Source organism: Hakea prostrata, chromosome 9 (assembly GCF_041222555.1).
Source record: "Hakea prostrata isolate BN-2017 chromosome 9, UWA_Hpros_2, whole genome shotgun sequence".
Classification (NCBI taxonomy): domain Eukaryota; kingdom Viridiplantae; phylum Streptophyta; class Magnoliopsida; order Proteales; family Proteaceae; genus Hakea; species Hakea prostrata.
Window position 1 is genome coordinate 40,548,787 of NC_142608.1, and position 72,089 is coordinate 40,620,875.

At 38.4% G+C, this 72,089-nt stretch overlaps 2 protein-coding genes across 2 annotated transcripts; both read right to left on the minus strand.

Annotated features, from left to right (window-relative positions):
• Positions 1-13,617: 13,617 nt before the first annotated feature.
• On the minus strand, positions 13,618-16,715 carry LOC149005231 (uncharacterized). Its single transcript, XM_089169256.1, has 2 exons — positions 16,439-16,715; positions 13,618-16,319 (listed from the first exon to the last, which is right to left on the minus strand). The coding sequence occupies exons 1-2, from the start codon at positions 16,673-16,675 to the stop codon at positions 13,728-13,730; spliced, it is 2,829 nt and encodes a 942-aa protein (XP_089025382.1). The 5' UTR covers positions 16,676-16,715; the 3' UTR covers positions 13,618-13,727.
• A 12-nt stretch (positions 16,716-16,727) lies between these two features.
• LOC149005232 (disease resistance protein RUN1-like) lies at positions 16,728-19,431 on the minus strand. The gene is made up of 3 exons (XM_089135818.1): positions 18,800-19,431; positions 16,913-18,063; positions 16,728-16,744 (listed from the first exon to the last, which is right to left on the minus strand). The coding sequence occupies exons 1-3, from the start codon at positions 19,381-19,383 to the stop codon at positions 16,728-16,730; spliced, it is 1,752 nt and encodes a 583-aa protein (XP_088991944.1). The 5' UTR covers positions 19,384-19,431.
• Between the last annotated feature and the right edge of the window lie 52,658 nt (positions 19,432-72,089).

Sequence of the window (72,089 nt, forward strand, 5' to 3'; positions counted from 1 at the left end):
AAGTTAAGATCTGATGGAGGCGCTCGACAAAAAAAGTATCGTTCGCGCCATCTTTTGTGGTTAGAAGGGCAAGTTCCTTTGACAAGGATGCTGCCCCACCAATCAAGTTCAGCCTTATTGCGTTTGGACAGAAAAACCCATCCGGGAGGATGGGAGATAGAACATGAAAATGTACAAAGAGAGAAAGAGATGGCGTAATGCCAAGTTCAAAACACAAACCCAAGAAGCCGACGATGAGACGCCAGCTATTGGGGAGGAGCATTCCGGGACAAATGTTCCAATGATTCAGAACTACGGAGAACAAAGGATTAAAAAAGGGAAAGCGAACCCCGCTTTCCAGTGCATTTATATACAGAGAAAATTCACTCGAAAGGGATGAATCAACCCTCTCATCAGGGTGGGGAGCCCTAACCTGATAAGAGGAAGGAAAATCAAAATCTTGGACAGCTGAAAGAAGGGTTTCCTCATTGCAAATGGAGGGAACAGAGCCAGGTCCACCATCGGACCCGGAAGTTTGAGGCTGCCTAAAAGACTCGACAATCTTGGAAGATCCAGACTCGAGAAGGACAGGAGAAGTTTTGGTTTTTCTTTCTAAACCTTTTTGAGAAACTTCAGCAAACTCGCGCCAGAGGACAATTAGGGTTTTGTTATCACTATCTGACTGTTCGGGAGCAAGAGAAGCAAAAGCCTCACTGCTATTACCAACACTGGGTAACAGAGAAGCCCTATCGTCCGCCATTACTTGTTTCAGTAAACTACAAAAAGAAAAAGACCAGTAAACTTACTAATTCAGTGAGGCGGAAGCTTGAGAGCAAGAAGGCGCGAAGCGTAACAACAAAGGTTCAAATTCCAGACAGGAAGAATGAAACCTACGAAGACAACGAACCGCTTTTAAAACTCCCGCACGAGTGTTCGGGAATCTGAACGATCGAGATTGATTCAAAATCAGCGATCAAGATTGAAAGACGTTTTGAAAGTTTGAACTCACGAATGCGAAATAGGCGTTCGGAAACCATCGCTTGGATGACGTGAGCCACGACAGATCAACTACAAGGAGATATGTGGCCTTACACTCACAACGCTTGAGGAAAAGCGACCACCGCATTAAATGTGATATGACATTTAGTGAAGCACGCAGAGATTATCACCTGACGACGAACCCAGTTAAAAACCAAGCCCTCGGGATCGACCGAACGCTTGGTCTGGGGGGCTCGTGATACGGAGAGATTATGATCAGACCGGGTTCATACCTGGTCCGACCCTCGACCCCGGTCGAGACGGAGAGAACCGACTCGCTCCCGAGCGAACCAGATCCGGAAGATGGCTTGCTGAAGAAGAAAGCTTATTCGGCTTCAAGCGCGCCCTAATCCTACTTATGGATTAGGGTAATCACCCTAATGACGGCCGACTCGAATTGACGGCTGCGGATAATCATTATCGAAGGGATAATCATCACATAACCTAAAGGCTATCTCAGGAGTCCTCTACTAGTCCAAACTGGTAGAAGTCTATTGCTCAACGGATCTAACTGTTAAGATCCAACGACTACCCGAAGAAGGCTCAAGTGCATCCAACGAAGGAGATTCGAAGGTACACTCTATATAAACCTCACTACCATACAAGGTGAGGGGATCGAAAAGAATACTATTTGAGACTCAGGTTCAGATACATACTGATAGACCTAAACTATCAGCGATCTGCTATCTAGATCACCTTTCCCAGTTCTTCATTCCTTAGCTTTGCGCTTCTAGCAGAGCCGTTTGTGATTAAGTTCATCAACTGACTTAGCCTTCGGAGGTGGACTCCCGACCCCAGCGGTCGGGCCACATCTGACGCTTTCGTTTTGCCGGACATCACGAGGAGATCTAAGGGCTGAGCAGATTTTGGACGCATCACATCCACATATTGTTGGGGCGGAATGCTCTGATGACTCCTCACGACACCTGGTCAGTTCCTTGGACGTCCATGAGCCCAACCCTAACATATGCAACCCTACCATTTATATGACTAACAGTGGACCATCGTCACATCACTGTCATCACGGGTCATCCGATTTTAATTCCCCTACCGAAAAGGTAGTAGCATGTGGGGTACCTAGCCATGCAACTCTAGACTCTACCTAAGAATGTCATCCAATAGTTATGACAGTGCTGAGATAACAGCAGGCATGTGTCTCATACCACAGCCTTCTGATATCCCAAGCTAAGATATCCAATTAGAATATCTATTCCATCAGAACCACGTATTATCAACCAACATCATATCACATTCATAATCAACAAAGTGCATGTATAAACAATACAAGCAGCAGTTATATAACAAGATCAGCAGATGAAACATGGTTACAGTAGCATATGAAATGAAAGATTAATAATAACAGACACTGGACTAGCATGTTCAATGTGTGAGATGGGATCAATGTGTGAGTTTGTTAGGGGATCATTGGAGACAGGCACAACACAGTCAAATGGAGTTCGATCCACCTAGGCACAATACTTGGAATTGAGAGTTGGAGATTTTATATGATTGAATGACTCTATGTACTTGTACAATGAATTGTAGACTTTAGATGACTTGGTTTATATGAGTTTTCAGATTTCTAGTTTCGGGGCTTTCACCCACATACAATCGGACGTGGGTTGATTAAGAACATTAGTGTAGGTGACGTTGTCAAAATAACACTGTCAATGTGTTTATTGACCTCAAATTAGGCTTCACACCAAATTTCAAGTCACAATGACCTCAAATACCCTTCGAAATAGGGGTCGATTTTTCATCGAACCCCCTCAAAAAGTCAGGCGACATGTCCCGTGTCGCCCGTGTCACCAGGGACTGACACGGTGACACCAGGCAACATGTCGAACCTTGGTAGTAGCCAAGTTCTTCCCACATTTTGCAGGCCAAAAAGATTTTTGGAAGATAGAAGTTTGAGTGTGACAAGAATAGTAAGCTTCGAGGATTGCTAATGTAGATTAACCATGTTATATGGCCATGAGATTGTATTCTCTAATTATACAAATACCTATGCTACGGCTGCTTCCTTTTAAAGGTCATTAAATGTAAGTGCTTCCTCTTAAAGGTCATTAAATGAAAATAAATAAGAATGGCTTCCAATAATCATCTTTCCAAGTGCAGAATATACATAATTCTTACTATCACTGGGTTGCTCAATTGGTAAGACCAACACCTCTTAGTGAAGAGGTCGTGGGGCTTGATTCTACCTGATAGTGTATTATGTAATACTCCCATCCCTAGTATATAGAACTCGCCTATTCCAAAAAATAAATATATACAAATTCTTTTCAAGCCTTGGTCAATATTTCTTCCACTGGAGGACTTTAGTTTCTGAAGTTCGGTGAAAGGAAAAGAATTTCCTTCCCAAGCTTCACTTAACAAGTGGAACCTTCTTCCTAGTTCATCACTCACGGTAAAGAATCATCCTAAGATTTTGGAAACTTTTTACTATTTTAAATAAATTCTACCATCATGACATACAATTCCATCATAGAACACAAAATTGATTCGACTCTTCATATAAATAATAGAAGTTGTGCTTTTCAAGATAGCAAAGTTCCACAATAGTGTTATGCGCGTCTCAAGCCTTGAAGGAGTATACTAGTGGAAACATGAAAATGGAGAATAATTAGTCTGACATAAGAAAGACCTGAAATTGAGCAAAATCTTTTATGCCAAAGGATTAATGCATGTATAAATTGGGATTTTACTTCAAAATTTCATCCATGAATTGAAGGTAAGCTAGGCAGATTGGGTTTTAGATTGAAAAGTGTGTCCATAACGTCTATGAGCCAAAGTCAAACCTTTGATATACCTTTGAGTGGCCTTGCTAACAACACCCTGTACTAACCTACAATTGGGGTTATATTTTGGGAAGGATGGCACTTGAGCGAATAACCAAAATAAGTGAACTAACCCAACAGCTCTTCATCGACTAGTCTCTCGTACTTTGTAAACAGTGGCGGAGCCACGTTGGGACCGGAGGGGGCCATGGCCCCCCTCCCGGATTTTTTGAAATTGTAAATATTCTTGTTTCTCTCCTTATTTCTCTATCTTTAAATGTGAAATACCACTATTTCCCCCCCTCCAAAAATTAAAAATAAAAATTTAAGATAAAGATGATGGGTACAAATGTCAATCATAATATTTATCTAATGGTTATCATTAAATCCCTAATTTTTAAGAAATAAAATGTTAAATTCTAATTAAAAACTAACTCACGACCATGAATTTCTCCTTGTATATTCTCTCCTATTTTCATTTCTATTTATTCTCTCATGAATCTCCTCTTTTATTCCTATTTTTTCTCTTCTTTTTTTTCTCACACGTCTCACAAAATATTGAAGTAGTTAGCAAATTTTGGAATTTTCCTAAATCTTCTCCACATTAGGTATTCACTCTCTCTTTCTCAAAATTATTCCTTTCTCTCTCTCACACTCACGAATTTCTATTATTTTACCTAATTTTTAATGTAGACTCCACTTTAAATTATAATAATATATTCTGAGATGAGACCTACAGTGGGTCCCACATTGGCCCACATACATTCAGCCCCCCCCCCAAATGTTCAATCCTGGCTCCGCCCCTGTTTGTAAATAAAAAACTTTCAAAATATAACAAAATATTGCAAGATGATTTTAATCCCTTCTTAAAAAGGTCCCAAAAGTTAGCTTATCCAATTTCACATCACCTATTTTTGTCTGACTTATGCTTTTGAATTATTCTTTTCCCCCTTGATGTGAATCAATTGTTTTTATATGTTCCAAGAATAATTCTTTTCCCCCTTATGTGAATCAATTGTTTTTATATGTTCCAGATATTCTTCAAGCATAACGAGGCAAACTTCAAGAGGATGAACCGTTGAACCAAGTTTCGACAAGTTTCAATAGGTTTCGAGGTTTCGACAAGTTTCGACGAAATTCTGAAAGTTTCGATCGAAACTGAGGATTTTTTTCCGGTCCTCATGAGTTTTGTTTCGCATTTTCCAAAATGGGAAATTTCGGTGGGAATTTCACAAGTTTCGATGAAATTTTATTTTATGAGTGTACCTATTACACCCTCTAGAGGCATTCAGCAGGGAGACCCATTATCACCGGCACTCTTCATCCTTTACCATTGTTGTGATCTTCTAGTGAAGAAAAAATTTCGAAGAGATAGCAGAGTAAATACACCAAACAAGAAGAACAACCTCCAGGCTTGGGTCAACAAGCACAAGCTGTCTTCTACTCCTTTAAGAGATATGAAATAGGAGAGAAAATGAAATGATTATGTACGAAAGTTGTATTTGTAGGTCGTACTTTTATTATATTCTTCAATTTTCCACAAAGTCCCGTGGGACTTTAAACATGGGTGGAGTGGGAAAAGTGGCATACCATGTCAACAACCTACTTTTTTACCCAATTGAACCAAACAAACAATATTTCGAAATTTTATGGAAAAGTAAATTTTTTCCTATCCTTTTTTTTTCTCACCCCACTTCAAAGTCAACAAGCAAACAATGAGTGTACCTATTACACCCTTGGGAGTAAAGGATGAAGAGTGCCGGTGATAATGAGTCTCCCGCCGAATGCCTCTAGAGGGTGTAATAGGTACACTCATAGAATAAAATTCCATCGAAACTAGCGAAATTTCTACTAGACCTGTAAATGGATAGCCGAAATCCGCCTCCGAATTCGCATTTGTATTCGTTTAAGGGTATCCGTATCCGAAAATTTTTTTACCGGAAAATATCCGTATCCGAAAATTTTTTTACCGGAAAATATCCGTATCCGTCCGTTAAGCAACCGGATTCGGATTCGGATAATTGCTTATCGGACCGGATAATATCCGGATAATTTTTTATCCGGATAGAGCAAAATATTTAACATTTTTTCTTTAAAAATAGATGATAATCGGATTCGGATACCGGTATTCGGTAATCAAAAATTAGAAATCTATAATAAAAAATGTAAAAAACTGACAATTATCAATCAATAATCGGATATTTTATCGGATCGGATTATTATTGGATATCTGATAAAGTTTCGGATTCAGATTCGGATGTTGTCTCTAAATTTTTGCCGGATTCGGATTCAGATAGCGGATTTGTTAATCGGATTCGGATTCGGATACTGGTGTATCCGAACCGAATCCGGTCCGTTTACAGGCCTAATTTCTACCGAAATTTTCCATTTTGGAAAATGCAAAACGAAACTCATGAGGACCGAAAAAAAGTCCTCAGTTTCGATCAAAACTTGTCGAAACCTCGAAACCTATCGAAACTTGTCGAAACTTGTCGAAACTTGTCGAAACATAGTTTCCTCTATCTTTTTTGATTTGGTCTGCACTCTCGTCACATCAAACAATAGGTTCAAGTGATTTGGTTTGCTCATGCTCATAACCACAGAAAAGTAAATCAACCAAGGATTTGGAACTAGCATGCGTTGGGGGTCTCTATTAGCCATGCATCTATCATGATCAAATGCAACAAAGTGAGTGGATGTGAGTTTCTTGTCTTCCCCCCCCCTCCCCCTATGAAAAAAAAAAAAAAAACTTTATTTAATTGTCAGGTTTCCCCTGGCATCCAAAAACGGCCCCATATTAAAAAAAAAAATTCAAATTTTTTTAGTATTTGAGGTGGGGGGGTGATAATTATTATAAAAATAATTTTTTATTTATTTCCCCCCCCCCCCCTTTTTTTTTTTTTTTTTTTTTTTGGTATGTTTATTTAAAAAATAAAAAAAATATAAAAATAAATAAAAAATTAATAAAATAAAAAATAAAAGATTAAATTAATTTTTTTTTTCTTTTTTTTATTGGCCTAAAATGAAGGTGTTGTCATTGTTGGCAACTGAAGTGGGTTTTGATATGGTACAGCAACACACAAAAAGGTTCCGAGAGAAAGAATCCAATTCAAATAAAGAAAACTCAAGAATCCCGTTTTTGAGGGTCTCTGTCCAGTTTTGATCAACCTCTTCATCGGATGGTCATCCAGTGTCCGATTGAGCCGATTTTTGGAGGAGCGCTTCACGACTTCTTGATCTTCAAATCCAACGGTGGGATTGTTCATTGGAGATCTCTAAGTTAGTCCTATTTGTAAGTCAAAACACTCCTTGTTTAAGTCAGATAGGAACTCTGAGTTTGATTCAAACTCTGTGTCCAGTTTTGATCAACCTCTTCATCGGATGGTCATCCAGTGTCCGATTGAGCCAATTTTTGGAGGAGAGCTTCAAGACTTCTTGATCTTCAAATCCAACGGTGGGATTGTTCATTGGAGATCTCTAAGTTAGTCCGATTTGTACGTTAAAACACTCCTTGTTTAAGTCAGATAGGAACTCTGAGTTTGATTCAAACTCTGAGTTAAATTAATCTATAAAAGAAGAGCAAACTCCAGCAGAATAATGAGGACGTTTTGAGGAGCTTGGGAATAGCGTGGAGGTCGAACCAGAAGACGTTGGTTGGCTATGGAGATCTGAAGCTTGGGAATAAGAAGTCTTTTGTTTTGCTGAACAAGAAAGAAAGTGAAAGAGAAGAAAATAGAAGCAGCAGAAGAAAAGAAGGGAACATAGTTGTATGGCTTTTTTAAAGAGAGAAAACTGTAAAAGATTGAAAAGAGAAAAAAAGGAGTTGGAGAAAAAGAGAAACAAGTATTGTTACCATGCATCTTACACAAGTTGAGGTAACCCGTATTCACAAGTGATTGTCTATTATTTTCTAGGTTATGTTTAGTGATGAAGAATCTAGCTAATGAATGTAATTTGGGGAACTTGAATTATTGGTTTACATTGTGACCTAGCAAGTTGGAGCTTGTCTAGGGGGTTGGGGTTGGTGCCCTTGTCTGAATTGTATTTTAGACTATAACAGGGATTGGTGTTCCTGGACTGTTGTAGCAGTCAAAATATCTAGGAGTGTATTGAGTAATATACGAAACCCTAGGTAGGGTATTACTCCGTGGATGTAGGCAATTTGGCCGAACCACGTAAACTCTGGTGCATTGCGTTTTTGTTTATTTTCTTTGTTGCACATATTGGAGTGCCTTGATTGCAGAGTGGTGGTACACTGTCTGGTAGACCCAGCCACATAGTGGTGTGTGGTGGACGTGTCCTTGTGCAGTTGATAGCTACGAGAATGTTCTAATTAATCTTGTTTCGAGATTAAAGAAGCTTCACATTGAAGTGAATTTTTGAAGACACTGATTCACCCCCCTCTCAGTGTCAATCTGGGAATAACAATTGATATCAGAGCTAAGTTCCCGTGAAGAGAAGTGTAACCACTTCGGGATTTGATCAGAGAGTTTGTAAGAATGGCCACAAGTGAAGGCAGCTCCAAAGACTTTGGGAAAATTTCTATTTTTGATGGTACATGATATGTTTTTTGGAAAAGAAGAATGCAGATATACATTGGATCTCTAGGGTATGATGTATGGCAGTCTGTGATTAATGGCTATGAGGAATCAGTAGCTCCGCTTATAGACAATGAGGCAAAAAGGGCTTATGCACACAATCTCAGGGCATTAAATGCTATCATGTCTGGGCTGAATGAAGAAGTCATGGCTAAAGTAATGGACTGTGATACAGCTAAAGAAGTCTGGGACAGGTTGATAAGCATCTATGAAGGGGACATCAAAGTTAAGAAAGCCAAACTGCAAATCTTCAGAGCACAATTTGAAAGTCTTAAGATGACTGAAGAAGAAGACATAGACAGCTACATGGTCAAAGTAAATGAGGTTGTAAACTCCATCAGAGGAGTTGGAGAAAAAATTGAAAATTCTGTGATATGTCAGAAGATTCTCCGATCTGTGCTTCCCAAATATGACTCCAAAGTCTCGGCCATTGAAGAAGCCAAAGACTTGGATACAATCACTATTGATGAAGTACATGGAACACTTAAAACCTATGAGATGAGAACTGAAAAGGGCAAGTTCACAGAGAAGGAAGCAGCATTCAAACCAATGAAGAAGCTAAGGGTCAAAGAAGAAAAAGAATCTGAAGACTCTGATGATGAACTTATAGCTTACTTAGCTAGAAAGTTTAAGAAAGGAACAGGTAAACACAAGGGAAAAGCACCTTTTAAGTGCTTCAGTTGTGGTGGAATAGGACACTTTGCCTCTAAATGTCCTAAGAGAGGAAACATAGATGAAGAGGAAGATGAAGAGGAAGAGAGAAATGATTTGAAGGGAAAGAAAAAATTCTTACCAAAGAAAAAGAAAAGCCATTTCAAAAGGAGAAGTCTTTTGACTAAGAATGAATGCTACTCCTTTGAAGAAGAATCAGATGAAGACAATGACTCAACTGATGAGGTTTTATTTATGGCTATTGAAGATGATGAATCACCTCAAACTAAAGAAAAGTCTGATGATAATGAAGACACTGAAGGTGAAATTGATTATGTTGGTGAGTTGTACTCTGCCTTGCTTGATCTCAAAAAGGAAAGGAAGAAAAATAGAGAAATGAAGAATCAACTTGAAAATTCTGAGACAACAATCAAGGAGTTGACTGTCACAATTAGTGAATTGGAACATGTTATAAATGACTCATCATCTTACCTCTCTCTCAAGTGTGAAGAGTGTGAAGAACTTGAGAAAGAAGTTGGAAGGTTAAGATCAGAACTTGAAGGAGAACAAAAGAGGAGTTATATAGAAGCTACCACATCATCCACTCCAGTTACATTGAACTTTAAGGACAAGACAGTTGAAAATCAAGTGACAGGGACTACTCACTTTACTTCTACTTGGGGAAGAGATAAGGTACTAGATGAGATCTTGAGTGTTTAGAGGTCACCTCATATTAAAACTGGTCTTGGATACTCAAAGGGGGAATGTTCAAATGTAAATAAGACCAATGGAAATAGAAATACAACAAATCCAATGAGTCTTGATGAGGAGCACCAAAATAATCCATATATTGGGAAGACCAAGCCAAAGATGAGTAAAGAAGGCAATACTAGAGCTTATCATAAAACATTTAATGGTCAAGGCTTTAATGGGTATTGTTATGGATGCAATAACTTTGGACATAAAGTGGCAAACTGTAGAAGACAAAACAAGGTTGTGGCATTCAACAACATAAACAGATTTGCTCCATTGGATAAGGTTAAAATAAAATGCTTCAGGTGTTTTAAGTTGGGACATATTGCAAGGTATTGTTGGACTGCTCTTCCTTCACAGAAGGAAATAAACCTTCCCCAAAAGCTAGCTCAAAGACATACACAAACAATTCACAGAAAATTGAGGGAACCTATTGATGTATCAGATAAAGCAGTTTGGGTTGAGAAAGGACAAAAAGGAAAAATGATAAATTCCTTGGTAGTTCAAACAACTTTCAAGGCTCATAGTAGCGAGACACCTTGGATTCTTGATAGTGGGTGTTCCATACATATGACAGGTGACAAGAATAGGTTTTCAAGCCTTGATGTAGTGAAAGGTGGTTCAGTGAGATTTGGCAACAATGATGGGGCCAAGATTGAAGGTAGAGGCTCAGTTATGCTAGATAAAGGAAAGTTAAAATCCAATAATGTTCTATATGTGAGTGGGCTCAAACACAATCTTCTTAGTGTGAGCCAAATCTGTGATGGTGGATATGAAGTTCTTTTCACTAAAGAAGGTTGTGAAATCAAGAAGCCAAAAACTGGCAAAGCAGTGGCTTTAGGAACCAGAACAACCGGAAACTTATATGTCTTATTAAACACTAGTGAAGACAGGAGCATGGTGAGTCAAGAGGACGAAAGCATTATATGGTTTGAAACAAGCTCCAAGAGCTTGGTATTCACGACTTGACACTTGCTACAATTAGGTTTTAGGAAAGGAACCGTAGACAGCAACCTCTATGTCATGGCTGAAGATTATAGTAAATTGGTAATTGTTGTGTATGTGGATGACATCATCTTTGGAGGTCACTGTGATGAAGTCTGTCAAGGTTTTGCAAGGAAGATGAGTACAGAATTTGAAATGTCCATGCTTGGAGAGTTCTCCTACTTCTTGGATTTATAAGTAAATCAAATGGCAAGTGGCATATTCATATCTCAAATAAAGTATGTTAAGGAAATGTTAAAGAAATTCATGATGGAAGATTGCAAACCAGTGGGAACTCCTATGGTGGTTGGATGCAAGTTGAGCTCAAGTGATGAGTCCCCCTCAGTTGATTAAACTCACTATAGATCTATGATTGGGAGTCTCTTATATCTAACAACATCAAGACCAGACATTTTACAAGCAGTGTGTCTTATGTCAAGGTTTCAAGCAAACCCAAAGGAGACTCACCAACAAGCAGTGAAAAGGATTTTCAGGTACTTAAAAGGGTCTATGGAATATGGGTTATGGTATCCTAAGTCTAAAGACTTCACACTTGCAGCCTTCTCAGATGCAGATTGGGCCGGAAGCATTGATGACAGAAAGAACACTAGTGGAGGTGCATTCTACTTGGGGAGAAGTTTGGTTGCTTGGCATAGTAAGAAGCAAGATTCTATATTTGAGAGATTAATAGTAAAGCTTGGGGTTGTAGCTCCAAGGGGGAGTAAGTGAGAAAATACATAGAACATCATCTCTCCATAGGATAGGAAGGTGCGGTGGGCACTCCTATGGAGGAGTCTATGTAGGGGGAGCTCTATGGTAGGGGGAGCACAAAGCACCCTTTTTACTTGTTGTCAAAGGGGGAGAGAAAAGAGAAAAGGAGGTTGAGTTGCCAACAATCCCAAAGGGGGAGATTGTTGTTCCATTGGCCTAAAATGAAGGTGTTGTCATTGTTGGCAACTTAAGTGGGTTTTGATATAGTACAGCAACACACAAAAAGGTTCCGAGAGAAAGAATCCAATTCAAATAAAGAAAACTCAAGAATCCCGTTTTTGAGGGTCTCTGTCCAGTTTTGATCAACCTCTTCATCGGATGGTCATCTAGTGTCCGATTGAGCTGATTTTTCGAGGAGAGCTTCACGACTTCTTGATCTTCAAATCCAACGGTGGGATTGTTCATTGGAGATCTCTAAGTTAGTTAGATTTGTACGTCAAAACACTCCTTGTTTAAGTCAGATAGGAACTCTGAGTTTGATTCAAACTCTGTGTCCAGTTTTGCTCAACCTCTTCATCGGATGGTCATCCAGTGTCCAATTGAGCCAATTTTTGTAGGAGTGCTTCACGACTTCTTGATCTTCAAATCCAACGGTGGGATTGTTCATTGGAGATCTCGAAGTTAGTCCGATTTGTACGTTAAAACACTCCTTGTTTAAGTCAGGTAGGAACTCTGAGTTAAATTAATCTATAAAAGGAGAGCAAACTCCAGCAGAATAATGAGGACGTTTTGAGGAGCTTGGGAATAGCGTGGAGGTCGAACCAGAAGACGTTGGTTGGCTATGGAGATCTGAAGCTTGGGAATAAGAAGTCTTTTGTTTTGCTGAACAAGAAAGAAAGTGAAAGAGAAGAAAATAGAAGCAGCAGAAGAAAAGAAGGGAACATAGTTGTATGGCTTTTTTAAAGAGAGAAAACTATAAAAGATTGAAAAGAGAAAAAAAGGAGTTGGAGAAAAAGAGAAACAAGTATTGTTACCATGCATCTTACACAAGTTGAGGTAACCCGTATTCACAAGTGATTGTCTATTATTTTCTAGGTTTTGTTTAGTGATGAAGAATCTAGCTCATGAATGTAATTTGGGAAACTTGAATTATTGGTTTACATTGTGACCTAGCAAGTTGGAGCTTGTCTAGGGGGTTGGGGTTGGTGCCCTTGTCTGAATTGTATTTTAGACTATAACAGGGATTTGTGTTCCTGGCTGAGTCAAATATAGGGATTGGTGCAGCTCAAAATATCTAGGAGTGTATTGAGTAATATACGAAACCCTAGGTAGGGTATTACTCCGTGGATGTAGGCAATTTGGCCGAACCACGTAAACTCTGGTGCATTGCTTTTTTGTTTATTTTTCTTTGTTGCACATATTGGAGTGCCTTAATTGTAAAGTGGTGGTACAATGTCTGGTAGACCCAGCCACATAGTGGTGTGTGGTGGACGTGTCCTTGTGCAGTTGATAGCTACGAGAATGTTCTAATTAATCTTGTTTCGAGATTAAAGAAGCTTCACATTGAAGTGAATTTTTGAAGACACTGATTCACCCCCCTCTCAATGTCAATCTGGGAATAACAAACCTAATTCTAGCACACAACCCCTCAGTTGGAGTAGCTTTGTCATGATTCTGTGTTGTCCTTGGTGTTCCTTATTCATGCTGATAAACAGGAACCTTTACACTAGAGGATTATATATAAACGGGGATTTTATTCAAAATCTGTTTGTGAATATAAGATAAACCATGCATTTAGATTAGATTTAGATTGGCAGTCCAATGTAGTAAGTCTGTGAAACAGAGTCCTGGCCTAAGTATTTCTTTGATTGAAATGCAAGCAACATCTTAATTGGCACAAATGCAGCAATCAAAATTGACCTCAACCAGCAGCTTTGCGCTGACTAGTCTTTCTTTCTTGTCTTTTTCCAAGTGAAACTTTTTTAGGATTTGATTTCCATATAGACTTTTCTAGGACTTTTTTCAAGGAAATAAACAAGAAGTAAGAAGTCCAAGGGTCATCATCCGAAATCAATGCTTAATCAGACAAAAACGAACAAACAAACAATACATGTTGAGAGAGAAGTACCTTTCCATGGATACTCTGTTTCTGATATGCCAATAGCCAGGAGGTCTCTTGTGATCGAACCATTTAACTTGAACAATTTCTTTGACTGTGACAGAGCTGGTAATTTTACCACCAACGTACACCCTGTAATGTCCAGTAACTGCAAAGACATTCATCAACAGCTTGAATCTCAGTCAACTTCTTGCAGCATCCGATTTGTAGCTCCTTTAAATTTTTAAAATTCGAGAGACCTGGTAATCTTTCCAAGTTCAGAGTCTTTAATAATTCCAATCCATTAACCCCATGAATCTCGGTTGGATTCTTGAAGTCTGCAATCCTTAGATTCTTCAAGTTCTGAAGGTTTGACAGATCAAGAATTTTTAATGAACCACACGCACTAATATCCAACCTTTCCAAGAAACCCAAGTCGCCAATACCTTGAATCTCAGTTAGATTCTTGCAGCATTTAATCACGAGATGCTTCAAGTTCTGAAGGTTTGACAGATCAAGATTTTTTAAGGAACCACAGGCTCTAATATGCAACCTTTCCAAGGACCCCATTCTGCCAATACCTTGAATCTCAGTTAGATTCCCACAACCTTGAATCACAAGATGCTTCACGTTTTCTGGCCGAGTATATAATCTTTCCAAGGATTCACAAGAACGGATGGTCAATTCCTCTAAGAATTTCAACCTGTCAAAACCAACAATCTCACTTAGATCCTTGCAGCGTAGGATCTTTAGAGAACTCAAATTGTTGGGCAGATCCGATAATCTTGGAATGACTGGGCATCTTTCTATCATCAATTCTCGCAGGGACTCCAATTTGCTGAGGCCTGGAATAATATGGGTATACTCCTCACAGTCGAGAATCTGCACTATCCGAAACTCTTTGAACCTTGAAAAATCAGTTACATTTCCACTTCTACTGATGACTAACCTTTTCGAATCTCCCCAGTATCCTAATGTATCCTGTCCATGACCAGCTTGAATATCAGTCAGCTTCTCGCAGTATGTGACATTTAGCTTCTTTAAATTTTGAAAGTTTGAGAGATCTGGTAATCTTACCAAGGATGTACATCCTCCAATAACCAAGATCTTCAAAGACTCCATCAATCCGTTACCAGTTTGAATCTCAGTCAGCTTCTCACAGTTTGTGACCTTTAGCTTCTTTAACTTTTGAAAATTTGAGAGATCTGGTAATATTTCTAAGGACTCGCATTCAATAATATTCAGAGTCTCTAACAATCCATTGAAGCCATGAATCTTGGTTAGATTCTTGGAGTGTCCAATCTCTAGATTCTTCAAGTTTTTAAAGTTTGACAGATCAAGTATTTTGAAGGAATCACACGCACTCATCTTGAACCCTTCCAAGAACATACCTTGAGATGTTACTTGAATCTCACTTAAAATCTCGCATAGATTCTTGCAGTCGCTAATCAGTACATGCTTGACGCTTTTTGGCAGAGGTAATCTCTCTAGAGATCCACAGGAACTGATATCCAATTCCTCTAAGACATCCAACCTGTCTAAATCACGAATCTCACTTAGATCCTCGCAGTGTAGGATCTTTAGAGAAGTCAAATTGTTGGGCAGATCTGATAATCTTGGAATGAGTGGGCATCCTGCTATCATCGATTCTGGCAGGGACTCCAATCTTCTGAGGCCTGGGATATGGGTTAACTTCCCACAGTCCTCAATCTTCAATATCCGCAGCTCTTTCAACGTTGAAAGATCAGGTGGTAATCTCTCTAAAGATGTGGCCCCCTTTATCCTTAACTTTTGTAAGCATTCATAGTAATCAAGGTGCTCAATCTCCGACAGTACGGGACATCGAATGATCTCTAATTTCCTCAAGCTTTTCGAATGTCGCAGGTGTGGTATTTTTCTCAATGATTTGCAGTCCTTTACCTCCAACGCCTTCAGAGATTCCATCCCCTCACCTTCAAAATCAGATATGAAGTGCTTGCCATCTAGCTTTAAAGTCCTCAGATATTTCAGATATTTCGAGCCCCTCAGTTTTGGTATCTTCTTTAAACTTGCACAGCGTTCAATGTTGAAGTCCACCAAGGAATACATTTCCCCGTCAACGCCTTCAATTTCTTCTAGCTTGGTGCAATTACAAAGATCTAGTCTTTGTAAATTCTTTAAGCCTCCTGATGTACTTGATAGTGTTACCAATGATTCACAACTTCTGGCACAAAGTCTGGTCAAACTTGAGGGAAGACCTGGGAGGGACTCAAGTCGGCAGCAGCAACTTATATCAAGCGTTGTCAAGGAGGTCATGCAACCCAATTTCTCCGGCAGCTTTTGTATAGTGGGGCACCAATCTAATTTGAGACTTTTGAGAGAAGTCAATAGACAAAGTTCATTTGGGAGCTCCTCCAGCCTAGAGCATTCACTTAAATTAATTTCTTCCAAGGTGGTCAAGTGGCACAACTCCTCCGGCAGAGTAATTAGACTGGAACATCTCGCTAAGCTGAGCCTTTTGAGTGATGTCAACTGGGAAATTTCATTCGGCAGATCCTTCAGATTCGAGCAGTAATCCATATCTAATATGATCAAGTTCCTTAGACAATAAATGGATTTATCAATCACCTCCAATGTTTTACAACCTTTAAGAATCAATACCTCCAAGAGTGGATTTGATGAAACATCAGGAGTTCTAGACAATTCAGCACAACCCGTGAGATCTAGAACTTTCAGAGAGACAGCCACCTACAAAATTGCATATATGTAGTAATTAGCTCGAGAAGGACAAAATAGAGATTTTCTTTTTTCATGCAAGATTTCACTATTAACAAATTACATGAAGTAGAAAATTAATTCCTCCAAACCTTAATTTTCTCCCAACCAATCCATTTGTCCGACATTTCAGAATGAGATAGATCAAGAATAACCAACATTTTTGGATCGAAGTTGGGCAGTCGATATTCAGACGGACGAAATTTTCTCCAACGAAGCCATCTTAATTTTGAAAAAGAATTAGTGATGCTCTCAGGAGAATTTCTTCCAGCTAACACGTTACTAAAAGAAGATGCATAATCAATATGAAGTAAGCTCAGTTCTGTCATTGAAGCAATTCCTTTACTGGGAATCAAATTTTCTTGTTGAACATGGAGTCCTTTAACGGTATTTGTTCCCTACAATAACAACCTCAATTAAGTAGGAATAAAAGAATAAAAGAACACCTAATTCACAAAACTCCTCACAAGGAACAATTTAAAGAATATATATATATATATATATATATATATATATATATATATATATATATATATATATATATATATATATATATATATCAAAACCCACCGTCGGTGTATCGAGTACTTGAAAGGTCTCCTGCTCCGACCATATTCGAGAACGTTTTCCTACTTCGCATCCATTTTCTTGGTGAACAACATATCTTCCCAAATCCCGAAGTTGATCATGCATCCTTAGCTTATTATCTTCATCGATCTTTAGCAATGACCTTACACAGAGAGTATCAACTCCATCTTCACACCCTTTCCAAAAGTAACATGCAATGTCTATATCCTCTCCAATTAAAAAACAAGCAATGTCAAGAAAAATTTCTTTTTCCACGAAATTTAAGTCATCATAACTTACTTTCAACTTTTCAATGACTTTGGCATTGGGAAATTTTTGCAATTTCTTTAACACATTTTCCCATTTTGATCTTACATTTTTTTTCTTTTGGTCAATCCATTTTGATCTTACTTGCCTTGGATTTGGAGATGAGCCTACAACTTCAGGATTTAGAGATGCGCCTACAACTTCAAGAGCCAAGGGAAGTCCTCCAGTGGTTTCCACAATCTTTTTTGAAAGATCCAAATATTCACTTGGAGGTTCATCAGCTTTAAATGCATGATGGCTGAAAAGGACAAGTGAATCTTTTGGATCCATTTCTTGGGGTTCATAAGTCCTTTGGTTTGGGTCAACTATGATATCCATTCTTCTAGTTGTGATAATGACCCTACTTCCACTACCAAACCATTTACCATTTCCAACCAAAGACTTTACTTGATCACTTCTATCCACATCATCAAGCACAATAAGAACTTTTTTATTGTGGAATTTTTCCTTGATCAATCGAATTCCATCGGACACATTGGTAATATTATGTTTTTCCTGACCCAAGATATCAGTGATAAGTTGGTTCTGCAAATAATCAATCCCATACTTTTCAGCCTTGTCACAAACATCTTCAATGAATTTATGATGTTGAAAATGAATGAGGACTTCACTGTAAACAACATTTGCAATTGTTGTTTTTCCAATACCTCCAAGGCCACAGACCACTATAATTTTTCGGTCATTAGATTTAATGTCTAAACAGCCCAACATATTTTCAATATGAGATTGCATTCCAACTAGGTTCTCAAGAAGAATGGAACGACTATTGTGCAATTCAATCCGAATTGTTTTAACGACTTCCTCTATTAACTTCCCTTCGTACCTGCATAGTTGAAACCAACTCAATAGTAATAAAAGGATTAGGTGATGAATGATATATATACCGAAACGGATTAAGAATACTTAGCAGGGAAGAAACATTAAGTGGATTTATATTTGGGTTTCATTTGCTTGCCTTCATTTTTGCATGAATTCTCTATCAAAATTGTGCATAATAGCTATAGTAGTTTACCAAGGGTTGCAGTAGGCTAAAGTTCTCCATCTAACTGTTCATTCTGTTCTTTCAAACAAACAACTTACAAGGATAATATAATATAAAAATAGCTTAAGGATCTTTTCATGTGCACAAAAGTTATTAAAAATATTAGTTAAAATGACAATTTTTCTAGAGACCTATTAAATTGAAAAACAAGTCCATGCAAAATTAAAATCAACCTCTTCTTTATTTATTTTATTTTCTTATATAGTAGATCTAGTTAATTTTAACTTAATTTAAATAAAAAATATATATATAAATAAAATTATGTTTAAGCTAAGTTAGGAACATAAAATAAAAAATTACAATGAATTCCGGTAAGTAAAAATTTATTAAAAATAAAAAGTGTTTTAATTTTAACTTGCCCATAAATAAAGTTGAGTTACAGTTATTTATTTTCTTATCTAGTAGATCTAACTTGGTGACTTAATTTATGGTGGAAAAATTAAAAGAAAAAAATAAGTACAAACTATACATTAAATTTAATGGAACCAGCAAAATAGAAGTGTTGTGTTGGACTTACATGCCCTCCTTCAAATGCCATCCGGCCGGTTTCCGACCTCTTTTACAGGCTTCTTTCCATTGTTGTACGTCCTCTTGTATGTTGTTATTATTTTGGTGTTTCTCAAAGACTTCAGCATCCATTTCTACTAAATGCTGGTATTTGTTGATGCACAAATTGTATTCCGTAGGGGCATTCACATTGAATTCTTCCTCATTTCTTTTTCCTTTTTTTGGTAAGAATTCTTCTTCATTTCGTACATCCCTTGGTTCAATTTTGTAGAAAATGGGAAAGATGACCTGATTCTTTGTCTTCTTGCATTTGAATATCTCAACCAATTCATTGAGACACCACTTGGTAGAAGTATAATGCTTTGAAAAGATAGGAATGGAGATTTTTGACTCTTGGATTGCAGTGATTAGCTCAGGACTAATCTTGTATCCCTTGGGGAGTTCATCCTCATCCCTATACGTTCGAATTCCAGCTCCGATCAAAGCATGATAGAGGTGATCGGCAAAACTAGTACAAACATCTTTACCACAAAAGCTCAAGAAAACATTAAAACGCCAACCTTCAGACGCCGAGGAAGAAGAGGACGATTCCATTCTTACAAATTGCTTGAAAATCGATCGACCGATCCTTTGAAATGTGAATGCTGGATATTTTGAAGTGTGATAAAGTATTTACTCTTTATATTTCTAAAGTCAAGTCCATCTTGGATTCCTATAGCAAGTGGCTCATTTTATATTCTAATAAAGAAGATTAAAATTTTAAAAAGAATTAAAAAAATAAAAACGGAAACCAAAGTGTAACATGCAAATTGGTAAACAGACATCAACAAAACGACAAAATCATTACACCTGTTGTCTTAAACCTTTGAAGTAACCAAACAGAAATTGCATTAAAACTTTCAAACAAAAATGAAAGGGGAAATTACATAGGCCTCCTTTGTTTCCATTAACACTATGAAATACCCCTCGCAACCAGAAAACCTCACAAAACTCCTTCCTCAAACGGGGATCACTTGAATTTTAAAGACATTGATTACCGCGTAATCATATGTGGTATGCACATGGATTCTTTATACTTCCATTTTTATATTTTATGCTTTGCGTTGCGTTGCAGTACTCAAAGGGGAGCTTGCTTTAGTGAGCATTTTTTTTTGAAGAACTGTCAAGTAGACAATTTTGGCCGTCGGATTGAAATCGAGATGTTGATCTTGGCCATTAATATTCAACTGTCAAAATCGAAATCTTGACCTAAATTTAGGATTTGACGATCCAAAATTCGACTTGAATGTGGTGCGCATTTAAAGGGCAGGACTAAAGCAATTTCCCTCTAAAGATAAAAATCTCATTATTCAAATTAGGTGTGCTGGTCAAGTCAGTAGTCGACTAATAATGCTAAATTGCCCAACAAAAGTTTCGAAAAGTAATCTGAAAATCTGATAACCGACTTTGGCTTTTTCATAATAGAACATCGGATGCCAACTTTTCTTTTTCTTTATCTTCTTTTTGTTCGTTATTTATTTATTTATTTTTTATTGTTTCGAGTTGATTGGGAGAGAAAAAGTGCCTAGACAACTTCCGTGTACTCCATTGCGGGAATTAAAAATCAAATGACTATTTTTGTATATGACCATATTACCCCTTAAAAGAGTAGAATAACTCTCATAACCCCTTAAGTTTGATTGCCGACTCAAATTATTATACTTCTTTTTATGTTAATTAGTTATATTTACTGTACTTTTTTTCGTGGTTTTAACTTTAAATAAATTTACTTATATTGAAGGGTTCAGTGGGTAATGACTAACAACTTTTAATAAAGAGATTATACATAATAGTATCCACCCTTAATATAAAACTACCAGTTTCAAAAAAATAATAATACTAAATTTATTTTTTTACCAAAATAAGAACCCAAATTTATTCTTACGGAAATCTTATCACCGTTATTGCAAGATAACCATCATATTGTAGATGGCTTGATTCAGTCAATTATTAAGACCATCATCGCTGTGGTGATCGAAGGTTATGCCAGATTAGAGAGATCAACTATAGGGTTTAAGAGATGGGATTGTGTTGGTGGTTTTTACAATAAAGATTCAAACTATCTATTGTGTTCTAATCGATTGAGTTAACAAAGCCACTCTTTTCACAAGAAAAGCAAAAGATGGGTTACTATGACCACAGTGCAATCCTACGGCAAAGAAGAGAATCTTAAAAAAAGACCAAATTAAAGCACTGACACCTCACTTTATGTTTAAAAAGCACAAAGACTCCAAAATTGAATTTTTGTTGGATATATTTGTCAAATTTATCACCGAAAACAGTCAAATCACTGTTTATTTTAAAAAAAATCCTTATAATAAACATTGTCTAAAAGGTTTTCAGCGACAAATTTGACAAATATATCAAATGAAAATCCAATTTTGTGGTTTCTGTGCTTTTTAAACACAAAGTGGGCTATCAGTGCTTTAAGGCCTCCATCTTGGGGTGCCAGTGCAATTTGCTCTAAAAAAAACTATTCCTTCCTTTGAAGCCTCAAGGGTTAGTAACAATATAGCTAGGTTCTTAAAAATAAAAATAATAATAACAATAAAAATAATAAAAAAGAAGACACTATAGCTAGGTTGTAGGCCCCTTGTTTCCAGTGCATCACTGCCAAAACGAAGGCCACAATCAGCCAAATGCTGCTAGTGTTTTTTAATCCTTCATTTCTTGATTTTGAAAATTATTCCTATAAGCCAATAGTAGTAATTTTACATAGCATTTTCAATTGAATTTATTAAATATTGATAACAATGTAAAATCACATATTAGGTTAATAAATTATGATGATGTGATGTGTTTTTTTTTTTTTTTTTTCCTTTTTCTTTTTGGGGTGGAGGGAAGAGGGGGATTGTAAGGTTTTGGTTTTAAGTAGAAGGGTATGTGTGGTGTTTCCAATGAAAATAGAGGCGACTCATGTAAAAAGCTCAAAAAAAATCTATTAAAATTGCTTTTAGTTACTTCTTATTATTAATGTAATGAAAAAATAAATCAAAATGTCAAGTAGGTCTCTTATTAATATATTATTTAAAAAAATAGAAGTACCCCTCTAATAATGTAAACTGAAGAACCATGAAAATAATATCAACTTGCTAATCAAGTAATTATTGCCATAATTATACTTAATTTGATCAATAATATTTTTTTTAATTGATTTAAATACCTTTTTAATTATGGAAAATGTTCTGTTGTATCCCTTTAATTAATGTAACCAATCAAAATGAAAATGATTTCAACTTACTGATGAAGCAATTATTGTCATAATGTTACTTGGTTTGATTAATAAGATTTTTTTTAGGGTACGAAGGGTTAAGACAATTTACATTGGTATCCTTTTCTCGGTTTGAGAAACTGGTTTTCTAAATTAAAAAGTATATAATAGGTCCTCCACACAATTAGAGAAAGTATTCTTACCTTTTAAATAAAAAAAATATATATTAAAAGGATCTAATTGTCATTTTAATTTATTGTGGGATAATGGCGTATTTAAAAATAACTTTGGGAGTAGCAATGATAATTTATTAAAAAGAATCTTCTTGGAAGCATCACCCACAATTGAATGTAACCTTTAATGTCATTTATGAAATATTTAAGTGTGAAAAATTTTCAACTCACTACCCAAGCCCAACGTGTGTCGGCATCATCATATCTTTTTCCAACTTTCATCTTAAAGGATGTGAAGATTCCTCCCAATGTGCTGGTAAGAGACTGTCCTTGTTGAGAATCAAACAACTTTAATTGATAGATAAGGTAGGAGTAATACGGTAATTTTATATATAATTAAAGGTAATTTTGAAATTAAAATAATTAAAATTATGGTTTAGTGGAAGACACTAACATATTGGACTAACGTGTCATCATAATTCAATTCTAGGATCTCTATGTTTATTTTATTTTACTAAAAAATGTCTATGTTTATGAAACATACTCGGAAAAAAATGCATAGGGATATTAATAAATTAAAGCATTGGGGTGTATTAAAAGGGTTTGCTCATATTTTAGTTTATATTTTTGGATGATAAGAATATTAATGGTAATTTTGGGAGTAGGAATATTAAATTCTCAAAAAAGAAACTTCCTAGAAGCCTCAACGACTCAAGGACAATTGAGTGTGACGTTTAATATCATCTAGGGTGAAAATTTATATCTTTCTTTCACATCTTGCATGTGAAAGGGTGGAAAACATTCCTCCATCACTTTTGAAAAATATTTTATTATTAATAATCTAATAATGGGATGTATTTTATAGTTTATACTAAAAAATAAATTAGAGGTCCAGTGCTCTAGTTTCGAGTTTTATATGAGCAAAAAAACTCATAGGTTTTCAAGCCTTGACCGCGAAATCCAAATTCCACAGTAAATGATATTATGATTTCTGAAAAAAAAAATAATGATAGTAAGATTAAATTAAGTATAGATCCTCTTGTAGTTAATCACATCTATTATCACTAGATTAAATTTAGATTAAATTTTAGATTGCCTTGCTTTAACGAAACTTAAACTCTAGGTTGTATGCTTTAGTGTCCAAAATTATAAATTACACATACTCAAAATTATAAGCTGCACGCTTATAATTTTCCATCCAAAATTCTATTAACTCAAGTGTGAAATGTCCATATTAACCTGAATATAGTATAATGACCATTTTACCCTCAATTCATATATGAATGTATAATTACTCAAATACCCTCTTAAAGTTAAACTATGTAAATACTCTTCCCCCCCCCCCCCCCCAACACCTCATTCTAAATTTACACCCTCAATTACTCAAATACCCCTTTGAGGGTAAATAATTGGAATACCCCCACACCTATCCACTCATTGTTTTCTACATTCCTTTATTACATGCACTACTCTCTCTCTCTCTCTGGTTTTAGCTAAAATCTCACCTCCTCGTCTACTCGGACTATTGCCGCTGCAACTCCGTCACCACTTGCATCCGTCTCACTACAACAATTATCGTGGCAAAAGCCCATAAACCGTGGCAAATGTTTTGACATGACAGTAACTTTCTGTCGGAATTCCGTTGGTTAAAAAGCCATCGTAAGGATTTACGATGGAAATTGGTGGGGGTGGGTTCTATTATCTTTAGCCACAGTAATTAGTTACCGTGGCAAATAGATAAGTATATGCTACCTACCATAGTTAGGGGTGTAAATGGTTAACTGAAATCCACTTCCGAATTCGCATCCGTATCCGTTTAGGGGTATCCGAATCCCTCCAATTATTAATAGGATGCGGATATGGTATACCCCTTTCTTACCGATTATTATCTGTCCGATAAAATTATCCGATTAAATTACTTATTTATATTTATTATTCTTATTTTTATAAATTTAGCTATGATATGTGACTATTTTTCTAGATTTTCTACTAAAATAGCTACCAAAGTTGCTAAATTTTTAAATTTCAAACCTAGCTCTCACAAATAAAAAGGTAATGATGTAATCAGGTAGTCAAAAACTTGTATTCAATCTATATTGGTGTCCATTTAGAAGAATCTACTTAAGAAAATAATTATCTGATTATCATCCGAATCCAACAGAATCCATCCGAGAATCGATAGGATATTATCAAAATCCGTCCGACTATAATAGAATGCGGATATGGATATTCCACTATCCGATCCGAGTCCGGTCCGTTTACACCCCTAACCATAGTAACTACTTAACTATTTGCTATGGTACTTAACTATTTGCTACGGCTTCTGATTACCATAGCAAATAGTTTGTTAAGTATGTATTTGTTTTTCGCTATGGAAATATCCTACCGTCGCAATTTTTTTTTTCTTTCTTTTTTGCCTGAAACAACATTCTCATTTTCACATTCCATCAGGTTAGATACAGGCTAATAGTAGTTATACTAATCCCACCTTCCAAACACATTTAACAATCAGGCACCCGCTCCATCTAGAACTTTAGGCATTACATTTGATGAAGAACAAAATCATTTGTCAGTGGGCCAAGTAATTGCTAGATTTTGGGACTTTATTATATTTCAACTTCTATGTTTCAGGATTACAAAATAAATAATAAGATGTAAATCGCATGAAATTCCACAAATCCAGACTAATTTTCTCTTGGCAATCAACTACAAAAGAATACCATACAAACAATCTATCTTTTAGGATCTTCCACAACTTTACAATAGGAAGAGGTCACAGTCACTAGTCAGCAGAGGTAGCAGAGACATGGAGAATTCACCAGGACCCAGACCATGCAAGGTACGATCGTGCCAATGAAAAACATGCCTCCTTCTGCCTTTTTTATTCATCGTAATGCTTGAAGAAATAGCCTAGATAATCAAAATCGATCACAGACACCTTTGCCTATTGATATGGAGAAAATGTGATTGAACCGGGTCCACCCTTGGTTCAACCCTCGACCCTGGTCGGGAAGAAAGAAACCGACTCGCTTTCGAGTAGGCCGTGTTTAGAAGATAGCTTGCTGAGGAAGTAACCTAACTTAGTCAACAAGCATGCCCGAATCCGTGATAATCGGAGTGGACGAATCGTCAAGGAGACGGTTACCAATATCTACGGAAGACACTGATCGTGATCATATGGATAATTACCATATAACGATCATATTATCAAAAGGAGTTATCCACTAGCCAAACCCTAAACATATCTATCATTAACGGATCTATTCGTTAAGATCTGGTGGCTATCCGAAGAAGGCTCAAATGCATCCGACGAAGGAGATTTGAAGGTACACATTATATAAGGCATACCTACTCATAAGGTAGGAAAGAGATCACATACAATCTGAATCGTATTCTCAATATTCGTATTCATATCTTTGCTCTGCATCCTAACAGAGCCGTTTTATGATCAGTTCTGTCACATCCACCCAGCCGGTACCCCATTTGGAATACCCGGGATGTGATCCACAGTCCAAGGATCAATGATCTGAGGTCCATGTGTCACATCCACCCAGCCGGTACCCTATTTGGCATACCCGGGATGTGATCCACAGCCCCGAAGATCCATAGTTCAGGGACCACATAATCCACATCGACGATAATATAATCATGAACAGATAATAATCATAAACTAACAATGAATGATCATGGAATTCAAAAATAAGGTGTCAAACATAATCAGAGTGCGGAAATAAATATCAAATCAGATAACTTAAGAAGGCAGAGGGCGGAATCCACTCCTTCACCAAACGGAAGTGAGGTCAAAATTTAGTTAAGTACACGTCTCAAGTTATAAAGGTAAGTTAAAGTTATTACAATTCTTCTAAGCATACTGTCGCAAAAGAAGGGGTAACTACTCATAAGTCTCCTCCATAATAAATATATCTTCTTCAAAGTTGAGGATCATGGAGACCCAACATGACTGCTCCCATACAACTCCGGGGCTAACCCTGGTACGCCTGGTAATCTTCTTCGGTATGGTCACCGAAGTCTTCAACGTAGCCAGCCTCCGGATGGTAGTATGAGGTATCTGGGTCCGCCTCAGGGAGGGTGCCATCGGAGTATTCACCGTAGAATAGCCTAACAAAATATTGCAATGAGAAAAGGAATGAGTTCAAAAGAACTCAGCAAGGAAGTTATCCCACCACACATAAACCACAAGATAATCATAAAATGATGCAGATGATATGAGGCATATAATGCAATATGACTTTATTCTAAGTATGCTTGGTCATCTATGGTAGACATGCTTTAAGTCATAGCACCATACTTCTTTAGGTAGTCTCGGTCACTCATCACCGGGGGAAATTGGGTCCTGCATCCCTCTCGGACAAATCCATGGTTGGGGGTTTCGGTCACCGCTCTCTCACATCACCATTTGGTCTAAGTATTGGCGCATGTCAGGGTATAGCCTAGCCCAATGCAAATCATCTACTTAATCATATCATGCCAGTTCCAGATACTTCCATTCCTCCCCTCTCGGGATCCTTTCCGGTATCCTTCACACTAGAGTCACGGATATTACTCACCGGACTCATCAACCCTATTGGTCATCCACAAATGGTAAACGGGAAGCTTTCACGTCCCTCTCACGGATCATTTCACCGGTCTTGAGTGCCCATGAGCCCAAGTCTAGCCATTTGTAACCCTACCAATAAATGGCCCCTTTCGGGTAACCGTAATGCAATTTATGTCCTCTCACGGAGTGGATACCGGTCTTGAGCGCCCACAAATCCACACTACTACCACGGGTTGTTCGGTCTCAATGCCCTTCCGAATCGGGTCCGATATGATAGGGACATCCTAGCCATACATCTAGACAAATCCTATGCATGTCATTCAATAACCCGGGAAAGCGCCAATGGACACCTTCGGAGAACATCCCATACTATTCCCTCCGATGTCCAAGGACAGAAGCACCAGTAGGGTACCCCTCAATCCCAAGTTATACTTAAGCAATCACATGCCCAAGTTCATCATATCAGTTCACAAGATACAACGTCATAATAAACATTCAATTCATGACATTGACATAAGTCATCATATATTGAAATTGATAAACATGATAAAACATTGAAGTAATATAATGTAAACACAAAGCTACTGTTAAAAGACATATGTAGCAAGTCTAACATGATAAGAATATGAAATAGAAACTATATGTACTAGGTTAGGAATACCAAGTCAAGATTTCCATATCCTAGGTAATTACATCGATAACTATCCTTACCTTGAATCGGAGAAGAGAATGGTCCAAGATCACAAGCAGTGGCCCAAATAGTCTTAAAGTCCTAAACAAGCATATATGAAAGGTTAGAGAAGAAATCAGAACAATCGGAGATCAAACGAATCAGAGCTGGGCAAAAGTTGCTGACCAGCAACTCTATTGGTCGATACATTTGGTCGATAGTATCGACCAATAGTATCGACCAAATCAATTCCAGGACAGCAAGCTGGCTTTTCGGATTCTCGCCCAGATTTGGTCTTCCGGGTCTCGGATTGACATGAAACTTGGAGGATAGTCTAAGCACAACATAGAGACACTAATTATCAAAGAATTAACATCATCCAATGGTCAAATTAGAAATCCCCAAATTGGCATATCAAGTTCAAGAGTTGTTAATCATGGCATTGGCTATTTCTTTGGGTTTTGGCTCAAAATTGGTTTTCCGGGTCTCGGATCGATACGAAACCTGGAGGGATGCTTAAGAATAGTAGCAGGAGACTACGTAGCAAGAATTAACATGATCCAATGGTCGAATTGAAAACCCCCAATTTGAGGTCCTAGGTTCAAACTTGCAAGAATCATGTTCTTCAATGAAATCAATTGCAATTGCAAGAGAACTTAGGAATTTAAGCAATAGAATGATGAACAACAGAATATAGACAATTAATAACATATAATCAGACCTAATTGAAAGAGAAAATCAGATTAAGAGATGAATTCATGTTGTAAAGAAGAGGAAAATCAAAATAAGAAAGCAAGAACATCATGTATGAGAATCATAGCATGGAAAGAATGAAGAGAGGTTTAATCAACCCAAGAGAGCTTGTAGAAGAGGTGGTTACAAGGTTGCAGCACCTTCTTCACGAACTCAGTAGCAAGAACAAGATGAGGTAGAAGTAGATTAGAGAGAGAGTGAGAGATTACATACCTTGGAGAAGAGATTAGAGAAGAGAAACAATGATTCTTGTAGAAGATCATCACCCAAGCCAAGGAGGAGGCTTAGAGGAGCTTTCCCACGTTCTCAGATGTTGAAATGAGTGAAATAATGATTTAGGTTCGAGGTTTCACTTAAAAGGACAAAGGAATATCCAAAAAGCATCTTTTTCACGATTCTGGGCTTGTTTTGGTCGATACCTTTGGTTGATAGTATCGACCAATAGTATCGACCAACAGCAGTTTCAACAGAATTCTCAGGAATAGTTCAGCAACTTCGAACAGGGATTCGGAAGGCTATACAAGGTAAAATTGAGTGAGGTTTTCTCCTACAAGTCAATAAAGAAGTCTAGTTTCCAGAAATACCTTTGGATAAAGCATGGGAGTTCATTAGGTCTACCAACTAAGCTCACCTTCTTCGATGCGCAAGCAGGATTTGCCAGACATAGTTCAGCAACTTCGGACAGGGATTTGGAGGGCTATATGGGGTCAAATTGGGTGGGGTTTTCTCCTACAAGTCCATCAAGAAGTCTAGTTTCGGGAAATACTTTTGGATTGTGCACAGGTGTTCATTAGGTCTACCAACTAATTCACCCCTCTTCGGTGCGCAGATTCAAAACTAACACTGACAACGCTCTCAAGTGAGGGGCATCATCGTCAATGTCCATGGGCTTGGGCTCCGACACCAAATCATCAACCAAAAGGGTATACAAGGACTTTTCCCACCACTTCGGGTCATTGGATCAACAGACAATACAAATTCCGGGCCGGGTCAGGGTAAGGATAAGGCCGGATATGGCCTCCTAAGGCTTTCAAGGATAACAACATTGAAATCAAGGTCCAACTTCAAGGTCTAACATTAAACAAGTCTTTCTTTATCCCAAAACAAATAGGGTATCCCGGGCTAGGTTTGGGCTGGATGTCACATTCTCACCCCCTTAAAATAATTTCGTCCTCGAAATTGGGAGAGTACTAGGATTCTAAGGAGATGGAGGACATTGCTTTTATCTTGACTTTTCTTCTCCCAAAATCTTCGGAAAACAATTAACAATAAAACTTTTGTAAGAAAACAAGGGATAAATCTAACATGCCTTGAAATCAAATCAAAAGTATGATAATGGCTTCATGAAGACTTCACAAGGATCATGGCAAAGACCAATATGAAGATCATAAAACCCTAAGAATGAAAGGAGATTGTCGAAGAGATGGTTGCAAGGATGCAGCATCTTCTTCATAGTCTCAATCACAAAGAATAAAACATAGTAAGAGTAAAGTAAGATCATGGCTTTATGAAGATTTCATAAGGATCATGGTAAAGATCAATATGAAGATCATAAAACCCTAAGAATGAAAGGAGATTGTCGAAGAGATGGTTGCAAGGATGCAGCATCTTCTTCTAAATTTCAATCACAAAGGGTAAAACATAGTAAAAGTAGATCAATACAATACAAGAGAGATTACTAACCTTTGATTGAGGAACAGGGGATGAAAAGCTTGAAGTCTTGAAATAATTAGAAGGAATAACAAATCATGAAGATCACACTTGATTTCCCTTCGAAATCATCATGTGTGGAAAACACAAGGTTATAGGGTGTATGGAGGTCCACTCTAGAACAGCAGGGATAGGAGGATCAGTCATGGGAATTACTTAAGATCACCCTCCTATCAAAGGTTATAGAAGGCACAAGGAGAAATAGAAGGGAGAAATATCAGCTTCGAGGTAAACTTCTACCAATTAAAACTAGGCAACTTGTACGACAGAGAATAAATCGAACAATGTATATGGTAGGTATGCATTTGGCACAGCAGGAAGGTTAGGATTATGTGGGATTTCACATTCTTCCCCCCTAAAAATAATTTCGTCCTCGAAATTGAAAGCATACCTGGGCTTCCAATAAGATGAGAAAATTTCTTCAGGGGTTTGATTGTTCCACCGAATCTTTACCAAGGGGATGGAAGGTACAATGAAAAATAGATTTAATAGGTAAAGAACACTGGACTCTTTGCTGAATTCTTAAATAGCTGATAGGAACTCAAAAGAAAAGCTGACGTTAAGAATGCAAGAGATGCATAGGTGACAATTCGAGCGAAGACAAAAACAAAGGGTATGAATAACGATCTTGAAGTAAAGTTTTCTTCTCAAAAGGTTCAAGGGTTTCAAAGGTCTTCCAAAAACATCATCCTTCCAACAAGTCAACCACACTTAAAACAGCCGCCCAGGGGAAAAAAGCCCAAAAAAAGGAAAAAAAAAAAACTTTTCCCAAAAAAAAAGGGGGGGGCGGGGGTGGGGTGGGGGGGGGGGCGCCACCCCGCCCCCCAAAAAACACGGTAACATAATCATGAACAGTAATAATCAACGGTAAAAACAATTAATACTAAACAATATGTATAAGATAGGATTAAATATATATCAGAGTGCGGAAGGTAGATAATATCAGAATGTGGTCAAAATCATATCAGGGAGAGAAGGTGTGGTAGCCACTCTCTCAAAGCAGCGGAAAGTAAGAGTAGCTAAGTACATGTCCAAGTATTAAGATAATTCCAAAAAGTTAATTAATTACAGGTCCAAGTACTCCAAAAATACACCAGGGGAATGGCGCACTAAGCTAGGGTTTCTTCTATACTAATAGTAGTCTCCTCAACAGTACGGATGAAGTAAACCCAACGCTGCCGCTCCCGCACAACTGTGGGGCTAACCCTGGTGTGGATAGTAATCCTCTTCGGCTCCAATATACGGATCCTCACCGACGCCACTACCCGGAGGGTAGTATGTGGAATCATAGTCCGCCTCAAAGGAGGTGCCATCGTAGTCCTCGGTACCTGGAATGTAATCTAAAAACATTTTCACAAAAAGGTATGAGTTCGAAGAACTCAACAAGGCAGTTATTCCATAATTAGAAATCATACACATTCAGAACATAGTATAATGCAATGCGATATGGAACATATGATGCAAATATGAGTCTAACTCTATGAATGCTAGTCTCTAGGGTAGACATGCTTTAAGTCATAGCACCGTACTTCTTTGGGTCGTCAGTCACTCTCTCATTTCCATATCTTGGGAATGCATGGGGAAGATTGGTAAAGTCATCAAAAACCGTGGAAAGGGGATCGGTCACCGCTCTCTCACATCACTATTTGGTCAAGTACTGGTGCATGTCACAGTAAAGCCTAGCCCAATGCAAGTCATCTACTCAGTCGGTCAAGTCAGATTCAGATACGTCCATTCCTCGCCTCCGGCGATCCTTTCCGGTATCCTTCACACTAGAGTCAGCGAAATCCTGGCTTTCGGACTCATCAACCCTATTGGTCATCCACATATAGTAAACGGGAAGCTCTCACGTCCTCTCACGGATTGGTTACCGGTCTTGAGCGCCCGTGAGCCCAAGTCTATCCATATGCAACTCTACCAATAAATGGCCCCTTTCAGGTATCCGTAGCATGGTTTATGTCCCCTACCGGATTGGTTACCGGCCTAGAGCGCCCATACAACCATACACTACCACGGGTTGTTCGGTCTCAATGCCCTTCCGATTCGGGTCTGACACGACAAGGATAGACCTAGCCAACCAACTAGACAGTCCTATGTATGTCATCCAATAACCCGGGAGAGTGTCGATAGGCACCATCGGAGAACATCCCATACTATTCCCTCCGATGCCTAAGGACAGAAGTGTCAATAGAACACTCCTCAATCCCAAGTCATACGTAAGAAATCACATATTCAATCTCATCATTTCTCATGCATCCAATGCATATCCATAATAGTAATCAAATCATGATATTGAAATGAATCATTATAACATAAGCAAGTCAAAATGATACAGTAACACAACAAGAGTATAAAGATTTAAATGCTACTGTTCTAACACATGTGTAACAGTCTTATAATGATTGAAAGAAAATCAAAAGATTTCATTCTTTAAATAAAACACAATTCAATATTTGATGACTTATATGTTTATGGAGATAACCATCCTTACCTTGGGTTGAATTGATGATGAATTGAGAGTACCAAGAAATAGTCCAAAATAATTGTTAAGGCCCTAGAGAAACATCAATAATAAGTTAGAGAAGGAATTAAGAAGATTGGATATCAATTGGATCAAAACTGGCCAAGGTTGCTGTCAGCAACAACTTTGGTCGATGGTATCGACCAAAAGGATCGACCAAAATTCCTTCGGGACAGAATGATGGATTTTGGGTGTTTTCATCCTAAATTGGTTTTCCGGTGTTCGGATCAATCTGAAACTTGGAGGAACACTTAACAACAATAGTAGGACTCTATAAGTTAAGAAAATTACCCAATCCAATGGTCCAAACAAAAAGCCCCAATTTGAGATAACAAGTTCAAGTGATAAACATCATGGCATGAGTTGGAATTGATTGCATTGATGAGGAATGGCATGTAATAGTTAGAGGAACTAATAGAAATTCAATTGGAATCATATAGAAGTGATAATCATGAACATAGCATGCCCTACAACTCAGTTTGGTATAAAATGACATGATGTTAATAGAAGAATAGGGGAATACATAAGCTAGGCATGAGGTGGAGGCATAGCATCAATGGATGGCTAAGAAACTCATAGATTAATCATGTGTAGACACTTGGAGTGGTGGTTGCAAGGTTGCAGCACCCTTTCCAATGTCTCACCAGCAATAAAGGAAAAGAAAAGAGTAGAAAATGGTAGGATAGAGAGTGGAATGGTGATTCATACCTTAGTGTGGAAGAAGTAGACAAGAATCAATAGTAAACAATGAGTTTTTGATGAGGTGCCCTTCACATTAGCCAAGGAGGTGCCTTGGGAAGCTCTCCCCACGATTTCAGGTGAGAAAATGATTGCACAAGGCTCAAGGCTCGAGGTCATAATAAATAGAATAGGAATATTTCATGGAATCTTTAACTTGGCAGACTAGGAAACTTTGGTCGATGGTTTTGGTCGATGGTATCGACCAAAAGGATCGACCAAAATGTTTCTCAGCAGAAAAAAACAGGTTTAGTTCAGCAACTTCAAGTAGGGATTTGAAAGGCTATACAAGGTCAATTTGAGTGAGGTTTTCTTCCACAATTCAATCAAGAAGTCTAGTTTTGGGGAATACCTTCGGATTGTGCATAGGAGGTCAATAGGTACATCAATGAGATTAATCTTCTCCGATACGCAGACTTTCCTTAAACACTGATAATGCATTTAAGCAAGGGGTATCATCATCAATGTCCATAGGCTCAGTCTCCGAATCATGATCATCAATCGGAATGGTCCATAGGTCTCTTCTACCACCGCTTCGGGTCTTCGGACCGAAACAACAGGGGGGGGGGGGGGGGGGGGGGGGGGGGGGGGGGGGGGGGGGTTGATCTACTTACTTTGCTTGGGCGGGGGGGGGGGGGCCCCCCCCCCGGGCGGGGGGGCCGGGTGGGTTGTTGTTGGGGGGGGGCCGCGGGGGGGGGGGGGGGGGGGGGGGGGGGGGGTGGGGGGGGGGGGGGGGGGGGGGGGGCGCGGCGGGGTGGGCGGAGGGGCGGGTGGGCGCGGCGCCGGCGGGGGGGGGGGGGGGGGCGGGGGGGCGGGGGGGGGGGCGCCCGGGGGGGGGCCCCCCGGGGGGCGGCGGCGGGGGGGGGCCGGGGAGAGGGGGGGGGAGGGGGGGGGGGGGGGGGGCCGGGGGCGGGCGCGCCGGCCCGCGAAGGCCAATTTCTGGAGATGAATCAAATGCTTCGAACGTTGACCAGACAGGTTGTGGCACCACATGCTCCTGATCAACGTGAAGCAGGAAGGCGTACGAGAGAGAGGGAGGAAATTTTGACTTCCCTCCCACCAAAGCGTTCCCCGTTAAGGGAAAGAAGACTTCTAGAGGACCAGAATGTCAGTCAGAATTTCCATGAAGATAGACCGAGAAGAACTGGGGAACTCCCTAGAAGAGAGGAGCGGTTGGATAGACCACAAGAAAGCTCGACGCATTCAACTACAAGGTTGATTGCTGGAGTACGAACTCATTCACCAACCCCCAGGCGAGCGGTTCAAGACAATGCTCGTGTCGTTGGTGATCAATCAGTACATATTGGCCGAGAATTGGCTAATATTAACCAAAGACTCAGACAGTTGGCAAGAGGGAGGATAACTGATGACATCTATTCTGTCATTAGAAAAACCCCCTTCGTCGAGGTTATTGTCGGATATCAATTTCCTCATAATTTGCGGTTACCAACCTTTTCTTTGTTCGACAGCTCGGGAGATCCCACTGCTCACATCAGCTACTACCAGCAGACTAGGGCTGTTGCTGGTAATTCAGACGAAATTCTTTGTAGGGTATTCGGTTCATCTTTAACCAAAGCAGCACATAAGTGGTTCTCGAATCTTCCATCGGGAAGGATCGTGAACTTTGATGAATTGGCACGAAAATTTATCGGTCGATTCCAAAGTGGAATCCAGATGAAGAAGACCAAGGAGACTTTGTTACCATTAGACAAGGTAAAAGTGAATTGATTCGGGAATACCTGAAAAGATTCAATAGGGTGACAATGGAGATTGAGAATCTAGATGAACAAGTAGCTAAAACTTCTCTGTTCACTGGACTCACCAATCGGAGACTCTTGGAGCTATTACTTCAAGATATGCCCACCACCTATGCTGAACTAGTGCAAAGGTGTCAGAAGCAAGCAGAGGTGACAGAGATCTTGGATGCACGCCAAGGGGACACCAAGGCCTCTGCAAAAGAACAAAAGGCTCCTGAGAAAAAGCAAAAGCCGAAGCAAAATGTTCGTGATCGCATCGAAAGACCCCATGCGGCGTGGCGGCAAAGATCTCCAAACCAAAGTGAGTATACTCCATTAAATACTCCTCGGGCAGATATTTTGAACATCATCAAGAAGCATAGTATTTTAAAGTGGCCACCAAAGCTTACCACGAAGCCTGAGGGACCAAACATGGAGAAGTATTGCTGTTTCCCCAAGGATTACAGTCACTACACCAATGATTGTAAGCATCTGAAGGCTGATATCGAGAGATTGATAGCGCCAGGTCATCTGTTCAATTTCGTCAAAGGAAGGCGGACAGAGCCACGTGATACAGGTGACAAAAGGGAGCGATAGGTAAGTCTAGAACAGCCGGTTGAGGCTCCTAAGTCTAAGAAAGGTAAGGAAGTGATTGATGCCACTCGGTCACCCATACTAACAATACTTGGAGGACCGGAACCTGAGTCACTCCAGAAGCTAAAGGCCAAATCCAAGTTCGTTGGAACCGGAGAAACGCAGAATCGGAAAAGACCGAATGGTGAAGGTTCGATCACCTTCGGTGAAGAAGATGAAAGAGGTGTATGTATACCTCATGATGATGCCATAGTCATCAAGCTAGAAATTGCACGCCGAGAAGTACACAGAGTGTTAGTTGACACAGGGTCTGCTGCAGACCTTTCATCTTATGCGGCTTATCAAAAGCTTAGGGTGGATGAGGATCTAATAGAGCCGTCATCTACACACTTACATGGATTTGCTGGATCTTCTGCGATAGCCAAAGGATCAGTACAACTGGATTTATCAATTGGAAGCTTCCCCAAAGACGCTACTGTTCGGGTAAATTTCTTGGTGGTTCGAGAACTTCCGGCCTATAACATCATTCTTGGGAGACCATCCTTGTCAAAGTTAGGTGCTGTGATTTCTACAAAGCACTTGAAGATAAAATTCCCAACTGAAATGGGAATTGGTCAGGTTTCTTCTGACCAAAGAATCTCTCGACAGTGCTATGTAGCATATTTGAAGGATAAGGAGGGCCTGAGGAAGGTAACAGTGTTACCAATAGAAGTATGAGATGATCGGGACGAGGCAAAAATGCAAAGACCTGAGCCGGTCGAGAAACTGGAGCGAATCCAGTTATAACCCGACGATGAAAAAGAACTACTCACATCGGGTTTGAACAGTTGGAAGAATTCAAGCAAGAACTAAAGTCTTTTCTTGAAGAAAACAGCGACGTATTCGCGTGGTCTGCGGAAGATATGCCGGGAATTGATCGGCGGGTGGCAGAGCACAAACTTTGGATAGATCCAAAGGTAAAACTAGTCATCTAGAAGAGGAGAAATTTCTCCCTAGAATAACACGAAGCCATCAGGGGCGAAGTTGAAAAGTTGAAGAACTCTGGGTTCATCGAATCCATTGAATGCCCAGTCTGGTTGGCTAACGTGGTAATGGTCAAGAAGGCAAATGGAAAGTGGAGAATGTGTACAGATTACACAGATCTCAACAAAGCTTGCCCTAAAGACTGTCATCCCTTACCCTAGATAGATCTTTTAATAGATGCTACCGCAAGGTATGAAACGTTAAGTTTCATGGACGCGTATTCGGGATACAATCAGATCCTCATGAAGGAGGAAGATGAAAAGTATACTGCTTTCATGACTGATCGTGAAAGTTTTTACTACAAAGTCATGCCGTTCGGCCTGAAAAATGCAGGGGCTACTTATCAAAGGGCAGTCAACAACATATTCAAATATCTGATCGGGAGAAACATAGAAGCATATGTTGATGCTATGCTGGTAAAGAGCACTGCAAGATCAAAACATATTGAAGACTTGGCCAAAGTATTTTCGGTACTTCGGAAATACCAGATGAAGTTGAACCCAGAAAAGTGTGCCTTCGGTGTATCATCGGGCAAGTTTCTAGGTTTTATGGTGTCTCAGAGAGGTATTGAGGCTAATCCAGCCAAAATACAAGCTTTGATAGACATGGAATCACCCAAGACTGTTCTAGATGTACAATGCCTTACAGGGAGAGTAGCTGTCACATCCACCCAGCCGGTACCCTATCTGGCATACCCGAGTGTGTGATCCACAGTCCACAAGATCCAGTAGTTAGAGAAATCAACCTCCCACATTCACAACATTATAATCAAGAAAAAGACTAAATCAATGTTAACAATATTATTCAAATGAATCAAGGTAAAGTAACGAGATATTCATCAGAGTGCGGAAAAGATACCAATAGATATATAAATCAAAAGTAGAGTGAGGCGGAATCTCACTCCACGAGTACAGCGGAATGTAGTTCGAAAATCAAATGGGATTACAACTGATTCTAAAGACAAGAAAGAAAGATATAATCTAAACTAGAGTCTTTTCTACTTTATAAAGGATGTCCTCATAGACATAGACTTCATCAATGATGCTCAAACGCTCCCACTCCACAGTAGGGCTAATCCTGGTAACAAGAGAGACCACTCGAGGGATCCTCACAGTAATCTTCGTAGTCGCCAGCACTTTGCGTATGGTACGCTTCTTCATCTTGCACTTCCTCATATTGCGCTTCCTCATATTGCGCTTCATAGCCATCAAAACCTGTAGAATAGTCTAACAAAGGATATTGTACAAAAAGGAGTGAGTTTCAAAGAAACTCAGCAAGGCAAGTTATTCCATAATAGCATAAATAACATAGTATCACAAACAAAGCAATAAGTGATATGATATGAGACAACAATGCATGTATGAGTCTAACTCTATGTATGCTGGTCTCTATAGGCAGACATGCTTTAAGTCATAGCACCATACTTCTTTGGGTAGGTCTCATCACACAACGCCTGTTGGTAGTGGGTCCTTCATCCATCTTGGACAATCCATGGTTAGGGGTTAAGTCACCTCTCTCTCACATCACCGTTTGGTCTAAGTATTGGCGCATGTCAAGGTAAAGCCTAGCCCAATGCAAGTCTTCTACTTAGTCATATCAACTCAGATCCAGATACGTCCATTCCTCCCCTCTCGGGATCCTTTCCGGTATCCTTCACACTAGAGTCAGCGTATCCGACTCTCTCAAATACGGACTCATCAACCCTATAGGTCATCCACATATAGTAAACGGGAAGCTCTCATGTCCTCTCACGGGTTGGTTACCGGTCTTGAACGCCCATGAGCCCAAGTCTATCCATATGCAACTCTACCCACAAATGGTCCCCACAATGTGATTCATGTCCCCTCATAGATATAACTCACCGGTCTTGAGCACCTATGAATCCCCATTGCTACCACGGGTCGTTCGGTCTCAATACCCTTCCGATTTGGGTCTGATATAACAGGGGTATAACCTAGCCAAACATTGCTAGACAAGTCCTAGGTATGAAAACCAATAATCCGGGAAAGCGTCAAAGGGCAACATTGGAAATATCCCATACTACTCCCAATGAGGTCCAAGGACAGAAATGTCAAAAGGACATTCCCCAATCCCAAATCATACCTAAGCAATCACAATCATAATTCAGTCATATCACCCACGACAAATATCTCATCATATGAAAGAGTATAATAAGACAAGATTAAATAAATAAGGAAACATACATGAGAAAGTATTCATACATAATCAAGTACATAAAGTAAATAAAGAAATAAGATCCTAATGTAATTGCAGCATTCATATCATAATAGAAACTAACATAACAGTAGCAAATCTAAGTAGTTCCCAAATTAGAAACTAAATCTATGCAAATCTATGTTAATATGGTAACAACTTTCCTTACCTTAAATAGATCCGAGAATATTCCGGACGAACAAGAGGATGAATCCAAAGTTAGCAAATAATCCCTAAAATAGCATCACACAATCATTAGGAAGTAGTCCTAAAAGAATAAGCATGATTCGAATCAAATCGGACGAAGAAAACAGATTCTGCTGTTGCGGGTTGATTGGCTGGGTAGCATTGCCGCCATCGACCCAGTATCTGCCCAAGGGCAAATCCGAAAATAAAAAGGGAATCTTGATCCGAAACCTATGCTACACAAACCGGAATGCGACGAAACTTGGAGGGATTGTCTAACATAGTAGTCTAAGCCTAGAAAGCATAATTTAGACATCAAACCACCATTAAAACATTACTTCCTAATTTAGAACCATAGTTTCTATTTTGGTAAAAATCATAGTTTTCATTGGAAACATGCTATGAATGAAAGAGATGAACTAGAGATGATTAGATCTCATTCTAGTACAAGAACACAAGTAGATCGAGAGGTATGAATAATCATAGAGAAGCATCTATAATGCTAGAATGAATCAAAATAGGAAATATTATCATAGTTTAAGAAGAAATCATAAGAATCATGTTAAGAATGAATGAGATGATCATAGTACAAGAGAATGAAAAGAGATTGTAAAGATATGACTACATGGTTGCAGCATCTTCATCATAATCTCGGTTCGAGAGATGAGAGTGATCATAGAAAGAATAAATCATTAACATAAAAGATAGATTACTAACCTTTAATTGAAGAACAAGAGAGAGAGTTTGCAAGATTGCAAGATTAGGTCTTCTTCTTCACTCTTGGAGGCTTGGAGATGGTTTCCCTTCGTTCTCTAGGTGTTATGGAGGCTAGGGATACTAAAATCACGAAGTCATGGGGTATATATAGCAAGATTCTCAAAACAGAAGATTCTGTTCGAGTTCAACAACTCGGGTCGATTGGTGGGTAGCATTGAGCACTCGACCCAAGCACTCGACCCAGCTGACCAGCAAAGCCAAAAATAGGGATTTGAGGGTCTTCCACTACTCGGAATCAAACGAAACTTTAAACAGATATTCTATAACATACCTAGCATGGAAAAATGGCTTTAAATCATATCCCACCAAGCTCTAAGGTCATCAACTAATCTTCTCTTCATCAAGGTGCAGTCTCTTCTCTATATCCAACACTGACTTCAAGTATGGGGCATCATCTTCAATCTCCATAGGTTCGGAGTCGAACACTATATCATCTACCAATATGGCCCATAGTTGACTTTCACTTCTACTTCGGGTCTTCGGACCTACAATCAAAGAGTATCCGGGTTAAGGTTAGGGCCGGGTTTCACAGTAGCTTCGTTGAACCGGTTCATCTCACGATCAGGATAAAAGTGCCTACCATTCTTCAAAGCACTCAAAGATCTGAGAGGCAGCAAGGAGGCAAAATGGACAAAAGAATGTCAAAAGGCATTTGAAGATCTGAAAGAAACACTGGGAAAACCACCACTTTTATCCTGGCCGGAGAAAGGCAAAATTTTGCAACTATATTTGGCAACATCCCTCTCGGAGGTTAGTGCGGTACTTGTTCGGGAAAAAGACAAGAAGCAGTGGCCAATCTATTATGTCAGCCACGTACTACTCGATGCGGAAACGCGGTATTCCCAGATCGAAAAGCAGGCTTTGGCTCTGATGATAGCGGCCAGAAAGCTGCGGCCATACTTCCAGGCGCATCCGATTGAGGTATTTACTACTTTTCTTCTTAGTAAAGTCCTTCGTAAACCTGATTTGTCTAGAAGGATGGAAGCATGGTCAGTCGAGTTAAGCGAATTTCAAGTAAGCTTTAAGCCTCGAATGACAATCAAAGACCAAACATTGACGGATTTCGTAGTAGAAACTACTGCACCGATCGAGGAAATTGTTGAGCCCAATATTCCAACCATGTGGGAGGTATACGTAGACGGTTTGAGCAATAAGCAAGGAGCTGGAGCTGGAATTCTTTTGAAAAGCCCAGCAGGTTTTATTATCCATTATGCACTGAGATTCGCATTCGAGGCAAGTAATAACGAGGCGGAGTATGAAGCTCTAATAGCTGGACTTCGATTGTCAAAAGCACTGGCAATAGCAGAGGTAACTATTTATAGTGACTCACAGCTCATTGTCAATCAAGTACAGGGGGAGTATGGCGTCAAAGAACCCCGACTGCAAAGTGTGCAAACGTTGCAGAAAGAATTCAGGAATCTGAAAGTATGTCAGATCCCAAGAAAAGAAAATATAATGGCAGATGAGTTATCAAGGCTAGCTAATACCAAAGAAAGGAATTTAGACCCTTCGTTCTATATTGAGGAAGTAGCATTCCCAAGCAGTCAGGAGAAGGAGATACCCTACATTGAGGCTGAAAGATGATGGATCCGATCGTGGAATATTTCAGAGATGATAAGCTACCAGAGGATCCAAAAGAAGCAAGATTAATCAAAGTACGGGCAACGCGATTTGTCATGCAAAATGGAAGGCTGTACCGAAGGTCCTACGCTGGACCCCTCTTGAGATGCTTGGGTCCAGAAGGATCAGAAATAGCTCTGGCAGACGTTCATGAAGGAATTTGTGTGGCTCATATGGGCGGTCGAGCCGTGGCCCATAAAATTCTAAGGCTCGGTTTGTATTGGCCGAAGCTCTAACAAGCTGGAATGGAATATGTTCGTCACTGTAGCAATTGCCAAATCCATGCTACGGTGTCAAAAAGGCCAGCTAAAACCTTGACATCAATTCTAGACCCCATCCCTTTCGCGATGTGGGGAATTGATATCATGGGAAAATTCACCAAGGCTGCAGGCGGAAGAGAATATCACATTGTAGCAATTGACTACTTCACCAAATGGGTAGAAGCTAGTGCTCTAGCAACCATTACTGAAAGAAGGGTGGAAAAGTTAGTGTTAGAATCAATCATTTATCGGTTCGGGATGCCAAAAATTATCGTAATTGATCACGGCACACAATTCAACAACCCACAGTTCGAGCAATTCTACAATACATACCAGATCGAGCATCTTATGTTGTCCGTAGCATATCCCCAAAGCAATGGGCAGGTAGAGGTTACAAACTGAACACTGCTCGAGGAGATAAAAAAGAGACTTGAAGCTGACAAAGCCTTATGGGTTGAAGAATTACACAATGTTCTGTGGGCTTACCGAACCACAGTTCGAACTCCCACCGGAGAGACTCCTTTTAAACTAGCCTACGGATCTGAAGCATTGGCACCTGTAGAGATGATGGCTGGAACACTCAAAGAAAGAGAGTTCGAAGAAAAAGCAAAAGAACAAGGATTGCTGGACAACCTTGAACTGTTAGATGAAGTTCGAGCAAAAGCAGTAGCCTGAACTCAGCATTATCAGCGCAGAATAGCGTCACACTACAATTCCCGAGTGAAGAGTAGACGGTACTGAGCGGGAGATTTGGTACTAAGGAATACTTTTGCCTCAGATCCACACCATCAAAGAAAACTAGATCCTTCATGGGAAGGACCATACATGGTAATTAAATCGGTCGGAGACATCTGAAGAAATACTACCCTTGAAAAGATCATCAATTTCATTCATGATGTAACAACATTCAACTCAATCAATGAAATTTTCAGTTTTCAACACAACATCTTTTGATTGGGGGCAACACACAATAGTCAGATTCAGTGACAAAGTTCGAGAATCAAAAGGCATCGGTTTAAAACCCGAGTGGGACCTTCTCAGGTTTATTGTATTTCTACGGAAATCCTTAAGTAAAGGCATCGGTTTAAAACCCGAGTGGGACCTTCTCAGGCTTATTGTATTTCTACGGAAATCCTTAAGTAAAGGCATCGGTTTAAAACCCGAGTGGGACCTTCTCAGGCTTATTGTATTTCTACGAAAATCCTTAAGTAAAGGCATCGGTTTAAAACCCGAGTGGGACCTTCTCAAGCTTATTGTATTTCTACAGAAATCCTTAAGTAAAGGCATCGGTTTAAAACCCGAGTGGGACCTTCTCAGGCTTAATGCATTTCTACGAAAATCTTTAAGTAAAGGCATTGTTTTACAACAACTAAGACCTATTACAGCAAAGGCTCTAGTGATTGAAAAAGCTCAAAGATGAAGTTAATTCTTTATTCTATTAAAGGACCAGAAGGGGTCAACCTTTACATCAAACATACATATGAGATAATAAGTGTTGAGATACAGTACTCATTTGGTCAAGAAGGGATATCATCCTTGGTGATTGTGAAAAACTCCAAAAACAGGAACAAAGCAACTTTGTCAGAAGCAACACAGAGTCAAGAAAATAGAGTGGGGAAGACATTTGACGATTACCGGCCGTGGAGACATAGGTCCTCTCATCATTTGGTTCTCCTCCTTGGCAATTGCGAAGAATTCCTTAAGCTCTCACCTACAAAAATCCTCCGCAATTCCATAACCTTCATCCAGCTTTTTCCGAAGAAGCCTGACCCTTGGTCAGACCTGCACTCGAAGCAAGCTCTTCATAGCTGAATCCTCTGAGAGGAGATAAAGGAGGAGAGTCATCAAGATAATGCACTATATCCAGATCGGGAATGGGTCGGTCTACTACATCCTTGGCCCAAAAGGGAAGAGGAAGTCGCAGCTTTTCAAACACCTCAGAATGACAAGTAGCCGGTGGGGAGCCGTGTTGAAATAAGGATTTCTCCTTAGTATCGATTCCCATACCTCGTTCTCACCGTCCCGATATGCCTGCAAATTATAAGTGTTCAGCATGTCAACAAATGGCTTACTCTGCAAATATTTGAAGATGCAAGCCCTGTGAACATCAATAGGAAGAGATTCGGGCAAAAGGGTAGCAGCTTGCCTTTGAGGCGTAGATCCTGAAGCTTTAGCTTCAGACTCCTTCAGCTTTCCCGAAAGCTTCTCAACTTTGCGCTCCAGCTTTCGGATTCTCTCCCTAGCACCATCCAAATTGGAACGAAGTTGCTCGTCTTCAGAATTCTTCACTCGAGCAACCTCCCAAGCATTGTTCCCGAGACGAGCAATCTCAGCATCTTTGGCTTTGGATTCTTCCAGAAGCCTGAAGACTGCACTACTCAGCTTACCGATTCTATAAGCTGCTTCCACCTGATTGTGGAGGTTACCAGCAAGGCTCCTGCAATACTTCAAGACTTAGTCAAGAGCAGGAAAACTTCAGAATATATATATATATATATATATATATATATATATATATATATATGAGGAGATACTTACAGCACCAGGGACTTCACAAAATCCCTGTCTGAAACCGCAGAAAGGGCTCTGTTCTCGGCAGGCATCTGAGCAGAAGTGCACCATTTTAATGCCTTGTCAAAATTGCCTGTCACCAAGTAAGACCTCTTCAGCGACCTAGAAGGTTGGTACACCTCATCATCATCTAACCGAGGATATAAGTGGCATATCTCCTTGAGATCGACCCGTTAGCTACACGATACCGTGCGCTTGCGGTTACTTTTAAAATTCACAAACAAGTTTTTGGCGCCGTTGCCGGGGAGGTATTAGTCCACTTTATTTTTCTAATTCTTAGGTAAATCGAAGTGTTTTAAAAAAAAAATTAAAAAAAAAAATTCCAAAGATATTACTCTTAACTTGAGTAGAAACAAAAACGTATAGTAGTCCCCACTCTACTGCAGATTCCCCAGGATTCGATTGTAGGTGGCTCCAAAGACTATACGGATTCCCTTGCTGTCAAACCTATACAGCGCTCAGCTATACGGCAACCTTACAGCTTTGGAATCATTGTTTCAATCTTTGTGGTGGGAAATTCACTACTTTCCTTTCGTTTTTGTTATTTTCTTTTCTTTTATTCTTTAGTTACGTTATTTTTTGTTAAAAAAAAATCTCATTCTTTCATAAGAGTCATTAATTGCATTAGGTGGTTAGTGCATGTGTGTCTGGACTCGTGATTCTACAAATAGAATTGTCCGAGTGTCTAACTTGACCATGGAAGGTCTACCTCCACCACCTCCACCTAAGAGTCTTAGGGATAGATTTTATCCAACCCGATCTGCAAAACCTTCTTGTATACGTTTACCTGAAGTGAGGGGTAATAATTTTGAGCTCAAATCTCATTATCTATCTATGTTACCCCAATTTCATGGGTTACCTGATTAAGATGAATATTTGTTCCTTAGGAAGTTTGAGTAGGTTGTGTCCTTATGAAGGTACAACAACTCACTGATGATGCCGTAAGACTACGGTTCATTACATTTGCATTAAAGGATCAAGCCAAAAAGTGGCTTTATAGCTTACCTAGGGATAGCATTACCACATGGGAACAATTTACTGTCCTATTTTTGAAGAAATTCTTTCCTTTCTCTAAGACAAACAAAATAAGAAATGATATTCTTCAATTTCGTCAGAAACCCAGTGAGTCCTTTGCTAAGGTAATGGAGAGGTTCCAAAGCCTTCTCCAAGAGTGCCCTCACCATGGTATAGAATTATGGCATTTATGCCAAATAATTTATGAGGGTATCGATTACCAAACAAAACAACTCTTGGAATCTATGTGCCCCACAGGATTTACATCGTTCACTGATGATTCCGAAGCTTGGGAATTTCTTTTAGACCTAGCAGATAGAACTAGAGAATGGGAATCAACCCAAGAGTTTGAAAGGACTAGTAGGGGATACTTTGTTGATAGCCAAGTTCATAAGGAAGTACAAATAGATAATCTTTTGAAAAAGTTAGAGACTTTGGTAGTTAAAGCTGCACCACCACCACCTAGTCAAGCACATTTTATTGACAAATCTATTGCTATGTGTGCATGGTGTCAGTCTCCTATACATGTAATTGAGGAATGTCCTAGCTATTCTGGAGGCCAACATGAAAATGTCAGTGCGATGTTTCCAAACCCGTACAGTAGCACGTTCAATCCTGGGTGGAAGAATCATCCTAACTTTTCATGGTCTCAAGGGCAAAACCAAAATGGATTAAGCAATTATTCCACACAAAATCACTTTGGTGCCCCTCAAAAACAAAGTGCCCAATTTTCTCATAATCCAAATGTCCAGTTCCCTCAAGCCTCTAATTTTCAGAATGCCAATTTAGCTAGGCCTGTCAATCCACCTATTGTGCCTCGTATGCCTCATATTGCACAAAACCAATCACCACCTGGTTTCAATAGAGGTAATAATCCAGAGTTTTCTCGTCTTTTTACCTTAGAGAAGAATATGGAAGTACTTTCCAGCACCTTCATGACTTCTATGCATAATATGGAAAAACAAATTTCCACTCTTGCAAGTGCTTTGTTTGAGCGAGAAAAAGGTAAAATGCCTAGCCAGCCTGAGTTAAATCCTAGGACTCATATTCAACAAAGGCCACCAAATCAAGTCAACCAAGTTGAAACCACCTCTTCTTCTTTAGAGCCAATTACTTCTATGTATGCATTGAGAAGTGGAAAAGGGTATTTAACAGGTGAATCTCCTATTACTGACCAGAGCAAAATTAGTGACCATCGTGATGCGGAGAATGTTCAAGTATCTCCTAATGAGGGTTTGTCTGAAGAACCCTTAGAAGTTGAGGAGGAACAAATTGCTTTAGAGGTACCTAAGTCTGATGAATCATTATCTGAAACCCTGAGAGAAGAACAAACTTCAAATGAGAGATCTTATGTACCTAAGGCCCCTTTTCCTAGCCGATTAGCAAGTACCAAAAGGAATGAAAATGTTGACAAAATTTTAGAAGTTTTCAAAAATGTGAGTGTCAACATTCCACTTTTAGATGCTATTTCTCAAGTCCCTTCTTATGCTAAGGTTCTTAAAGACTTGTGTACTCAAAAGAGAACCACGAATGTCCCAAAGAAGGCCTTTCTAACAGAAAATGTAAGTTCAATCCTTTCAGAACAAGTCCCAATTAAGTATAGAGATCCAGGAAGTCCAACAATTCCATGCGTTATTGGTGATAAAAAAAATAGAGCATGCTTTACTAGACTTGGGCGCTAGTGTTAATTTATTGCTATATACTGTTTATAAACAATTGGGTCTTGGGGAACTCAAACCAACCTCGGTTACTCTCCAATTGGCTGATAGATCTGTCAAAATACCCAATGGAATAATTGAAGATGTGTTGATTCAAGTAGGAGAATTTGTTTTTCCTGTTGATTTCATTGTCTTAGACACACATCCAGTTACAAATCTTAAGGACCAAATTCCTGTGATATTAGGGAGACCATTTTTAGCTACAAGCAATGCTCTTATTAATTGTCGAAATGGTCTTTTGAAGTTATCATTTGGGAATACATCCATTGAGTTCAATGTCTTTAGGTTGGGGAAACAACCAAACTTTTCTGAGAATATTAGTATGTTGCAAAGCATTTCTGATGCTATTGATTTCTCCATTGAAAAAGGTTTTGAGGATATTTTTATACTTGTTTGGAAGAACTAGAGGATATAGGGAATGATTTTTTTTTCTGATATGATGAGCTTGCAACAATTTAATGAACCACTTGGTAAGTTGTCTAGAAATCTTCTTGCCCCATCTGTGGTTGAGGCCCCCCAACTAGAATTGAAACCTTTGTCTTCGACTCTTCGGTATGCTTTTCTAGGCCCCAATGAAACTCTTCCTGTAATCATTGCATCTGATCTTACCAAAGACCAAGAGGATGAGCTTCTTAATTTGCTTAAAGACAATCAAGAAGCCATAGGTTGGCAAATGGCTGACATTAAAGGAATTAGTCCCTCCATAGTTCAACATCATATAAATTTGATTGATGGATCCAAACCCTCTAGGGAGGCCCAAAGAAGGGCTAATCCTGTGATGAAAGAAGCCATTCACAAAGAAGTGTTGAAATGCATGGATAATGGGATTATCTATCCCATATCAGATAGCCAGTGGGTAAGCCCAGTCCAAGTTGTTCCTAAGAAGTCTGGAGTCACAGTAGTTACATCTACTACCAATGAGCTCATCCCAACTCGTATTCAAACTGGTTGGCATGTTTGTATTGATTACCGGAAGCTTAATGCAGCCACTCATAAGGATCATTTTCCTTTGCCTTTCATTGATCAAATGTTAGAACGTTTAGCCGGCCATGCTTATTATTGTTTCCTTGATGGTTATTCTGGCTATAATCAAATCCCTATAGCACCCGAAGACCAAGACAAAACCACATTCACATGCCCATATGGAACATATGCCTATCGACGCATGCCCTTTGGGTTATGCAATTCTCCTGCCACATTCCAACGGTGCATGATGAGCATATTCTCAGATATGGTAGAGGATTATTTGGAAGCATTTATGGATGATTTCTCTGTTCATGGGTCTACCTTTTCTGATTGCCTTCACCATCTCCGCTTAGTTCTTGAACGTAGTAGAGCCAAAAATTTAGTTCTTAATTGGGAGAAATGTCACTTCATGGTGAAGAATGGAATAGTCTTAGGTCATATTGTTTCTAAGGAAGGAATTATGGTTGATAAGGCTAAGGTTGATCTTATATCTAATTTACCATCACCTAAAAGTGTCAAGGATGTTAGATCATTTCTAGGTCATGCTGGTTTTTACCGCCGCTTTATAAAGGACTTTAGCAAGATAGCCAGACCATTAACTTCATTACTTGCTAAAGATGTCCCCTTTCATTTTACCTCTGAGTGCTTACTATGTTTTGAACTATTGAAAGAGAAGCTCTCCACCGCTCCTATAATACAAGCACCAAATTGGTTAGAACCCTTTGAGTTAATGTGTGATGCTTCTGATTATGCTTTAGGGGTAGTGCTAGGTCAAAGGTTAAATAAGATGCCCACTGTGATTTTTTATGCAAGTCGAACCCTCAATGATGCACAACTTAACTATATGACAACTGAAAAAGAATTTTTGGCTGTTGTATTTGCATTAGAGAAGTTCCGCTCATATTTGATAGGTAGTCATGTAATTGTTTACACTGATCATTCAGCTATCAAATATTTGCTACAGAAGAAGGATGCAAAATCCCGACTCATTCGTTGGGTCTTGCTACTACAAGAGTTTGACTTAGAAATTAGGGACAAAAAGGGAACTGAAAATTTAGTTGCAGACCATCTATCCCGCCTTTCTAATTCTAGAAAGGAAGAGAGTCCAATTCTAGAAACATTTCCAGATGAGCAATTGTTATCAGTAAACACGGTACCTTGGTATGCAGATATTGTCAATCATCTTGTAACCAATGAAACCCCATCCCATTGGTCCACCCAAGATAAATATCGGCTCCATTCACAAGTGAAATATTTTTTCTGGGATGATCCATACTTGTTTAAAATAGGTTCAGATCAAATCATTAGGCGTTGCGTACCTGAGCATGAACAAAGTGTCTGTTCTTTCATTTTGCCATGATCATGCCTGTGGGGGTCATTTTGGGCCTAGGAAAACCGCAAAAAAAGTGCTTCAATGTGGGTTCTATTGGCCTACAATATTTAAGGATTCATTTTCTTTTTGCAGAGCTTGCAAAGCTTGTCAATCTCTTGGTCGAGTGACCAAAAGGAACATGATGCCCCTGAATCCAATTTTAATTGTTGAAATTTTTGATGTTTGGGGTATTGATTTTATGGGACCATTCCCTAATTCTTACGGGAATCTATATATTCTGTTGGCTGTCGATTATGTGAGCAAATGGATAGAGGCCATAGCTTGTAAATCAAATGATCACAAAGTGGTAGTCAAGTTTTTAAGGGAAAATATCTTCTCTCGTTTTGGCACTCCTCGTGCTTTGATTAGTGACAGGGGCAAGCATTTCTGTAATCGGCCTTTTGAGGCCTTGATGAAAAAGTATGGAATCACCCATAAGCTTGCTACTGCATACCATCCACAAACGAGTGGTCAGGTAGAGGTTTCCAATAGACAGATTAAGCAGATTTTAGAAAAGACAGTTAACCCTACTCGTAAGGATTGGTCAAATCGTTTGATTGATGCTTTATGGGCCCACAGAACTGCATATAAGACGGATTTGGGTCAATCCCCATACCGTTTAGTGTATGGTAAAGCTTGTCACCTCCCAGTTGAATTAGAGCATCGGGCTTTCTAGGCAATCAAGAAGTTGAATTTTGATCTTGACGATGCGAGTATCCATCTTCGTATCCAACTATCTGAGTTGGAGGAACTTAGAAATGAAGCCTATGAAAACTCAAAGATTTACAAGGCTAAAACTAAAACCTTTCATGATAAGCATATTGTTAGGAAATCATTTTCTATTGGTGATAAGGTTTTGTTGTACAATACTCGGCTACATTTGTTCCCAGGAAAATTGCGAACTAGATGGGAAGGTCCATTTATTATTCACCGTGTTTTTAACCATGGTGCTGTGGAAATTGTTGATCCTCATTCGAACCAAATTTTCAAAGTGAATGGTCAACGTTTAAAGCCTTTCCTTGAAATGCCAAGTGTTGATAGTGTAGAGATCATTGATCTCTATGAGCCTTTTTACACTGGTGATTGAGAAACTCCAAGGTATGCCCTCTTTTGCCTTGCCTTTATTCTTTTTTTCATCATGCATTGAGGACATTGCATTACTTAAGTGTGTGTGTGTGGGGGGGGGGGGTATAGCTTCATTGTAGATTTTAACTTTGACTTTTGGTTAGTATACATATTCTGTCAATTGCTATGATGTGTGAAATGAGAGTGATTTTGGTACCCATTGTGAACACATAAAAACCCTGTTGAGAGGAAGGTAACTTGTATATATGTTGAGATAGGACTTTCCTTAGAAAAATAAAAGGCCCTTAACTTAAGGCGTTGGACCATCTATGAGTTTTGTGGGTCCTTGTTTCTTTGGCTAGATGTTGAGATCAATTTTGTGTATGGCATATGACAAAAGAAAAAAAAAAAAAAAAAAAAAAAAGAAGAAGAAGAAGAAGAAGAAGAAGAAGAAGAAGAAGAAGAAGAAGAAGAAGAAGAAGAAGAAGAAGAGTAGAAAGTAAAAGTTGAATTCCTTGGAGCTAGACAGGGCACTCTGACTCAGGAATCGAGGTGACTTGATCGAAATTCTTAGGAAGGAGATTATTGAAAAGAACTCTCGCATCACTGTCTATGTGGGCATATGCAAAGCAAAGCTACAAAGTAACTTGGGTTTCTGGTGTTTGCTCCACCATGTCATTCAAGCCAACCATAGTGGAGTAATGTAGAGTTCACTACTCAAAAGAAAAGAGAGAAATAAATACAAGTGTCATCAATGCCTTGGTAAAATTGTTTGGTCAAAAATACTTCAAAACCTTAGTCCTTGGTCCCCTTACTTTATGAGTGGTTTTGCTTAAAGGAGAGGTGTACTTGAAAGATATAAGGTGAGTCTTTGATTAAGATATATGCTAAGTCTCAAGAATCAATATAGGGTAATAAAGTTCAAGTGTGGGGGATCTTAAATCAATGGTGAGAAAAATTGTCATAGCTATTGATCCTGTATGAGTACTTACCAATTGTAAGAGTTGGAATTTGCAATGTTTTATTTTGAGCTAAAATTGGAATTTTGGATGTACATTCACTGCAAACATCCACGAGACAAAACTCGTCCTCTAGGGGTAACCTAGTGGTTTAAAGGCCTGTCGCACATGCTAAGTGTAACCGTGCGCTTGAGGTTACTTTTAAAATTCACAAACAACAGTAGTCTAAGACTAAAAAGCATAATTTAGACATCAAACCACCATTAAAACCATTACTTACTAATTTAGAATCATAGTTTCTATTTTGGTAAAAATCATAGTTTTCATTGGAAACATGCTATGAATGAAAAAGATGAACTAGAGATGATAAGATCTCATTCTAGTACAAGAACATAGTAGATCAGAGGTATGATTAATCATATAGAAGCATCTATAATGCTAGAATGAATCAAAATAAGAATATGATCAAGTTTAAGAAGAAATCATAAGAATCATGTTAAGAATGAATGAGATGATCATGGTACAAGAGAATGAAAAGAGATTGTAAAGATATGACTACAAGGTTGCAGCATCTTCATCATAATCTCAGTTCAGAGATGAGAGTGATCATGGAAAGAATGAATCAATAATACAAAAGATAGAATACTAACCTTTAATTGAAGAACAAGAGAGAGAGAGTTTGCAAGATTGCAAGATTATGTCTTCTTCTTCACTCTTGGAGGCTTGGAGATGGTTTCCCTTCGTTCTCTAAGTATTATGGAAGCTAGGGATACTAAAATCACGAAGTCATGGGGTATATCTAGCAAGATACTCAAAACAGAAGATTCTTTTCGAGTTCAAGCAACTCGGGTCGATTGGCTGGGTAGCATGGCCCAGTCAACCCAAGCAGTCAACCCAGGCTGTCAGCAAAGCCAAAGACAGGGATTTGAGGGTCTTCCACTACTCAGAATCAAACGAAACTTTAAACACATATTCTATAACATACCTAGCATGGAAAAATGGCTTTAAATCATATCCCACCAAGCTCTAAGGTCATCAACTAATCTTCTCTTCATCAAGGTGTAGTCTCTTCTCTATATCCAACATTGTCTTCAAGTATGGGGCATCATCTTCAATCTCCATAGGTTCGGAGTCGAACACTATATCTTCTACCAATATGGCCCATAGTTGACTTTCACTTCTACTTCGGGTCTTCGGACCTACAGGCAAAAGAGTATCCGGGTTAAGGTTAGGGCCGGGTTTCACAAGTATACTGTCTGGAAGGGATATTCTCTGACAAGGCATTATTAGGCAAGTGGGTAATGGTGCTAATGTGCATATTTTTAAGGACCCATGGCTTCCCTCTTTGCCTTTTCATGGTATTAGTAGTGCATCTTTGGGACATAGTCCAATTTGGGTGCAAGAGCTTATTGATTGGGACACATGCCATTAGAATTTACCATTACTTCAGTCTCTATTTTCTTCAGGTGAAGTTCAAGCCATTTTAACAATCCCTATATTGTCTCCTGATACTCTAGACTCTTGGATCTGGCACAAAATAAAGGATGGTAAGTTCACTGTGAAGTCTGCTTATTATCAATGTTTAGCTATGGCTGATGACCAAGGTAATGTTGCTTCTTCTTCCTCCTCTTCAATGTCTTGGAAAATGATTTGGCAGATTCCTACTCTTCCAAAGATTAAACAATTTTTGTGGCGATCCTCATATGAGGCTCTTGCAATTGGAAGCTCCCTCTTCTTGAGGAATGTTTCACTTACCCCATTGTGTCTTATATGTGGTAATGGTTCAGAGAATGTATGTCATGCCTTGTTTTTTTTGTCATCATGCTCAAGAGTGTTGGAGACTATCTCCCCTCCATATTAATACATCTGATTTTGTAGGGACAAATTTATTTGATTGGATGGATTTTATCAAAATAAAATTCATTGGTTATTACAATTTAACCCTAGTGAATCAAATGTGGAGTGCATTAGCTTGGTGTATATGGAATACTAGGAATGCAGTACTCTTTAGAGGGATTGATGCCTTTATTATGCATACAATGACTACTTTTTATTTTATATGTGCAGATATACAATCTCATATTATGGAATTCCAAAGGACTCATGGGGAACCTTATCCAAGGCCTAGTCATAACATTTGTGAAGAACTTGATCTTTTTCAGATTGTTGATGGATCTTGGGATAGTACTTCAAATAGAGGCGGTAGAGGGTGCATCATGTGGGATTATAATGGTGGCTTTGTAGCGGCTCAAAGCAGATGTGGACATAGTGCTTCAGCAATCTTAGTCGAACTTGAAGCCATTAGAGATGGCATTATTCTGGGCTCCTCTTTAGGAGCTATTGATTTGCATATTCACTCGGACTGGCTTACTGTTATTAGTGCTCTCCATGGTTTTCAATCTTCTTTAGATTGGATGTGTCTTAGTTTAGTTGTAGATATTTTGAAGCATTGTTCTTTCTTTACTAGGGTTTCTTTTAGTTATATTCCTAGAGTTGGTAATGGCTTTGCTGATTTCTTTGCAAAGGGTGCTTGCAGGTTATCCCTCGATAGATCTTGGTGGGGTATACCACCTTTGTTCATTGTGGATTCTTCTCGATTGTATAGGTCCTATGACCTAAACTCTTTCATCTAATATATTTGTCGCTTGTTTGTTTTGGCAAAAAAAAAAAAGTTGGCTGGAGCCATAGGATACGATGACTCTGGGGGAAAGATACCGAACGGATTGGGAGAAGCAAGGAAGGGAAGTATTCGACCCTAATTTGATGTGACAGTAGATGGACTTGCACTGGACTAGGTATAACACTCTAGGGGGTACTCATACTAATGGTGAAGTGAGAGAGTGGTGATCTAAACCCCAGCCATGGTGATAGTTCAAGAAGGATGCCTTGACCCAACAACCGTGAAGAACCCAAAAGGCATGCTTAAGAGCCATGGGGGAGAGTGACTGAGACCGCCCAGAGGGGTATGGTATTCTATCTTAATGCGTGTTCGCCATTAGAGACTAGAATCTATTAGAGTTAGCCGCGTACTTGCATCATGTTTTGTTCTTGAATTGGTTTGCGATAATTATATGTATATGAACCACTTGCTAAGTTCTTTTGAGCTCACCCTTTAAGGACAATGTTTGTTTAGATGACTTTGCAGGTGAAGAAGAGATCCCAAGCCCCTGTTCAAAGGTCCCATCCTTATATTGTGCAGCTGAAAAAACAATGGGAATTGATAGTAGCTCGTAGTGCGACTCAAGTATCGGCATGGAGTCCTATCACCGCTTCGATCAACAATGATAGACATCACCTTGCTTTCCGGTGGGAGTACAAGCTTGATATTAATCCCAAGTTACAAGAATACAAACCCTCAAGGAAGAAGGCAAAAATAGAAGAAGAAGAAGAAGAACCATTAGAAGACATAGATTAATTGATTGACTTCTTTAATTCATTCAGTTGTAATACTTTAATTTGACAATTCTTCCGCATTTGGATTATTTGAGATTACTTCCGTATACTCTTTTACTCTAATTATTTTGGTATCATTTTCCGCACTCTGATATTATTTTGAAATCCTTGAGATCCATTCTTTTGTTATTCTTTTAATTACATTTATAAAATGATTTATTCTTGCTCTTTATTGTACTATTGTGTTATGTGGGAGAATGATTTTTTACCCCCGCCCTCGAAAATTCAATTGCCTTTTCTATTGGCAAGTAGTAGCTTTAAAGCTCCACATTGAAAGGTGGAAGACACCTTTCCCCCATCCCTTTTAATTGAACACCCAAGTCAGATTGAAAACGTTCATTTTCCTTGGATTGTCCCTAGTATAAGATTTTGGCTGTTAATTATCCTATTTTTAAGATTGCACTACCCTTGTTAGATATTTTCATTGTAAAAGGTTGCTAAATTATTTGGCCGTTTTGTTTTTGAATAAGTATGCAATATTATATTAACATAAGTAGACATTAGAGAGTGAGGTAATCCCCAATCCTTTCCTCTAGAGAGCCAATGAAAGGGGGATTTTGAACCAAGGACAATAGAAAAGTACTCGGAAAAGACTGAATAAAACAAAGTATTTCCAAATCTATAAGGGACTCTAGTATGAGTGAATCCAATCATTAAGATACCAAATTTGCGTTGAAGTACACTCTTGATATGTAGAACCCTTAGAAGGATAGCTTCATTTGATGAAGAAACTAGCTGCAACTTTGCATTGAAAAATTCTGGAGATCTGTCACCCAGACTAGGCACAACCAAATATCACAGGTGTAGATCAGACTTAGAAGACTAGGAGCTTCACATATTCACTTGTTTGATCACATTAAGATAAGTAAAAGGTAACAAGTTCCTGCAGTAGGTAGAATGAGAATTCTTGAGAGAGACTTTCATTGATTTTGATTATGGAGATCAAAGCAGCTTTGATACCATGTCAGGTTTAGAAAATCAGAGCCACTGAAGAATAGAAAACAGAGACGTAGGAGATGATGGAGAGAAGAGATGAGGAGGGAGAGATGCGTGGAGTTTAGCTCTCCCCCTCAGCTAGCTACTTTATTGATTCCTAATCCGGATCTGGTTAAATTTAGTCTTTCAAATGAGAAAAGTATTCTATAGGAAATAAATAGAATGTAATCTAGTAAATGTTGCTTGATACTTGAGCTACAAGAAGTAAAGAATAAATATAACGAATACAAAACATGTGGTCAAAGATTCTCGTCAAAGATTGTGGGTCATAACCCAAGTGCACACCAATGTTTATGACCCTAACTTCTTAACAAATTCAATCGGTGTACACAACCTATTTTGTTCACTATGTTAGCATAACCCTCCAGTCCCACCTAGTTTTCAAAAAACTTGGAGAAAGGGATGTAATACTTGCCTAGAAATGTGTTATTTATTGGACAACTAATCCCTTTATTTATGAAATTCAAAGTTACTAACATGAGAAGCATTTTATGTTAAATTTGGTCTTAATATGTTTGAATAAAGATAATAATAACTTGGAGCGAAGTTACCCCCTCAAAAATTTGAAAAGTCTTAATATGTTATAGAGATGACAAATTTTAATGGGGAATATTTAGCTTAATTTCTTGTGCCCTCCTTAAAAATAAGAAAAGAACAACGCTTATAATTTTCAGTTGTTATGGTTTACAAATGTTAATTTGGTACCATCATATTTATCACTTCAGTTTCATTGTGTTGCTAACCTTTTTCTAATTGCAGGGGATAACGTACATCTATAATTCTCATCAACTAGCTACATGATATTTTCATGCTTATTAAGATGTTTTACATTTCACACTTCATCTACCCTTTGAACTACTTCTTATTGCTGTATTGTAGATTCTTAATGTTCTTCCATTTGACATTGTCCTTGTGGTGTTTAAGAATCCCCATGTATTTTTGTACTTTGAAAATTATGAGTGTGCTCAACTTCGATCTACTTATTCACCAGCTTCAAATGAATCAGATATTGTTGGATTACCTTTGCTTTTGTTCAATCAGAGAGTGATCTATACAAAGGGGGCACCCACTCAAGGGGAAGTAGAGAACCCAACAATGATGGTGGAGCCACCATATTAGTCCTTCGACTAGCTTTTTCCCGGTTCTAAAGAAACTCAAACTGTGAATATGGAGCCCACTAAAAATATGCCAAATTATTAATTGCTTGATATAAGAGTCCAGTAAAATTTTAGGAAGTTAGTAGTGATATATGGGGATTCAAGACCATACCTAATGCATATAACTTCCCCAACAGCCGTCCACTTTTATTGAATGATTTTTAAGAGAATGTTATCTTGATGGAATAAGTTAAGGTTGACAGAAAAGGGGTGGGAAAAGTATACTTTTTCTCACAAAATGCAAAAAGGTGCGTTTGTTTTGTTTAGTTGCATGGGAGAACAAGGAGATAAGTTTCTTTAAATTAAGGAGCTTGTTTGTTGAGGTGACAATGAGTTTTCCTACCCTATGCTTTAAAAAAATCCCATTTAAAATGGTGGAAAAGGAAAGGAAAATTTACTTTTTGATGTGGAGCTCACAATTTCATTCCTTCATTAATATCCCCTTTTTCCCTTCACCCCATTTCACATGGGTTCTACATATTTAAAGATCCCTCTCCCCCGTTTTTATCCCATCAAATGAACATACTATAAGAGAAGAATGGTATGGTGGGGGGGGGGGGGAAAGTGCAAGAGGGAGGTTGTGGGTTGTGTTGATGGTGCAGCTAGGGTTTGCTGGTAGGAATTCACTTTATAGTTTTACAATTTCTTGAAACCCGAGTTCTAATCTCGATCTTTTGGTTCCTCTTCCATTGCTGGTTTATCTTGTCTTCTGTTACAAAACTCATGTGGTATGCTAGCCTCGCAAAGTTAGCAGGTTGACCTCCCAAATGTATTAAATCATTCGGATGAGATAATATTGAATCTATCACCAACTCTGAACTCTGGTCAAGCAACTTTGCCATTGTTCTTTGTTGGTTAGAGGATTGGTGCCTCAAGTTGGCAGATGGCTTCCTTCAAATTTTGGTCCAAATCCTGGATGTTCACTTTAAATAGACTTAAAGGTTAGACCAAGTGGCTAACTCCATTTAGTTGGGTTATTTTTATAACTTTGAATCAAGCATGAAATAGATTCACTATGTCCAGGAAATCCACAGTAAATGATAGAATTCAGCTTCCAGGCTTTTCTAGAAGATTAAGCTTAATTAATCATGATACTTAAGACACTTTTGACCAATACCTGTATGTAATTGAATTTTACTAAAATATTTAACGCCTTATAAGAGGTTGAAAATGTGTATGCCCTCCAGTCTGTAGAACATATTTAGGAGTGATTTCTTACTTTTTAGTTTAGTGGCTCTGTAGACAATTGAAGAGAGTGAGACACATGCATTTAAGCGTGAAAACATAACAGGATATTTTATGCTACAAGCCCTTTGCTTGTTACCTGCAAAAATATTGTTGGTGGATCCTGATTTATGGCTTTCTTTCTCATGATCGTGAATGTTTAGACTGGGCTGAAATTTGTTGCTTAGGCCTTGTGGCTCAGTGATCACTAAGTATGAACAGTTCCATACTGATCAGTGTTGTTACCTGGGCAGCTAAGCATAATTACTTTTATGAAAGTGAGTATTAATTGAATGGTCCTTGCCAATACCATTCCTATATAATAAAACTTGCATTGAAGTTTGGAAAACCATTACCTACCATACTACCAATTCTGGATACATGACACTTCTCCATTTAGAAAATTGTCACTCAGCTGTCTCAGATCACAATTTTAGAATTTTCATGAGTTAATGATTCTCCATTATTGGATAATCATGATATTTTGTTCTTATTCAATAAATGCAGGTAATTTATACGGTTGGAAGGGATCCACAGTTCCAGAAAAGTATCATTGCAGAAAGTGCCCCTATGGTTACCACACCTCTTATGGTATGAAAATCTTTTATAGATGCGATGTTGGATTGATTTGTCTTCAACAAGAACTGAATGCTGCATTTATTTAATTTCTCCTGTGGTATAATCCTGAACTTAGATGTTAGTTATCTTACTTGGGTGGGAGGGGCTTATTTATTTTTCTCAATGATCATAGAGACATATAACTTTGTTTTCTTTTATTTCAGTTTGTACTTTATTGGGTCTATGAGGTGAACGAATTTAAATCCTTCGAACTCTTGAGTTCTATGACCAGTTAAGTTTTTCTTTTCTTTTCGGGGAAGAAAAAATGATGTGTTTATTTGGACATAAGGTGTTGAAACCATGTGCCTGTTTCACGCATCATTTACATGTCATGCCTGAAAAGGCATTCACATGATGTTTTGGCTATGCCTTTGCTTCAGGCTTCGTCAAACTTTGGACTCAAAAAGGTTTTTTTTTTGGTTCAGCTGATACGATATCTTATATATCTAACTCTAAGCATTTAGTCATTGCTCTTGTGCAGGTGCTTGTCAATCACAATACTGCTAGTGCTAGTGAAATCGTGAGCAACTTCTCCATTCATTTGGGATTACTCCAGTCTTTTCTTACAAAATTAGACCTTAACCTGGTATCATTGTGTCAAGTGGCAACTGCTCTTCATGATAATTGCAGAGCCATTCTTGTAGGTGAAAGGACCTTTGGCAAGGTATGAATATCATGTCTGTAAATTATTGACTTTGAGATACTTTTTTTGAAATATTTTATAATTTTAATGGCATTGTACTGTAGTCCTGTGGTCCATGCCCAATGGACACTAGAGTCATCAGGATTCATATGCAAATCCTACATTCCCAAAAGCTCGTATCTGCATATCCTTCAACCTTGATTCTTGAAAGGGGTGTTCACAAGGTCTTTAACCTTCCAATTCAGAGATCTAGCTTTGAGAACCATTAAGTTAACAGGGAAACTTTTGTGATGGGGGCATCACACGTCCGCCCATCACTCACTACTACTAGAGATGGAGGTGAACCCCTCAGAACCATTCGGCTTGGTTCGGTTAGGCATAAAATGATATTTACTAAAAAAGGATCGGTTGGAGTTGGACCGTGGGAATTGTGGTCCACACCACACTTAATTTTTGTTACGTTAGTTATGTTTGGGATTTCCAGGAGTTTAAGGAGGATGAAACTCAGCAAGACACAAGGTCCTGATGAAATCCCGATTGAAGTATGGAAGAGCTTAGGAACCCATGGAATAGTTTGGTTGACTAAGTTGTTTAATAAGATTATGAGCACAGGGAAAATGCCAGATGATTGGAGGAGAAGTGTTGTGGTTCCAATTTACAAAAATAAAGGAGATATTCAAAGTTGTAATAACTATAGAGGCATTAAATTGATGAGCCATATGATTAAATTATGGGAGAGAATAATTGAAACCCGTTTGAGACACTTAACTACAGTCACGGAGAACCAATTTGGGTTTATGCCGGGAAGATCTACAACGGAGGCTATTTACTTAATTAGGAGACTTATAGAAAGGTATAGAGAATGTAGGAAAGACCTTTATATGGTATTTATTGACTTAGAAAAAGCTTATGATAGAGTCCCTAGAGCGTTAATTTGGCAAGTACTAGAGAAAAGAAATGTTGCAAGTAAATATGTAAATATAGTTAAGGATATGTATGATGGTTCGGTGACTAGTGTTAGAACAGTGGGGGGACAAAGTAATGATTCCCGATAACAGTTGGGCTACATCAAGGGTCAACTTTAAGCCCATATCTATTTCCCGGTAATGGATGAATTAACCAAAGACATTCAAGATGAGGTCCCCCGGTGTATGCTTTTGCAGATGATATTGTGTTGATTGATGAGACCCAAGTGGGGATTAATACCAAATTAGAATCATGGAGAGTAGCTTTGGAATTAAAAGGCTTTAAACTTAGTAGATCGAAGACATAATATCTAGTTTGTAACTTTAGTCATGATTGGGCAGATGATGAGGTGGTGATACTTGAAGATAAAGAGATTCCTCAGAGTGATTGTTTTAGGTACCTAGGTTCAATCATAAGTAAAAGAGGTGCTTTAGAGGATGAGGTTTCCCAAAGAATTAAAATAGGGTGGATGAAGTGGAGAGGTGCGTCCGGGGTCTTATGTGATCAGCGTATTCCATTAAAGCTTAAAGAAAAATTTTATAGGACCGTTGTTCGACTAGCTATGATGTACAGGGCAGAGTGTTGGGCTGTTAAAAAGAATCATATAGATAAACGCAGTGTAGCAAAAATGAGGATGCTAAGATGGATGAGTGGCAAAACTAGGATGGATAAGATAAAAAACGATCATATTAGAGTTGGTCTGGGAGTTGCTCCCATAAGTGATAAGCTTAGAGAAAGTCGTTTGAGGTGGCATGATCACGTTCAACGGAGACCTATAAATGCTCATGTTCGGAGAAGTGATATAATCCATATTGAAGGAACTAGAAGAGCCAGGGGTAGACCTAAGATAACCTTAGGAGAAGTGGTGAGAAAGGATATGTATAGCTTAGGCCTTGTATCTAGCATGGCCTCAAACAGAATTGATTGGAGGGCAAGAATTCATATAGCCGACCCCATTTAGTTGGGACAAGGCTTATTGTTGTTGTGTTGTATTTTATTGTAAGGATAGACTAAGAAATTTTCCTCTTGCTCAGTTGGGATATTATTCCTTTTATTCCTGAGGGATATTTTAGGAAAGATCTTTATTTACTAAGAGCACCAAAGTTCGATGCAAAAAAAATCAGAAAAAAGGAAAGTCAGAACACTACTGCAGCCCTCTCTCTTTCTGGTAGAAGTTCCTCTCCACATCCCCGTCAGTAGGTGCTTATTTTCTTCTTCTTTGTTGGTTCTTACCTGGAAAATTCCCTTACCCTTCTTGCTAGGCCTACTATTTTTCTCTCGAAAATCCTGTTCTTCTTTCCCCAATAATTATTTTTCTCATCTCCTACACCATTGTGGCTGGTATTTTCCTGCACTGGTATTTTTCTGGTTCCCCCTGCTGCTTCTTATTTCTTTCTCTCTACCTGTCGACAGCCCCCTCCCTGCTGTGTCTTCTCGTTTACTCTGTCTTCTGCATCTCTTCCCATCCTTTCCTGGCCCTCTTAGTAGTAGCAGAATTATTTTCTGCAAATTATTTTTATTTTCCAATCCCAGCTTTCTTATTTTTTCTCCTCCACAGTTAGTCCCTATGGCAGTATTGTTTTCTGCCTGGTATTCTTTTTCTGTTGCTCTGCCTTGTTACTTCTACCCACATGGCTTTCCTTTATAGTAAACCCCGTGTTGTTTTGTTATACTTAGGCTGCTGATTACATCATTTCAAGCTTTGTTAATTTCATTCATTGGATGCAATACTTTATCCTCTATTGAATGGAAAATTATCATTATAACCTGCTGTAATTTGTATTAACTTGAATATAATGCCTCTAATCTCTGTGTGTGGATTAATCGTACATGAAATCTAATTTGTTTCCTTTTAGTCTTTGTGATACTTGTATTTTTCTTATATTCCTTATTGCTGGGTAAAATCATATCATAGACATCTTTGCTGGTTGAGTGTAAGTGCTGTGCAACCCCCTCCCTAACCTCTCCTAGTGTCTTTGTTAGCTTTGAATCCTGTTCATTATAGAACCCTAGTTCCTAGGGCTGTCCTACATCATTTTGATATATTGAGGATCTGAAAGCATTGAAATATATCTAATTTGTAGGCTCTATCCTAGGAAAAAAATGGGACTGCCAATTCATTGTGCTGGTTTGTGTAACAAAGGAGCCAGGGTCTGATGTCGCTGATGGAACTCTAGTTCATTGTAGTACATTTAACTTTTCCAATTTGTTAAAACAAATTAACAGGGTTTTGTTTTTGAACTCCATGATGGATCTGGTGTGGTTGTCACTGTTGGGAAGTATTCACACCAAAGCACATAGTCATCAATGGAAATGGAATAGAGCCTGATTTTCAGAGTATCCAGGTAATAATATCTTTTGATTTGTTTATGATTCAATCTAAATAGGAAATGTATAATCTGCGTAATCCCTATTGCAGATTGGGATGAGATTACAAAGCATCTTTCACAGTGCAATTTGCAAAGACAAGGATGATACAGGTTCACAGCTTGGGATGGGACATACTCTTTTTTTTACTGCACGATGACTATTTAGAGTACATGGCAGTATTTTTCTGTCCCTCTTTTTGTTTGAATATAGTAGAAAAATCATTGATGATGAGCAAATTTTGTTTATCAATGCTGTCCCTGTTAGATGGAGATGCTAGGTGGTGTAAATATACTCTAATTGTAGATACTGTATGCCTGAGCAGGTTCTTTGTTCTTGAGGGAAATCAAATATCACTTTGAAGGATGCTTGGAATGTTAAAAAAACCTCAGCCTGAGGTTCATTCTAATGTTGATCTTTTTGATTCTACACATGCTTTAGTTTTTGCATGTCTGTCATGTTTTGTTGGTTAATGGGATTGAAATTTATTGGAGATATCCTTGAGAAAAGACTCATCATAACAGAAGTCTTGCTGGTACGATAAGGCCAAACATTATATCCGAGTGAGTTTAATGCATCAAGCACTGTGCGGTTGCTTTATAGATGAATATATAGCATGATGTCTTGAGCTTCAGCCACATTTTGTTAGGTGGACAAATAAAATATGAAGGTGCGACATAGTAGGAGATAGGAGTATTGGGTTTTACGAATGAAGCCACTGGACCTTTTATTGTAAGTGGGAGGCCATTGTTCTCTTCAAATGAACTCGGATAAGTTCAACATTATCTATTGTTATTTATTGATGAACAAACTACATACACCCATGTTTGCAAACTATTATGTTTACACAGTTTTAATTATTATTATTTTTTTTTCTGTAATTTTTGTAAGCCCTATGATTCAAATTATCATCTGAAGTTGTATGTGGGGGACCTCAAAGACATGCCTATCATTGAGATCAAGTGAAGAAAGGGTTTTGACATAGTTTGCATGGTGTTGAAGGACGGATCACCCGCTTTTAAATACATGATGGTCTCAAATGCTTGAAAAAGCATGTTGTTTCATGTGCAACAACTGTCTTTCAGCCAAATTAAGAATGAGGGGAGGGGGGAGAGGGTTACCTATGGAATTAGATAATGATTTCTTCAAATGTGTAAATTATGATTTAAAAGTAGAGAGAGAGAGAGAGAGAGAGAGAGAGAGAGAGAGAGCCTCAATTGATTGAGGAACTCCACAAAATTACTTCTCTACTTATAATATAGTTTTCTAAGTACAATCAATTTCAAAACAACGAAGAATCCAATATAGACTCAAACCAGCATAGTTCTTTTTCTCTCATCTTCGACGAAATCCACCGTTACACGTAATACCATAGACAAATGTATGACATTAATTGAAACCAGTGGGTGCTTGATATCGATGCACTAAGTATTGCACATGGATGTAATCAATCACATTCTCAATTCCATCACATCATACATGAATGATATTTCATCATATGAAAAGAGTTATAATGTAACACGATCAATCACATATGTAATTAACAAAAATAAATAATCATGATAACCAAAATGATATATAACATGGTACTACTGTCTTGAAGTACATACAGCAGTCATATGACGTTTAAAATACAACAAGGAATATAAATCTACTAAGTTTCCAACATAGAGGCAAGATTCACATAACCTATGTAATTATGGTAACAATCGTCCTTACCTTAACTCGAATTGAAGATGGTCCGGATATCAAGGAGAATGGTCCCAAGGCTAGTACTTGAACCCCAGACAATCATATGTGCAATATCAGAAGAAGAATCAAGAAAATCAGAGATCAAACGGATCAAAATGAGCAACAAGAATACTGTATTCAGCTGGCTAACTGACTGGTTGACTGACTCAATCGACCAAACAGTCGACCAAGTGAACAGTAATGGGGTTGAATAGTGATTTTTGGTCCGAAACCTATCTTCCGGAGCTCGGATCACTCCGAAATTTGGAGGGATTGTTAAGAACAGTATAAGAACACTATCTAACAAAGGACTAACATCAATCAATTTGAAACCCTAGCTTATATATGCTAAACATCAAGATTTGAAATGAAATCGATTGCAAAATTGCAAGGAACATTAGGGAATCAGCTAAGGGAATGATAAGCAATATATTAGAATCATATACTAACAAGAAATCAGACTTAGAATACCTATACAAATCATATTTTGAAGGTGTTGATAGAGAAGCACTTCCAATATTTTTTATATGCAAACCTGAGCCATTACCAATGTGAAGTTGATCAGTACCATGGTAAGGCATTGTTGTATCCATGTGGGTTACACTGGACGTAACATGATGAGTGGCACCTGAGTCAGGGTACCAAGAAGGATCAAATGAAGCCGTGGGTCCTGCCAAGAAAGCTTCGGGAGAAGAATTTAGCTTGGAGGCATTGTCACCTGGTGCATAACGAAAATAACATTGCACCGCTGTATGATTAGTTTTGTTGCAAATTTGACAAGCAACCATAGAGGTAGGGAGGAGAAGTGGAAGATGTTTTGCATGTCGACCACGATTGGAGTAACCGCGAGCTCGTCTTCTGCCATAGTTGTGAAAGGGGCCACGATTTTGGTTAGCGGGTGGGGGGGTTGATCTAGTGGATAGATTAACTTCTATGAAGGCAAGTCAAGTTGTTGTCTTGTTTGATCTTTGAAGATTTCTTGATTTACTAAAACGCCTATGAAATCATCAAGGGGAAGAGGGTCAAGATGGGAGGTAATTAAGGTAGCAAAGGATTCATATTTATGGCCTAGGCCACGAAGCATTGTGAGGATAATATCAACATCAGAAACTGAGTGAGCAGCGGCGGCAAGTTGATCAACAATAGATTTAATCTTCTGAACATACTTAGCCATAGAAGAAATGCCTTTGCAAATTTGGAAGAGTTGGTATTTCAATTGCATTATGCGGGCTTGAGATTGGGAGGCATATGTCCGTTCAAGGGAATTCCAAGCAGCGTGGGAAGTGGTGAGACCAACGATTTGAGAAAGAGCACTTTCAGAAAGGGAGGAGATGATCCAAGATAAGATCATCTAGTCTTGCTTGCGCCATTGAGAATATGCAGGGTTAGGAATGGTGGGTGATGTGGTGGAGGGATTGGTTATGGTTTGAGGAGGAGCTAGATTGGTTCCATTGACATAGCCATAAAAGTCATGTGCATGAAGTAAAGGAAGAAATTACGATTTCCAGAGGAGATAGTTGCTTCGATCAAGCTTTACAGGTAGGAGAGAAACGATGTTGGTAGGTGAAATCAGAGAAGAAGCCATGGCAGTGGTGGTGCTGGTCCTGAGGATCGTGTAGACGGCGGTCAAAGGCTGAAAAACTGATACCAAATTAGAATTTCGTTTGAGAGAGAATTCTTCCACACACTGATTAGTGAGTGGGAGATGTATATTAATATTATTTGAATTACAATTCAAATATTTGAATTTGAATTACAACTTGTTTACAATCAAACTCTACAACTTGTTGATACTTTAACTATAACTCAAACTCTTCTTGATCGTTTGGAGATAAGAATCAATCGAGGATAGAGTTAGTTACGGTGGATTTGAATTTGAATTAAGAGACTTATCCTTTAGACTTATGGATATTTTAGCAAATATCTTTATTTTATTTACTAAGAGCAGCAAAGTTTGATCATTGGAAAAAAAAATCAGAAAAAAGGAAATTCAGAACACAACCGCAGCCCTCTCTCTTTCTAGCTGTAAGGGTATTTTGGTCCTTTCCAGTATGGGTTAGTTGGTTCATTTGAACCGGCTGGTTCACTTATGTTATATATGTTATAGCTGGTATGGTTTGATTAATTCGTATGCAATTCGAGATTTGTGGTTTTTTGATTTGGGGAAAACACGAGCTCGGCGATTCTTGGCTATGGCGATGGTTCCTCCTTGTTCTTCATCTTTGATCTTCATTCTTGGATGATCTTTGAGGCGCTCTAAAGAGAAAGTGCTCAGCAAAGGAAGGAGAACACTCGATGGCTTTCTTGAGAGTGATTCGGTGAAGATTGGATTATCTCTTGTTGATTGAATCCCCTTGTGTAATCTGTAAGTTCCCAAATTACATATTAGATTGGACTCCATTCTTGAGTCTCGGAGATGTAGGTTCACTGAACTGAACTCCATCATCAATCATCATGTCTCTTTGCTAATAATTTCATGGTAACCTCAACCTATCGATCACGCTTGGGTTAACAAATTAGCATTAGAGCCATGTGAGAGGTGTTTAGATGATATCAAATTAGGTTTATGTATGTTCTTTACATATAATTTGATGCTTTGATCTCATACGGTATATAGGTTATTGCAATTTTAATTTTCAGATCATGCATATATGCTTCTGCTGCCTTATAACATGTCTATATGCATTCATCTCTTATGAATGACCTGATTTTAATGTTGTAATTAGGTTAACCTATGTATGAGAAGCAGTTCTGATATGGTTAATGCTTAATTAATCATTGTTTATAATTTTTGCTAGAAATTCATATATAAAATTGTATTATTATATTCGGTTGATAACATTGGCACGTTATTTGGTTTGTATTCGCCTATTGTGTTAACAATTGCTTGAATAAATGCTGCTAAATATTGTATGTTATTAGCAAACAAAGTGTGATTGATTAATGCTTGCTTATTATAATTTTTCTTTTTCAAAATTGGATATCAGTATTGTGAATTGATTTTCTTGTATATACTGATTGGTGTATTTTACCAGCTCCAAAGTGGAGTTAAGCAAGGGATATAGTCTACCAGGGGAGGATTCACCTCCCAATGTGGTTACCACAAGCTCTAGTAGAGCTGTAGGTCTAGGTGAAAATCCTAGATACCTAGATTTGGGAGTTCCAATGGAGATTTCTAGGGTAGACATAGATAAATTTGATGGGACTGGGGATTTTGGAATATGGAAAAGAAAAATCAGGGCTGTCATGGCACAACAGAAACTCCTTAGGTCTATAGATGATCCTGATGCTTTCAATGAAAGCATTAACCCTGTGTTGAAGACTGAGGTGATGGAGAATGCAATTGATTGCATGCTCTAGAACATCACTGATAGTGTCATTAGGTGTCTAGATGAAGAGGATAATACCCCTATCAAAGTCTGGATTAAACTTGAAAAGATTTATCAGAAAAAGAACTTAGGTAATATGATTTATTTAAAAGAAAGGCTGTATGGTTTTAAAATGGATCCTGCTATCAGTCTAGACGAAATCTAGATATGTTTAAGAAGTTGATTCAAGATTTGTCCAGTACTGGGGAGAAGAGTAAAATAGATGATCAAGAGTTGTCTATCATCTTGTTAAATTCCCTGCATAATGATTATCTTGTTGTTAGGAATTCAATTAAATATGCTTGTCAAAACATTACCCTTGACCAATGTATTGATGCCTTAAAGAATAGGAAGTCAGAGTTCTTGTCTTCTGGTAAGGCTAAGGGAAGTGGGGAAATTTTGTTTGTCAAGGGCAAGGGCTCTTACAAGCAAGGAAAACCCAAGGGTAGGGGTAAGGGTAATGACAATCATACTAATAGCAATAAGGATAATAATGGGGATAATATATCTGATTCTAGCTCCAGGAGATGTTATTTCTGTAAGAAAACGGGTCACATTAAAAAACATTGTTTTGCATAGAAAAGAAAATTAAAAGAAAATGAGATGTCTAATTGTGATATGCCTTCTTCTAGTGGTGGTTAAGCAAATGTGTTTGAGGTCTTTTGATGACCTAGGGACCTTGTTTTGAAGACCTAATTATTTGGGTTTCCATTGGGTGCACACTTTGGTTTATCCTATTTTGTTCCTTTGCACAAGGAGGAGTGGTCTATTTATCTTTAAGGTGTTATGCTTGTGTAAAGAAGTAGTTTATTTAATAAATCTGAGACAACATGTTTGTGCCTGGTTTTTTATTAGTATTGGTCAAACTATATGCTTTATTGTGTGAGAAGTTTTGACCAATTATGATAGTGTTGGCATGTTAAATATTTGTTGTTGTTTTGTACTCTCATGGATGCTCTTATTTGCATTGGTATACATGTCTGATTGAGTTTTGAAATGTTAGAGTGGTAATAGGTGGTGATGAACACATTTATGTGTGAAATCTTAGGGCATAAAGCATGCATTTTATACACTTAGAATGGAGTTACCTTGGGTTTTATGTTGTTTTTGCAGATTTTAGGACTTTTCAAGACTTAAGCAAATATTTGGAGTTTTGGGCTTGAATCATGCTATTTAACACGTCAAGAAGTCCATTCAAATTCTCAAATGCGAAAATGGGCCTGATTTGGAGCATGATGGGCTAGAGATGTGTGATTACGGGCCAACTCCGAAATATTGAAGAGATAAAGAAGGCAAATTTGATCTACGGCTGAGATTTTAAATCAAATCTACAAAGATATTATTGAGAGAGTCTAGATGGAAAAGAGTCCTTGCATACCTCAATATCTTATTTTTTATTTGGGATTTGATTAAAGAAAGAAAAAGAGGAAAAAGAATTATATTCAGATAAGGATGAAGCAAAAATTCCGTTTTTGAATGCCTCAGTCCAGTTTCGATCAAACCCTTCATCGAACGGTCATCCGATGTCCGATCGTGCTGATTTTTGGAGGAGAGCTTCACGACTACTTAAACCTCAAATCCAACGGTGGGATTATGCATATGATCTCTCTAAGTCGGCGCGATTAGTACGTCAAAACCCTAATTGGATGAGTCAATAGAAACCCTGAGTTTTATTCAAATTCAGCCGTGCTTCATATCTGATGTAAACTCTATAAAAGGAGAGCCTACTCCATCAAAGGAGGACGTGTCTTAGAGCTTAGTAGAAGCATTCTTTCTTCTCTCTTCAGTTTATTTATGTTTTCTCTAGTTTTCTTTGCTTGCATTAGTGAGATTTAAATTTCTAGATTCAATGTTTAGGTTTAATCTTTTTATGTAATGCAATTCAAGTTCAAGCTTCAAGTTCAAGATTCAATTTTTTTAGATTCGTTTTTCTCTGGGTCTAGCAATTGCAGATTTAGATCATTCTAGATCTAGATCTGGTTGTTAGGGTTGGTTGAGATTCGAATCGTTTGTTCAATTCGCAAGTAAGTAACCTTCTTTATTAATCTTCTCTCCTCCCTCCATTCCCGCTTCTATCTACCCCTCTATATTCTTAATTTAGGATTTACTTTCAGCATTATCATTATTTATTGTTCTGCCTATTCATTCATAATCTCGGACCACATAACCGGAGCAAGCCTACAGTCGTGCCTCTGCTTCTGGTGACGGGTGGTGTTGCATCTGCATTTTAGTTATTTCCTTTTCCTTTTATTGCTTTGTTTATTGCTTTGTTATTTACTTTCTGTTATTTACTTTCTGTTATTTACTTTCTGTTATTTATTTTCTGTTATTTACTTTCTGTTATTTACTTTCTGCCTATTCATTCATAATCTCGGACCACATAACCGGAGCAAGCCTACAGTCGTGCCTCTGCTTCTGGTGACGGGTGGTGTTGCATCTGCATTTTCCTGTCTTTTATTTATGCATTGATTGTGTTTAATTTATTGTTCGTTTCAATTCGATTGCATTAGATATATAGATTAGGATCGTTTAGTTTAGTTAATTAGTTAACAAAAAAAAATTTGAATCATTCCACTCTCGCATTACTATTAAGAAGTTCAAATTCTAAGTGGCATATCTCCCTGAGATCGACCCGTTAGCTACACGATACCGTGCGCTTGCGGTTACTTTTAAAATTCTATTTGTTGTTGTTTTGTACTCTCATGGATGCTCTTATTTGCATTGGTATACATGTCTGATTGAGTTTTGAAATGTTAGAGTGGTAATAGGTGGTGTTGACATGTGTGAGACTGTTTAGTACAGTTGGATTGCACACATGAGGGTTTCTATTTCACTTGGTATTGTGAAACCCGGCCCTAACCTTAACCCGGATACTCTTTGATTGTAGGTCCGAAGACCCAAAGTAGAAGTGAAATTCAACTATGGGCCATATTGGTAGAAGATATAGTGTTCGACTCCGAACCTATAGAGATTGAAGATGATGCCCCATCTTTGAAGACAGTGTTGGATATAGAGAAGAGACTGCACCTTGATGAAGAGAAGATTAGTTGATGACCTTAGAGCTTGGTGGGATATGATTTAAAGCCATTTTTCCATGCTAGGTATGTTATAGAATATGTGTTTAAAGTTTCGTTTGATTTCGAGTAGTGGAAGACCCTCAAATCCCTATTTTTGGCTTTGTTGTCAGCCTGGGTCGAGTGCTTGGGTCGACTGGGCAATGCTACCCAGCCAATCGACCCAGAGTTGCTGAAGTGGAATAGAATCTTCTGTTTTGAGTATCTTGCTATATATACCCCATGACTTCGTGATTTTAGTATCCCTAGCCTCCATAACACTTAGAGAACGAAGGGAAACCATCTCCAAGCCTCCAAGAGTGAAGAAGAAGACCTAATCTTGCAATCTTGCAAACTCTCTCTCTTGTTCTTCAATTAAAGGTTAGTAATCTATCTTTTATGTTAATGATTTATTCTTTCTATGATCACTCTCATCTCTGAACTGAGATTATGATGAAGATGCTGCAACCTTGTAGTCATATCTTTACAATCTCTTTTCATTCTCTTGTACTATGATCATCTCATTCATTCTTGACATGATTCTTATGATTTCTTCTTAAACTATGATAATATTCCTATTTTGATTCATTCTAGCATTATAGATGCTTCTCTATGATTATTCATACCTCTGATCTATTGTGTTCTTGTACTAGAATGAGATCTAATCATCTCTAGTTCATCTCTTTCATTCATAGCATGTTTCCAATGAAAACTATGATTTTTACCAAAATAGAAACTATGGTTCTAAATTAGTAAGTAATGTTTTAATGGTGGTTTGATGTCTAAACTATGCTTTTTAGTCTTAGACTACTGTGTTAGACAATCCCTCCAAGTTTCGTCGCATTCCGGTTTGTATAGCATAGGTTTCGGATCAAGATTCTCTTTTTATTTTCGGATTTGCTCTTGGGCAGATTGCCTGGGTCGACTGGAGCACTCAACCCAGCCAATCAACGTGCAACAGTAGAATCTGTTTTCTTCGTCCGATTTGATTCGATTCATGCTTATTCTTTTAGGACTACTTCCTAATGATTATGTGATGCTATTCTAGGGTTTATTTGCTAACTTTGGATTCATCCTCTTGTCCGTCCGGAATATTCTCGAATCTATTTAAGGTAAGGAAAGTTGTTACCATATTAACATAGATTTGCATAGATTTAGTTTATAATTTGGGAACTACTTAGAATTGCTACTGTTATGTTAGTTTCTATTATGATATGAATGTTGCAATTACATTAGGATCTTATTTCCTTATTTACTTTATGTACTTGATTATGTA

What these genes read in the sequence shown, in the direction of transcription:
- LOC149005232 (XM_089135818.1), bottom strand. Translation starts at nt 19,383, where the DNA reads ATGGAATCGTCCTCTTCTTCCTCGGCGTCTGAAGGTTGGCGTTTTAAT. An exon ending in TGGCATTTGAAGGAGGGCAT is followed by an intron (nt 18,064 to 18,799) that starts GTAAGTCCAACA and finishes TCAACTATGCAG; the next exon opens with GTACGAAGGGAAGTTAATAG.
- LOC149005231 (XM_089169256.1), bottom strand. Translation starts at nt 16,675, where the DNA reads ATGACAGAACTGAGCTTACTTCATATTGATTATGCATCTTCTTTTAGT. An exon ending in TTGGTTGGGAGAAAATTAAG is followed by an intron (nt 16,320 to 16,438) that starts GTTTGGAGGAAT and finishes GCAATTTTGTAG; the next exon opens with GTGGCTGTCTCTCTGAAAGT.